The 72,089-nt window shown below is 30.2% G+C and overlaps 6 protein-coding genes and 1 long non-coding RNA gene across 7 annotated transcripts in view; 4 read left to right on the top strand and 3 right to left on the bottom strand.

Annotated features, from left to right (window-relative positions):
• LOC100820398 (transcription factor MYB41) overlaps positions 1–1,064 on the bottom strand; it is a 2,382-nt gene extending 1,318 nt beyond the window's left edge. The window contains exons 1-2 of the mRNA XM_003541813.3: positions 815–1,064; positions 43–172 (exon numbers count right to left, since the gene is read on the bottom strand). Of these exons, the coding sequence (XP_003541861.1) occupies positions 43–172; positions 815–944 (260 nt within the window). The 5' untranslated portion in view covers positions 945–1,064. The remainder of the gene's footprint in view (positions 1–42; positions 173–814) is intronic.
• Positions 1,065–14,285: 13,221 nt separating this feature from the next.
• LOC100306608 (uncharacterized) lies at positions 14,286–14,834 on the top strand. Its single transcript, XM_003543221.5, has one exon. It carries the CDS (start codon positions 14,364–14,366, stop codon positions 14,631–14,633), a length of 270 nt encoding a protein of 89 aa, XP_003543269.1. The 5' UTR covers positions 14,286–14,363; the 3' UTR covers positions 14,634–14,834.
• A 7,888-nt stretch (positions 14,835–22,722) lies between these two features.
• Positions 22,723–25,916, top strand: LOC100792909 (vesicle-associated protein 4-1). The gene is made up of 7 exons (XM_003543223.3): positions 22,723–23,125; positions 23,242–23,312; positions 23,485–23,566; positions 23,677–23,795; positions 25,160–25,237; positions 25,320–25,439; positions 25,534–25,916. Exons 1-7 carry the CDS (start codon positions 22,933–22,935, stop codon positions 25,591–25,593), a joined length of 723 nt encoding a protein of 240 aa, XP_003543271.1. The 5' UTR covers positions 22,723–22,932; the 3' UTR covers positions 25,594–25,916.
• Positions 25,917–31,620: 5,704 nt separating this feature from the next.
• Positions 31,621–32,157, bottom strand: LOC100793429 (uncharacterized). Its single transcript, XM_003543224.5, has one exon. The coding sequence runs from the start codon at positions 32,089–32,091 to the stop codon at positions 31,822–31,824; it is 270 nt and encodes an 89-aa protein (XP_003543272.1). The 5' UTR covers positions 32,092–32,157; the 3' UTR covers positions 31,621–31,821.
• Positions 32,158–32,647: 490 nt separating this feature from the next.
• LOC121173342 (uncharacterized) lies at positions 32,648–34,195 on the bottom strand. The gene is made up of 2 exons (XR_005887984.1): positions 34,076–34,195; positions 32,648–33,931 (listed from the first exon to the last, which is right to left on the bottom strand). It is a non-coding gene; the product is annotated as an uncharacterized lncRNA (long non-coding RNA).
• Positions 34,196–36,577: 2,382 nt separating this feature from the next.
• On the top strand, positions 36,578–39,148 carry LOC100775489 (uncharacterized). The gene is made up of 2 exons (XM_003541814.4): positions 36,578–37,593; positions 38,459–39,148. Exons 1-2 carry the CDS (start codon positions 37,324–37,326, stop codon positions 39,029–39,031), a joined length of 843 nt encoding a protein of 280 aa, XP_003541862.1. The 5' UTR covers positions 36,578–37,323; the 3' UTR covers positions 39,032–39,148.
• Positions 39,149–40,282: 1,134 nt separating this feature from the next.
• On the top strand, positions 40,283–47,801 carry LOC100793959 (tRNA (guanine(37)-N1)-methyltransferase 1). The gene is made up of 9 exons (XM_003543225.5): positions 40,283–41,165; positions 42,585–42,683; positions 43,119–43,238; positions 43,350–43,516; positions 44,608–44,678; positions 46,237–46,379; positions 46,902–47,013; positions 47,290–47,402; positions 47,550–47,801. The coding sequence occupies exons 1-9, from the start codon at positions 40,329–40,331 to the stop codon at positions 47,691–47,693; spliced, it is 1,806 nt and encodes a 601-aa protein (XP_003543273.1). The 5' UTR covers positions 40,283–40,328; the 3' UTR covers positions 47,694–47,801.
• Positions 47,802–72,089: the final 24,288 nt, after the last annotated feature.

The following is a 72,089-nucleotide window of genomic DNA, read 5'->3' on the forward strand; positions in this document are numbered from 1 at the left end:
AATATTAAGCAAAATAATGCAGGACTTGAATTTATGACTTACTTGTTTCCCAAAACACTGTGTAACTGAATGATGGCTTCTTCTTCTTCGAATGAGAATCTCCCTCTCTTTATATCGGGCCTCAAGTAGTTAGCCCAGCGAAGCCGACAACTCTTTCCACATCTTTTTAGTCCTGTTATATGTTTTATGAAAAACAAAGGTTTATGTCAAGTGCATCAAATATAAGAACTATTCATTGATTCTTGCAAGTAAATAATCGTACGTCTTACTTAAGATTCATAGCTTCTGACTTTCTAATATGGCATGATAAGATTCGTCGAAAATGAGTTAAGAATTTTTATTTTTTGTGGTATAATCAGAAATTATATAAGATTTGTATTTAACATCCAACCAATTAATCCCTCTTCTTCCGGATTAACTCATCTTAAAGTAAAATGATATCTTAAGTTGACACTCCCTCTTCAAGCTATAAATCAAACTTGAAACTCTAATTAGTTTAGGAATCCAAGAACATAGCCACTTATGTCAATGAACCTTTACCTTTAATTAAGTGAAGCACTAAAGTTGCTAATATTATTGTACTGAATCTGACTAACTATCTATTTAGTATGATAAGGTACATTTTAAAGTGAGATTGGATTCAATATGGTAAAGTACATGATTATTTACATTTATATGCGTTTGAGTGGCATGAAAAGAGAAAAAACTTGTGAACAAACAAAAGCAAAACTAAACCTTTTTATGATGAATAATGAAGAAGTGGCCCGTGTTAGAGCCAGAAATATATAGCTAGCTAACACAAAGTGGTACTTACCTGCATTTTTGGGAAGGGTTCTCCACTTCCCATGTCCATGTTTCTGAATGTAATCGATGAGTTTCTGATCTTCCTCTGGAGTCCATGGACCCTTCTTCAGTCCATTCTTTTCAGTAGAAGACTTTGCCATGATGAAGAAGCTAGCTAGCTCACAAAATATTAATTTCAAACACGTAAATGCTTATAAAGTTAGTTTGGGCCTCACAAAATCACAAAGAGAGAAAAACACGGAAACAATATATAAAGGAGCGTATAATTGCTAGCTGTAGGAAAATGAGGGAGAATGCGTATATAAATAGCAGAGAGCTAAGTGGAAGACAATCTACCTAAGAAACATGTTCAAGTCAATGGGATTCGGTACCGTCCTTTCACTCCTATGTTTATTACTTGCTTTACGTGTCTTAATGTGAGAAAAAGTTTATGAAGCTAGCATCTAATCAACGCGACACAGGATAACATGTTAATTAAACAGGGCTGAAATAAATTAAAGACTCCATTCATCCATTGCAAATAAGTAAAAGTTGAAATTAGAATAAATATGGGTTGAATAATCGAGCTGAAATATAATGTTTATATGCATGTTTGACCTTTTAATTTTTGTGAGTTCTTTTGTGTGCATGTGGGATAAAAGATCAAATAATACCGAATGTTAAATTTAATAATTTCTGTCAAAAATAAATTTTGATCAATTTGGCAGTTAAATTAAATAATATTACGTGATGCGTATATAAAACATATTATACAATATGATTTATATATATATATATATATATATATATATATATATATATATTATTGGATTTATTAATTAATAGATAAATTTATGTATGATATTATAAGGTCAAGATTTGTTAATTATATATATATATATATAGGGGATTGCTATAATACTCCCACTAACTTTTGTGAAGGAGCACAATAGCAACTTGCACCTTTTTATTTGGATAAAATAAGCATTATTCCTTAATTTAGAACTGCATAAATTAAAGGGCAGTGATGTAACTTAATTTTATTTCATAAAAATACAGATAATTTTTTTTTAAAAAATCTCTCCCCCACGAGCATGTCGTCTTTCTGCATCGTGTTTTCTTTGTTGTTTCTCACCTAAAGATTACTGCATAATAACGAAATAATTGGTTTTGATTCTTGGAATTGAAGGTCGGACTCAGATATGGGTGGACACATACTCGGTTTGACGGGTGGTCAAATGATTTGAAGGGGGATATGAAGCATAAACTCAAATAGTTTATGTATTTGTTGGGAGCGGGGGTCTTTGTGTTTTGTCTTTAAAAAAAAATGTTCTTCTCTTGTTTTATTTTTTTCTTTAATTTCTTCAAGTTGTGATTAATTTATGGGCATTTGCTTTGTAGTATACATGTGTTTTTCACTGCAACGGAAGCAACACACAATAAAGGAACTTTCTTTTTTTTTTTCCTTTGATTGTAAGAAAAGGGAATTAAACCATAAGAGCACCATTAGAGAGATTTTTTTCTTCTTTAATTAAGCATTAAACCAGAGAAATGAACAATTGTGATAAAGATGATGGAGAGAAATTAGGGAAAAGAGACATAGTGAAATTTACTTAAATGCCCTTAATTTGAATTAATTTTAAAACAAAATTATTATTTTGCCCAATTTAAAAAAGATGTAGGTTGCTATTAATTGTACTCCTTCATCAAAGTTAGTGGGATATATATATATATATATAATGAAAAGTATTTTTGTTATATATGCCCCGAGTGACTCTCCCCCAACACCCATACTCTTGCACACATCCGTATTTTTCCGCCTAGCATACACTAGTTTGAGACACTCATCATAAATTAAATTTTATTGATGAATAATGCTACTAATTAAATTATTATTATAGCCAAAATCACGTATAAATGAGTTTTTCAATGATATTTTTATTAATACTTTAAACTTTACAAAAATATATTATTATTTATTTTATTTTAGTCAGTTTCAAGTTAGTTATACTTACTGTAATTTAATTAAAACCTTTTAATCAATACTTTCACTGTATTTTGTTTTGTTTTTTTTTTTCCTGTTTTTCTGCTTCTTAATTAAAGACTCTGGTTGATAAAAAAAAATTAAAGACTCTGAAATTACTTAAGAAACTTTCTTAGATAATAGGCAAATATGACCAACTACTTTCCTTGCTCAGAGAAATGACATATTAACCCAAAATTTCAATACAACGCATAGTGATTATGATGTAATATTTCGTAACGGAAAAAAAATCAAATTGTATTTTCTAAAAAAGGTTAATTTGTTTAATACTAATTATTGATCTACGTACGTACTCAGATTAAAAGAGTTCGTAATTTACTTCCTGAGCGTTGGCTAAAGTTACATATTAAAAACATTTGATAAATTTGATCATATATAACTCAGATATATATATATATATCTAAATTCGATTTTCTTTGTTCTTTTATATTAATTTCTTGTGTCATGAATCGCGTAAGCATTGCATGCAACAAGAAGAAGGTTTGGAGGCCAGGAGCCAGGGAGAAAATAACTCATGCTAAAAGTTCCAGAAAAATTTTTAAAACAAAACCAAGGGCAAAAAATTAGTAACTTAATCAAGTTCTGCCTAACTAAATGACTTAATGACTAATATGGACTGCGGATTTAAAATAGTGTTCCACATACAGTCAACTTTGAACTGTCAAACAACCGGATCACACACAGTTATCCACCACAAAACATATAAATTTTGGGGATTTTTAAAAGTATAAGATGTATTATATTAACACTATATATTAAAAAATATTATCAGCAAAATTTTCATCATTATAATATATCATATTGTTAATCGTAACATTTATATTAATAATTTAAATTATTTAAGTCAAAATTGCAATAACGGATTTTAATTCAAAACTAAATTATCAGTATATGACTTTTGTAGCGACTGAAATAGCTTATATTTAACTGTATACATAATTACAATATGTTACTCCAAACATTGTAATTAGTATATTGTTAGTGTGTATTTGAATTTCAGTTTGGAGAATTAAAAAATACTTTTAAATACAACAATAAAATAAAAAATCTTTCTTCTTTATTTTGTACATTAATTAGAATCTGCAATCATATTATCCCAACTTTAATAAAAAAAATATTGCCTTAGAGTTAGAGATTGATATATATATACTTTGAAAATTTTGTAAAGAAAAAAAGAGTCCTAATTGCTGAGTTTAGTCACTGTTGTGCATGCATGATCAAGAACAGAATAAGGCCACGTTGGTCCACGACTGACGCTACCATAGACTGTGTTACAGTACGTAGGGCACCGATACTACGTATTCATCGCAAAGTGATGCAAATAAATAACTGGCTTGAGCTGGTTATGGAAGATTTTTACTGTTTAAGGTTTGAACTACAAAAGAAGCGTAGCAAAACGTGTTCATCAGTGACAAAATGAACAGTGCGCGCCTTTTGCAAACGCATAAATAACTGTAAATGGCCTTGTAATTAATGTTTTGACTTTGGTCCTTTTCCTTTTTATTTCCACAAGTGACAAAATGAACAGTGTGCACCTTTTACATTAGGTTTTCACTAATTTTAGGTCAGGCATGACGCGTCTCTCTCTTTATCCACAGAAACATTCTTAACATATATTAAGGATTTATAAGTTATAACAAAAGTTGTCAAAGTGATTTGATATTTGTTTTCTTTAATCATGGATCTTTCATTTGAATATATGAAGTCACATCTAAAAATATAAATTTAATTACCTAAATATTATCGGATCGACTCAGTGTGAAAATATTACTTAAATACCAAATAATCTTATATATATGTTCTAATTAGACAAGAAAAACATTACAAATTTATATAGTTTAAGAAAAAAAATTGTAAATAATTTATAAATATGCTGTGCTATTTTATTTTTTAATTAAATATAAGAAATGATAAAACAATAAAATTATATTATTACTAATTTTATATACTTTTAAAAATAAAGAAGAAGAATATGCTAATATTTTTATGATTGTATTAAAAAATGTTTAATTTATTTATATTGACAATATAAAATATTTTTACATTATCAACTAATTAAAATTATGTTAGAAATAATTTTTAATATAATTATTATAAGAATCATCTAAGTGTAGATATCCATTGATATAGATACCTTACTACCCATTCTCATCTCGTTAATAAGCATATATCCATCATTTTGAATTCATAGCGGGTTTTACCCTATATCAAGGAGTATGGGTTTTCTGCCATTCCAAGACTCCAGAACAATATTCGGTGGTTCTTAAATTTGAAGCTAAAATTTTTTAAGGCCAAAATATTAAGTCTTATATCTTTTTAAAGAAAAAATTAAGTGTTTATTTCTATTGTGGAAGAGTACTCTTTGTATACTTAGAAATATTAGTAACCATTTATTAGAAAATTAATAATTGAAATTATAATTAATTTTAAATTTTATCATATATATACATTTGATTTTATCTTAATTTTGAAGCTTAAACTGTTATCGGACTCCAGACCTACTATTTTCAAATTGGTAGGTATTTATCCTATCCCTTAACAGATCTGCAGATACTCATAATAATATATGAGTAGAATTGTTATTGCAAATCATGTTCCTCACTAACTTTTGTTGTTTACTAACTCAAATTAAGAACTAGTGGCAGCTTGACCTTATAGAAAAAATATATATATATTTCTATAAAAAAAAACTCCTTTTGCTCATATTTATAAGATCCGAGTTTCAAATGATATTTTTTTTTATTTTTACAAGATTTAATTTGTAATATTTTTTTCATTAATTATTTTTAGATTAAAAATACTCATGATTTAAAGAAATGAAAAAATGTATTGGCAAACAATTAGAAGAAAAATAAATATTAATTATAATGATGGTTTAAAAAAATTAAATTTATTATTATAAACTAAATTAAGAACTTTTTTAATTTTAATAAATTAAATAATTAGATCTAATAAAAAGTAAGTCAGTATTATTTAACATATATAGGTGATGCCATGATGGCCATCACTGGATTACCGCTACTTTCTATTTTAGTATCAGTTAATTTAATATTAAAGGAATAAAATGAAATAAAATATAAAAGTTTACATTCATTTAACATGCATGCATATTGATCAACACTAACATTTCGACTATAAAACACACATTTCTTGTAGTATACTTTTGTCTTCTCATTACAATTATTCTTACTTATATTTAGTGTGAGTTGATTATTAATTCATCCTTTTTCTCTTTCACACACATTCATTCGTATGTGTTACTAGTTATATATATACAATATGTATTTATGCAGAATTAAGAAACTTTTACCAATTTCAAAAGACATTAATTAGCTTCTTCGACGAAGAAAGATCCATATATGATTTTTGAGAAGCCATCTTCATTGAGTCCATTTCGCTGAATTCTCAGCATAATGTTATTGTCTCCTACGGTTGAAAATGAAAGGCAACAAATGACACTCTGGTAGTCGCCTGCTAGCGTCTGCTTTTGCTGCCATCTGTCAAGTTAGGTTCGTGGGAAAGATTTGAAAATAGTAGTAACAATTTTATTGACCAAATTAAATTCGCTTTTCTTTTTGCTGACTAAAAAAAAAAAAATAGTGCCCACAGCAGCATGCATTTACTTCATCCAATCATGAAGCCATTCCATTATTACTCGGAAATGTTGAAAATCGACTATGCAAATTAGTGTTCATGCATACATCACAACATCCGTATTTTATGTCAATAATTATAGCAACCAGCCAACCACAATAATCCGAATAGTATTAACTATAATATTTTTAATTACATGATAATTAACTCTACTCATATTAACGACATATTAGTATTAGTCATAGCTTGATTGATGATATGCATTTATCATTAATTTTCTTGATGAATTTAATTAAAAATATTTTAAAAGTATAAAAAAATAATATCATCTAATCATAAATTATTATGTAATTAAAAATATTAATATTTATAATAATTGTTTTAAAAAAATTATATTTAACGGTATATTAAAATTAAACCTTTTCTTACTGAATGTGTGTTACAAGATTTCCCATTACATATTAAAAAATAAAAAATACTTAACTAATTTAATTGTAATATTAATTTTTTTTAATAATTTGTTTAATTCTTTAATAGTCATTTTTAAAATGAAAATAAAAATAAGATATCGTTTTTGTAAGTTTTTAACCTAATTAATTAATATATATTTAGATAAGTTTTTGGAAGAATATCTTATTTGGATACTGAAAAGTGTATGTATGCCGTCTTCAATTTATCATATTAGAATGTAAATATTTAATAACCCTGTGCCACATCAATTGTAGATTTGTGTTGCATCTTTCATATATTGTTGTTAGTTATAAATTGGCTTGAATCTGAGGTTCATTATAATGGTACGTAGGCCCTTTTTCAGATTTTCTAATTAATCAATATCTTTAAATTTTTAATTGAATCTTAGGCCATACTTGTATACGCTTAATTACAAGTGTTGTATATTTAGGTGTCTACAATAAACACGTATATTTGACTCTGATGCTGTTACTTAATGTCTGTGTCTAGCTCCTCTGCATCAGATTATGTATTGAACAATTAATAATTAATCATATCCAGGAAACAGCATTACATCACAGAATTTTTTAATATATTACACGAAGGACACTTGGAAACTTGGTAACTTGAACTCCAGAACTTTCTCATGCTACGTAGCCAGTATCCCACCTACAGTCTAGACCTCTAGTTTTTGCTTTAAAAACAAGATATATTAAGTTGAAATCTTCAACATGCAGAACCATATATGGAAAGTTAAATGAAGCAAGCAACATGCATGATCCTTGCAAACAAAGAGTTTGTTAATCAGAAAATCGAACACGTAAGCAGGTGTTGCTGAGTCATTGTGTTTAGGTCTGAAAGTCTCAACCACGCATACACATAGATACGTGCACTATGTATTCAACAAGTGCATTTCTTTTTAATTAATGAACTTTCGAATAAAGTTGTAAAAGTTGTCAAAATATCGCACAATAAACATATGTGTGTGTGTATATATATACTCACGAAGTCAACCTTGCCTTGCATAATTATTAATTTTAATAATTTTTCTTTTCAATTTTATATTAACTAACAATTTTGTTGGTAATGAACAGTGCAATATAAACAGCTGGCCCGGCGTTATAATTTGTCAAATAATGGCAGACATTGAAGATCTTCTGGTAATACCAATATATAGTATAAAAAAATTAATTGCATTGCCACCTACATATACTTTATTGTCATCTATATATACAGGAAAAAAAAAAAGACAGCAAAATTTTGTGTCCCCATCTCGTGTATCACAACCTAATAATATCGTCTCATCTTTCCCTAAATATACACGCCTTATTTTTGTCTTAACCCCATTTTTCCTTTTTAAGTAAATTATTATTTATTAGAAGAAAAAAAAGATTTTGCTGAAGAAACTTGGCCTAAGTCAGGTAAATAGGTCAGTTTATTGCGATTGGCCTTGGCCGCATGTAGCTCTTTCCTTTTTTTATGAATTTCCTTTTTATTTGTTAAATTTTAGTAGTATTGAAATTATACACTATATATATCCAAACGCAATATTCAACCTTTCCTCACCAACCACAATCTTCAAGAATATATCATTTTCAGGTACAAAAGTTAAATTATATTTTTGATATTCTTATGATCTAGTTCTCAAATTAAATCTTCTGATCTAATTGTGTGTGTATGTTAATTCATTAAATATATATATTTACATATGTTATATTTTAATTAAAATCATTTTAATTTTCTGCAAATAATAAAGTAAATAATTATTAAATAGTAATAAGATAATTAATCTCTTTTTTTGATTGAGGATAATAAAAAATTTATCAAGAAAATTTATAATATTATTTTTTCATTAAAAAATAAATGTATATTAATCATTATATACACAAAATGATTGATAATTGAAAAATATTGCTTTGTTCCGTGTATAATAGAAGTGGTGGTGTGGGGGTTCAAAATCAAAATGTGTTGAACTTCCTGTAGGCTATTGGGTTAAGATCCATTCAGATGGTACCATAAGGTAGTCCAGCAATTTGTGAGCTTAACCCAATAGTCCAGCAATTAATTGTTTTGATCCCTATCATCTCTTAAAATTTTGAAATTACCCATTTCCAAATATATACTATCGAATCATGATTCACAATGGAAAAAAAATATAATGAATCTTATTTTTATTGTGTTTTTTATGATATTTTTATTAATTATAAATGTAAGCTATATTTTATAAAAACTAATTAAATTAATTGTAATATAATATACCATTTTTAGTAATACTCAATGACTTTTTTTATTGGATATAATTTGTCATTTATAAAGATAATCAAATTAATTATTATAAGAATTACATTTATTAATCATAAGCGAATGAGTTCATAACATTATTTTGAATATAATTAAAAAGAGTAATTCATGTCATCATTAATTTAAATTTAATTAAAAAAGATATTTATGTAACAATTAATTTGATTATTGCTAAAATAGATAATGTGTGTCGATGTTAATATAATTTTATCAAAATTAATTCAAGAAAAAGATGTAACTTAATTCAATAACTATTTTTTTGTGAAAAAATATATAACGAAAACATGTTTTCATTATATAAAAGGAAGTGTATAAAATTACAACATCTTTTCATTTTAGATTTTGTATGCCAACATACAATTTTGTTGTGTAATTTTTCACACTTCCTTTTTGTATAACAAAAATGTGTTTCTATTATTATATTTTGGATGAAAAAATATATAAAAAATTGTGTTTAATCAATATTTTTAAATATTGATTAATCATAATTTTGATATACATTTTATTCAATAAAATCATAATTTTAGGGGAGGATAATTTTAGAATTAAAAAAAATTCAGCCCCTTATTAGTGCCAAGAGCAACTCCCTATATTAAATGGGTTTTAGCCCATTTGGATGTTGTTTCCTTAACTCTCACTATTCAATGGTTTTAGCATATTCTAGGCCTGTTTAAATCTTTTGCGACCGAAAATGAGAAATCGTTTTTTAATATTTTTTTTTAAGGGAAATCGTTTCTTAATAGTTAATATCATCTTTTCTTACAAGTTGTACTACTTTTATTTTGTCCGTAAATTTTATTTTTAAATATCCGTATGTATGATAAAATATTAAAAATTTACAAATATATTTTTAATAATTTCTAGAATTATTTTGAAACATATTTAAAATTTTAATTCTAAAATGTTAATTTTGTAAATCACTTTAAAATTTAAGTATTTATATCATTTTAAAAAAAATTAAAATTATTTTTGTAAAAGGGTGTTTAAAATTTTAATTTATAATAATTTTTAAAAAAATTAGCTTATAGAAAATTTCTCAAAAAAAATTCAAATACATTAAAATAATTAATATCTCTTAATTTTGGTTAATAATTTGAGTACTTTTTATATTTAATAAAAATGCTATTTAATGTTTTTGGTCAGTCAATTTCATTAAATATTTTACTACTTTAATGTTAAAAAGTATTATTTGATTAAACATATTTTAAAATAGAAAATTTGAATATTTTATAATGTAATATAATAATCTATCTATTAATTTGTATCCTTAATTTTGACTGCATATTATATTTAAAAAATATAGTATTTAATGTTATTGGTTAGTTAATTTACTTATAATATATTAAGTATGATATTGTTAAATCTGGTATATTTATTAAATTTAAATAAAATTTAATCATTACAAAAAATGATATAATAAATATAATATATTCCATAAATTAAGTAGCTCATTTCCTTAACAAGAATTTCTAGATGTTATGTTAGGTCTGAGTGGATAAACGGCTAATATTTGCGAAGCTGGTTTTGGCGAAAGAATTAGCCATTTGTTTTCTTTGGGCGGCAGCCATGTTCCAAATCCGTGGGATCAAGTAAGCATGAGCATCAACCTTCCTTACATGTTCCTCCGCACCATTTATGCTGCAACTCCAACTTATTCAAACAAAAACTGCACATCAACACTCCACTCCACTCCACTCTGTCTTTCTTAAACTTTTTCAAACATGGGGTCAATTTTAGTTATTTTACATTTTTTTTTAATTTATATTGTTATTCTTGGTCAAAAAAAAGTAATGATTATAATTTTTTTTTAATAAGGTAGTAGTATCTTTACAATTATCAACGTGATTATTTTCATGCATGCGTTGGACCTTTTACATCCAGAAGTCACATTAGGTTATGATAATTTTTAAAGGAATAAAATTCTTTCACTATTTTTTTTATCAAGACTTAAACTTAAATCTTCTTTTTTTTAAAAAAAAAATCTTTTATTTGAAACAATAAACGTTGATAAACACTATTACTTTAGAATATAAGTTTTATTCGTAAATTTGAAGCTCCAAATATTAAAATACTTTTATTTTAAGAAAATAATATTTAATTTCTAGCCGTCTCAAAATTAAATGAATATTGTTAAGAATTACAAATTTTAGTTGCACAACTATTCCTCTATCAGTCTATGTCACTAGCTGTTTTACTTTTTTCTCTTGCTAAATACACCTTCCTGTTTGTTAAATAAACCCCCTTTCTTCTAATTAAAATTATCATTATCCATTATATTCTTTTTACCCTATTTCAACAACCCCGACGATTGTGTTCTGTCGAACGGAGCCACCACCGTACCGTACCAGTTGTAGGTTAGAGGGTCAAAGTCAAACGTTTTATTAGTTTCACACAAATTAATTTGTGTATATATGATTGTTTTCTTTAAAAGCAAAATATGAAGTCGTGAATTACAAAACTAAAACTTAGGTGACTTCTAATATGCAGTCGTGAATCAAGTTTCTCACCAAAGTAAGGAAAATGACAGGTTGTAATAAGTTTTTTTTTTATCAGAAAAAATAAGAGAATATTAAATATTTTTATTTTTTTAAGCTGCAAAAACTTTTTTTTATCTTTCTTTCTTGTTTTTTTTGTCTAGATCTACTCCATGGCCTCCTCACCTTCGTCGCCCACCATTGTTCTTTCTCCGACGACGACAATGTTTTTTTCTTCTCCAATGCAAAGAAGGTGATTCTGACGCATATATATGAGTGGATCTTTTGAGGAAGCCCTTCAAGATCTCTCCTTTGGAAACTCAACTCCCTCATCTTCGACTGTCAGCAACGGAAATAACCACTTCACTGATTCTTCATTTTTTTTATTGTTTTATTTCTTTCTAATATAATGAAGAGGACTGAAAGGTTTAAAGAATAATACAGATGATTGAAGATGGGGGCTTCACAATTAGGGTTTAGATATGATGTAAAGATAGGATGTAAAAGAGGTTTAAAGAATAACAATATGTGGGGGTGTGCAGAAATAGGGTAAAAAGGGTATAATGGGTAGTAACAATTTGAATGAGAAGAAAGGGAGGCTTTCTTAGCAAACAAAGAGATGTATTTAGCAAGAGCCTTACTTTTTCTTCCGCTCTTGATTTTGCCAAAGGTTTTTTGCACAAATTCTGCTTACTCATACAAGTGAAAACGTCGACATGCGGTTTTTTTTAGGGTGTGTTTGGTATGAGAAAATATTTTCTATTTTTATTTTGTGAAAATTATTTTCATTAGGAAAATATGTTGGTAAGTTTTCTTTTCATTTTTATTTTTTATTTTCTGATTTTCTTCAACAATTTTTTTTCTACTCATTACTTTGAAAATTTATCCAATGACATTTCAAGTACTCCACCGGCTGAAAAAGATTGCAAGTCTGAGTGCACGATCACGTTCTTGGCATAATAATCAATTGAGTGCATATTTGTTTTTCACTTTCAAACCAAAGATTTGAGTAAAATGAAGTTCGGAAAAACATTCACATTCTCCTTTTTATAAAATTGAATTTGTGAACCATTAAATTTATTTCAGAATTTATGCACTTCAATTTAAATTGAATCTCAAACATGCACAAAATCATATAAAAAGTTAATAATATAAAATGACTATATCCTTTTTACTTCATTTTGAAATAAATCACTATATATAATTATATCAATTCTTAATTTTTTGATCAAAAATTAAATCTTTTAAATTATGTGAAGTGTTATTGAATTAATTATTTTTTGTTGCGGATTTTATTATACGTTTGTTCCCAAGGTTAAATATATATTTCTTTTATCTTTCATGTTTTCTTTTCAGTTTGATCTTTTTAATTTATTAAATTTGATTTCTTGCAGTGTTTTAGTTAGATCAAATTGATCTTTTCGTCAAATTTTTGTATCAAAGGTATTAATTTTAACTAATTGTTTACTAGGTAATCATTCATCTAATGTGACATGATATTTCTTATAATTTGTTGTGTGTTATAAGTTAATTAAGTTGGTGTCATAAAATGATGGAAGGATCAACTTGATCTGAAAAAAATAGTTTAAAGAAATAAAGTGAAATTTTTAATGAACAAAAGACAAAAATACATTTTAACCTCTTTTTTTAAAATCTGGAAAAACAATTCATATATAATATTCTTTGGAGGGATTATTCTGTTAAATTAATTATTTGATAAATTTTAATTAAAATATAGAGTTTAATATATATATATATATATAATTAATATAAAATAATTATTAATTTTAATATTTAAGATAATTATTATAAAACTCAAAAAATTATCTTTCAATCACTTGTTGTTAGATAATAATATAAAAACAATGTTTATATTGTGCATGTATTATTTATTATAAATTATAATGGAATCTTAAGAAAAATATAATCAAGGAACTAATTAAAAAGAATCTATTAAATTCAATAAAAAAATCTATTAAATTTTAAAAACTTACTTACAGAATTTTAAAATATAAAAAAAATAGTCTTTATATTTGAGTAAAAAAATATTAAAGTTCTTGTACTTTTATATTAATGAATTTAATTTTTAAATTCTAAAAAAACATGTACATCTAGTTCATCCTAACTATAAAAACATGATCAATTTTTATAAAAACAAATGAGCTAAATTATCATATTTTTAAAATTTGATGATCATATTTTTTATATGAAAATGTAAGTACCTTGGTAAGTGAACATATTTTTTTGCCCCTATAATTATTTTTCACGTATCATTTTTTTAAAATAATTTAAATTTTACCTATTATATTTTAACTGAAATGATTGAGGCGTTAGTATTTATTTAGGCTATGTCAACTTTCTTGGAAAGAACTGAATAAGCGTAGAGCCACGCATTCCTTTTTGTACGTTATTGAATTCATAAGAAAGCACTTTACTACTATTAAATAATTATTAAACAGCGTGTACAGTGAGTCTTGTATAAGACAAGGAACCGTGTGGATTCTGCTCCAAACAGTGGGTGCAACGCCCCTGGTTTTCTTTTTCCTTTATTCTCTTCCACCCCGAAAGGCCAAAACAGCCTGTGGTTTTAGCATTAAACTCCTATTTGTAAATCACTCAATAACTTACATATATATAGGAATTAACAAATCACTCACCTTACACAGACCAATATTCATTCATTTAGATTCATCAAAAGCTTATAACAACAATTAAACATGAGTGCAGCCAGCAGAGCTTGGATTGTGGCATCAAGCATTGGAGCAGTGGAGGCATTGAAGGATCAATTGGGGGTGTGCAGGTGGAACCATGCATTGAGGTCACTGCAGCAGCATGCCAAGAGCAACATTAGATCCTACACTCAGGCCAAAACCTTGTCTTCTGCTACTTCTGCTGCTGTCTCCAATAAGGTCAAGAGGACCAAGGAGGAGTCCATGAGGAAAGTCATGGACTTGAGCTGTTGGGGTCCCAATACTTCAAGGTTTTAGTGTGTGGACTATTCTAATTGCATTCATCATTGTGCTGCAAGGTTTATGAAGATTCAATACTACCTTTGTAGCCTTTTTGTCATGGCATGCATCCCTTTGGCCTTTACCTTATGTATCTATTTGATTCATAATACAAAGTTTTGTCTATGAAAATGGTAAATATTTGATCCAATGAAAAGAAAACTGAGGTCTGTTTTTCAATTATTTTGTCTGTTAAGTTCAATTTTAAATTTTTAATTAAGTGCACATATGGATCCTTGAATGTTTTTCTAAACGATTTATATCCCCTATAGTTATTTAGTCCTAATCATGGAAAGGAAAGAGAGAAATGGACATGATCTGTGTATTATGTAAGATTTACAAACCCCCTTTTTGACTGATGCTTACAAAAGAAAAGGGTGTGAAAATCTATTTTTTATATAAAAAAAATCATTTAATAACGTTTCAATACATGCTATGATCAGCTGCAAGAATTGTGGTCGCAATTGCTTAGCCCAACCATAGGTGATTGTGGTTTCAGCCACATAAGTTGCATTATTTTGTACTAATTTTCAGCAATGTCAAGGATTACAATGAAATGTAAAGGGCTGCATTATTTTGTGATTTCCCGCAATGTCAAGAATTGACATAAAATGTCACAAGGATGGCAAGGATTAACTTGATAATGGTTAAATATGAGTTATTTTTTATGATAAAAATATATTAAAAATATTTTTAAAAATATTTATTTAATAGTTATTTTTAGCTTAAATGATAAGAAATTTGACCTTTTTTTTTCTCTACGGCTTGCAAATATAAAAAAGAAGGGATTAAAAACAAAAAGATGCATAAAATACGAAAAAAGATGAAGGTTTGAGCATCAGGCCTAGTCCAAGACGCGCTCAACGAGCAGAGTGCGTTAAGTGCGAAAACAGATACCTAAGCTAAGCGAGCAGAGCGTGCTAAGCACGAGTACAAGACCCAAATCCATTCCAGGAGTCATGCCTAAGATAAAACACCACCCGACCAACCCAGCACATCTCTAATGAATACATCTTAAGCCTGAGTATCTCAAATAGTGGAAATCCTTCTTTTTATTTTTTTTCACCCCTTTTCTTCCATCTGTTGTTACCGCATCCAGTGTAAAGCGAAGTGTTTTCTATCCTCTTGTTGTTTTTATTTATCTCTCATGCATTCATCTTTACATTCTTTTAGGGGTTAGGTTCGGGAGAGGATAAATTCTAAATAAGATTTAAAGAAGATATGCATGTATTAATTTTAGGGGTTAGACGCTCGACACAGGGTAACTTCTAATAGAACAAAGAAAAAATATATCATAAAAAAATCATTGCTAGACATAAAATGATAACTTTATGCCTATGCATTTAAGCACACATCTAGAATTTATTTCATGCATTTTATTTGTTGAATTTTTTTTTAAGTCATTTGGGGATAGATAAATAAAATAGGCTTCTCATTGTTAGGTATTAGGGTCGTCAAGTAAATGAATAGATGTGGGTAGGATAAATTCACTTATATTGATAAAGAAAAATCATAAAATCATACATCCTAGGTAAGGTAGGCTAAGTCCCAACAATATTATTACAAAGAAGTTATCTTTTATTTTTCTTATCTTATTTTTCTTTATTTTCTTCTTCATCTTTTGTTTTTCTTATATTTTACTCTTCTTATCTTATCTTTTTTTATCTTCTATTTTTTTAATTTTTATTATATTTCAATTTAAATATTTTATCTTCTCTATCTTTTATATCTTATTTTTCCTTTTAAATTTTTATCTTATTTTTTATCTTTCTACATCTTTATTTTAAATTCCTTATCTATTACTAATTTAGATTTTCATCCATCTAAGTATAAACAAAAAATCAATAAATGTCCGTGAATTCGACACTCGGACTTCCTCAAAATTTGGCATAACCATCCCCGATTTGGAGCTACTTTGTATCAAAATAACCGCCACGTTATCTGCACTGCAGTTAAGCCACTCCCTTTGGCTTGCAGGATCTGGCTTTTCAATCATAACGACAGAGGAGTCTTTTCATCAAAGAAAGAAACAACTAAATGATCAAAATAATATGTTAACAATTTTTTTCAGGTGGTTTTTGTCAAAGTAATGCGTTCTGGTTAATCAAGGATAGAAATAATTAAGAAAACCTTATCGAATCAACCAATCCAACTAATTTGCTGTCTTCTATTCAAAAGAGGATGTTTTGGATCGAGTGAGCAAAATTTAGAAAAGTTTGTTATTCTCCTAAATAGACTTATCAATTGTCATGAAGAAAAAAAAATTCTCATTATTTACAGAGATATGGCTATGATGCCAAATTACGCAATAGGACAACAATCATACCATGGAAGATGGAAGTCTAGGTGAGATGATAAACTTCTAGGACTTGAGGAATTAGGCTATGCAACCAACTAATCGTATTAAGAGATTTGTGTTGTCTTCACCGTTTCAATATTTACATTTCAAAAGGAGAGGATCCAAATCCGTTCTAGGGAGCCTCGTTAGTTTTGGACATTTAAAGATCCTAAAGTTTTTTAGAGACTCACATACCATTAGTTTTGGAAATTATTTCCTCTATTAACTTGCAATTATATATGAAAAATTATCTCTTCCAAGTTCTGTAGATAGGCTAGCAGTCTAGGTGTTAAAAGCTTCTTGATAACGGGACAATGGCAGATGCAAAAGTACTTGAGACAATTAAAAGCTCCTCGTGGTGGAAATGTTTGAGCCACAACTTCATTCTCTCTTCCACCCGGGTTGCCAAGTCTTTGCCGTGATATTGTAAAGGCTGCATGGTATTGGTACTTTGAAAAATAAAGCTGGTTGACAATAATCACCACCATTGACTAGAGACCAAAGTGGTGATTATATACTTTTTTTAAGTTAATATAAGTTGAATGTATTCTCGTTTTGTTCCTAAGAAGATTCATCCTTTCTCGTCAATCGAGTTCAATTGTATGAATTTTTCTTTTAGTATTGTCTCAGTCGATCATTTATGTATGAGATGGGACAATGCTACATTAGTTTTTGCCGGCAACGGATGCATTTGTGGTTTATATTCCAAACTCATCTTAACCTCATAAAATAACATGTAAATTAAACTTATTCTCCTTCATTTAGCATTTATTACACGAGATTTATTATTTAAAATTATATATACTTTTTGTCTTCTCTAACTCAAAATCATTAGTGATGGTGTTAATTTTTTCTGAAATACCAAAATAATCCTTACTAATTTAGCTACATAGATTGAGTAATTTAAAATTCCCAAATCCTCTTTGTTAGGATTTGCAAAAATTAGAACTATTAGTGAAGTTGGTGTACATCATTCTAATACGTGAAAGGAGTCCAAAAAAGGTACCCTCTGAAAGTGGGTTGCACGTGTGGTGGTTGTCAGTGTTGATGACGATTGTCATCTAATAGTGGGTTGTGTGTGGTCTAATGTGATTGTTAGTGTTGGTGGTGATCGTCATCCTTATTTGAAATGTTGGTGATAGTCGTTGTCTAAAAATTAGTTACAAAAAAGTTCATCCAAATATTGTTTTATCCTCACTTATTTAGAATTGTAAAAGCTATGGAAATTACTATAGGAGTAATTTATGAAAGAAATCCATGGAAGATGATAAGTGTAATTTGTTCTATAAAATAAAACTAATGATGCATAATTACCGTGTCAGAAGTATTTTCTATTAAATATGACCATCTGGGTTAGTTTAGAGAAAAATTTCACACATTTAAATCTCAAAAATAAAATCTAATTTACTTAAACTTAATTAAGTTGAGTAATATTTATATAAAAAAAATCAGTTATCTTGACCCGAATTAACGTGATCAACTTTTTGTACACTTGCTTTTTGGCATTATTTTTACAGTATTTGAAATTGTAAAAGCAACATTTGGTGAATATGCTAGAACGGAATAGAGCAGCTACATATAATAGTTTTATTTTAAATTTATTGTGATTTAAGAATAAAATAGAAAAACATAATAACTTTTTCCCTTGGTTAACATAAAACTTTCATAAAACATAAAGCTTTCATAAATCATAAGTATATATTTTTTACATTATTTATTAATAAAAATCATATTAAATATAACAATTATTATAAAATTTAACAAAATTACTGCATAATACAATACATGATAAAATAGCAACATAAAAAACTTTACACTCATATCACATTCTATATATATAAAAATCAAAATTAAAAATTACAAAAATAATCAAAACCAAAATTCCTCATATTTACATACACTAAAAATATACTTGAACATTCTTCTTCCATGTCTCTAAACAAATAGCTGCAAACTGATTCAAGGGTTGAAGAACATAAACGTAGCTTCCTCAGTTCGTTCACATGCATGCAATTGCAAATATGAAATATGCAATCCAAGCAACAGAAAATAATTAATAAAAAGGTAAAAATAAAAAGAAGAAGCAAACCCAAATATTTATTAAGATCTAAGAGCAGGTGGGTCCCCAGCAAATCAAGTGCATGACATTCTCAGCTCTCTCCGTCTTTCTCTTCTCATCAACAACATTATTAGATTGCGTTGCATTACCACTGCTCCCTTGTCGTTTGATTCGTTTCTCCAGCAACAACGTTTTCAATGACCACATCCTCATGCTACCAATACCATTCATCACTCAAATTGTGATCCCAAATTCATAACTTCTTAAGAAAAATTAAGAACGTGTGTCTCTCTTGCTAAATAAATATTGCTCAGTGATGGATTGATTATGTACACTCTTCCATGAAAATCAGGATTCAGCTCTCAGATTTTGTAACACCCGCGCTTTTCTAATCCACCTTTTTTTGTTTTTTGGGCTGCGGTTAAAGATAGTAGCTCCTAACAAAATTGACTTCCAAATATAATTTCTTTACACATTATATATATGATGTCAATTTTATTATATTTTATATTTTCATTTAAAATTATTTTTTTTAAAAAAGTATGTTAATGTATACTTTTTTATTTAATTTTTTATTCTGATATTTTTTTATATATAAATATCACGGACTTATGCAATAGCCAATTTTTGCAACCTATTGTTGTAAGTAACCTAACACAGCTCCCAGAATTTGTAACCCGACTAATTTCTTGCCTTTGTTTAAGCCATTGTTTCTCTTTCAGTCGTAGTCAGCGACATGACCGTATCAAAGAGATTAGAGGTCGGCGAATTTAAAGGATATGGTCACCGATTCATACTCATAGGTCTAACCACCTTTGTCAAGTGATGGAATAAAAAAATTATATAAAAAGTGATGGAATAAAAAAGAACTTTTTAAAATATTATACCAAGAAGTGTCTTTTTTTTTTTTTTTACGGTTAAGTGCTTGATGTTTTTGAATTTTGACACAGCATAATTTGATTATAATATTTAAAAGAACATATAAATTGGGACAAAATTTAAATGCAGTTGATTATATATATATATATATATATATATATATATATATATATATATTAATTTAAATTACTCCGTAGGTCTTTGAACAATTCAGCAATTTTTAATTAGGTCTCGAAATTATATTTTGTTTTCTTTCTTAAACTTGTATTTTCTTAAGTTGAGTTCTTATATTTAATTGTCGTTACTAAAAATCAATTGTCTTGAATACCATGGAAGCTATGCTCACAATACTTATTTCTCGGAATATCTATCCTGTTTCACCGTATTTCTTTTTCTGCCTAAAAAATATTCTCCTTCGCAATTCACTTCCAATAGAAGCTACAATGTATGGAAGAAAGAATAATGAAAATTATGTCGTGACAAACTGAGAATAACTATTGCCTTGAAATCAAATCTCAATGGACCTCTAGTGCACCCCAAAATTCAGTTTGCTTCCCAAGTTTCACAAATAATGTCCAGGGAAAAGCATAAACAAAAAGAGAGTTTTTTTTTTTAGCAAAAAAGAGAGAAAAGTTTGAAAGTATAGAAAGATTATAGGTGTAGGAAGTTTCACATTGCGATTCTATTTATAGTGCAAGCATGATCGACTATTGGCAAGGTTTTAATTGTCTTTTAAGACTGTTACTTGCGAATGAATAAATGTCTAATTACATATATAGAAAATAAGTTATGTATTTTATAGTACAAAGTTGCTTCACATTGCTATTTTTTAAAAATTTATTTTATGGAATTCCATACTATTTTGAATTTTTATATTTTTTTTTATCTGAATTCTGTCTTAAACTCGTAATTATTTGGAATAAAGGTATTATATAGAGGGTAAGTCCTTCATTGTAATAGTTAAAAATTTGAAGAACTAAATCCGACTGAAAAAAATTATAAGTAACAACATTAGTTATAAAAAATTAAAGTTTTCGCACAAACAAAATATATGTGAAATGAAGCCAAGTTCCAAACATGGGCGCAAACGCAAAAAAAAGGATCATGACAAGGAGAGAGAAATGGAATGAGGAAAGTGACACGGATGATGCATGAAAAAATCAAATCCATTTTTATTTTTTATGGGACAAGTCTATAAAAATAAATGTTACAAATATGTTTTGTATTAGAGAATTTTATTTAAGACTTACTAGATAATATAAATTGTACTTCTTATTTTATGAATTTTATTTTTTTATCTAACAAATCTTATAAAAATTTCACTTAATCATGAACAATGTGTTAAAAATATGTTGATAACGATCTCATAACACCAATAACTGAAATCAAACCTGACCTCTTCTTATATCGTTGGGCCAACTTAATAGATTTGAAAAAGAAAGGTGTGATGGATTGGGCTTTTTAATTAATTATTGTGCCACGAACATGAAGGCAAATCCAGCTGGGCCAGTCTGTTTGAAACTTCCTAATCCAATAATGAGAGGAATCAGAACCTGCTGTTGATAATTTGTTAAAAAAAAGAGAAAAGTTGAAATTAACAAGACTAGTCCTAATGATAAAGTGGAGTAGTAATAATCACAGCCTCACAGGTATATCCATTAAATGGAAATAAAGGGTGAAAGTCCACTCATTAAAATATCTTGGTTGAAGAAGTAGTAGGAAAAGAAAAGGGGAAATCCTTCTTTGTGATAAAGCAAAGGAATGTCATAATAATTCCCATAATCAATTTCCCAACGAACAACAAACCTAACCCACATTTGTTAATGCCCCCTACATCAAGCCACACCTAACTTAATCTCCCCTCATTAATGCCTTCAACCTTCAATCCTAACCCATGCCTCCTTACTTTTAATGATTTGGCCATTGAGATGAGTCGTAATATTTTATTTTATTAAAAAAGTTATACCCTTAAAAATATATTTTTCATACTTCAAATATAATTTTTCATTTTAGTCGTTTTTTAATAAAATAATCTCCATAAAGATGACGTTTTTTTTTTAACTGAACTACAGAAATGATGTTAAACTTTGTCTTTATTTAGTTGTCATTGACTACTGATGTGACTAAAAAGTCAAAAAATAAAATAGAAACATAATATACTATAGAGATTAAAATTTATAAGGACTAAGCTAATAATCGTATAAAATTAAATTTTACTATATTACATACTATAGTAATTAACAATAATAAGTAATGACAAAAATTAACAAAATAAAATAAAATATTATAGATACTATTTAAAAAAAAACTAAAATAAAAAATCATGTATAATACTTAAGCTGAAAACACTTAAACATATTTTTGATTAAGCATATTTAAAAGATCACAATAGTTTTTATGAGTTGTGTATGAATGCTATAAATATATAATTGTACTACTAGTAGGTTATTTTCTTAAACGATGCAATTTTGAATTTGGTTTAGAAAAAATGTGCGAAAAAATAATGTTGGAACTCGGAAGGAATCTATTTAATGCTTAAAATCTTACAAAAGACTGGTTTGTTGAGACTTTGAGAATATGAAGAAAGAGAGAGAACATTGCTTGCAACTTGCAAGCATAATATATCACATAAAATAACATACAATTACTCCACCTGATGTAATTACTTAATCCTCAGAATGATAAGTGGGTAGTTAATTAATTATGAAATTTACTTTTTATAATAATAAAAAAATGTATCTGTCAAAAAAAAGAAAAAGAAGAAGGAAGAGCGTGTGCATTAAATAAAACGCTACCTGAAGGACACGTTGCGAGTGCAGGAGTGTGGGCATAAAGTCGTTGACAGTGAAAAACAAACTCCTCTCACTCTTCCTTCCATCTCTTCTTCAACATTCCAATCCAATCCAAAACGCTGCGTTTTATTTTGTATTCAATTCTATCAATCCCAAAATTCCTCGCCGGAGATAGAGAATCTTAACAATTCCACCACTTTCCGGCGAGACATGGCCGTCGCCGTCTCCGTCCCCGCCCGCCAGAAGCCGAGCTCCGACGCGAGCCTCTTTACACTCTGCCCCTTCTGGAGTTCGCGCAACGCCAATCAAAGCTCCTCCAAAACGGTGTCTTCCGTCGCCAGGTCGCTGCTCCCTCCCCGCCGCAGACTCCGCCTCGATCCTTCCAATTACCTCTATTTTCCATGTAAAAGCCATTCCAATTCATATTTCTAAGCTTCAATTTGTTCCTTATTCGTTTTTTCTTTTCTTTTCAATCCGTTTATTTTTGTTAATAGTGCTGAAATTTCGTTTGTTTTGAAGATGAACCGGGGAAGCAGGTAAGGAGCGCGGTTCGGTTGAAAAACACTAGCAAGTCTCACGTGGCTTTCAAGGTACATGTTGTACTGTTGTTGAAGTTTGAATATTAAACTAAAAAGTTGTTTATTATTCACCGTTAGGTTAAAATGTGTTTTTTCTATGTTTGAATACAAGCGTGTTTCTAAATTTAAGATTTATGTACTCAAGGTCGTAATTGACTTTTGCCAATGATTTTTATTTTCTTAGTTTCAAACGACGGCACCAAAGAGTTGTTACATGCGGCCACCGGGAGGTATTCTTGCTCCGGGGGAAAGTTTGATTGCAACGGGTAATTTTTTTTAATATGAAAATTGTGTTTTTGAAATTGCATTTGTCATTTTGTTAATTTTCTTTTGTTGCATTATGTTAATGCTTCTTTCTAAATTTGGTGCTTGTCAGTGTTTAAGTTTGTGGAGCAACCTGAAAACAATGAGAAGTTGTCGGATCAGAAGCACAAGGTGAAGTTCAAAATCATGAGTCTCAAAGTGAAGGAAGGAGTGGACTATGTGCCTGAGCTGGTATGTCTGGTACCTTCTGATGTTATGTAGCATCTCCTACTGATGCGAGATCATTAGGGGGTTGGGGGAAGGGAGAGAGAAGAAGGGTTGCCTCATAAATTTTGTACTTTGTGATTATTCTGTTGGGTGAATTAGAGGATGTGAAATTAACTAGGTAAGGAAAAGATCTACTTTAATTTTCTGACATTTCTCAACCCCCTTATAGTCGATTAATGGGGTTGGATATCTGGAGGGCAGCTGGGTAGGTCCTATGGACTTGCTAAGTGAGAAGAGAATTAATTTCATACAGAACAGAAAAATCTTACCTTACTAACTAGGTTTATAGCTAGCTTCACTTTATTAGTTGAATTTTTTAGGTGCACAATAATTCTCAGCTTAAAAGAATTCAAGCTATATAGTTCTCTCCCTTAAAGTCGTTTGTGGAGCATGGATTGTTTCTTTGTGGTAGGAATAACTGATACAGAACTGGGTTACGTGGTAATACCGGCTTACTTGTTGGAATTGGGTTAATTGGCAACCAAGATCTTTGGGAAATTTGGAGAAATCACAGTTCACAGGCATTTATGGAATATGCTATAAATTAATAGATAAAACTTGTGATCATACGGAAGAGTTTAGATCTATAGATTTGCAAGTTGGGTAGACTAGATGTATTTTGTATTGTCAACTGCTTGGTACTCCTTGGACTAAATCTGATCCTGTATTGGGTCAATTGAAAAATTCATACTCAGTTTTATCATGAATGATCATTTTAATTACCTTTTTGGGGTGAAGGGAATCTAAAAGTGAAAACTAGAGGCAGAGAATAAGCGGAGATAGCGGAGATAGCAGAGGAGGAGAAATGGTGAGACTGTACATGAATTCCAGAGTCGAGAAAATACGCAAGCAGTTTTTTTTCTTTAATTGCTATATTTTATGCTTCATGCTTTTCAGTTCCCTATAAGGGTTGATAATATTGTTGGTTATTCATGTCTGCTCTTGTATCATGCATTTTCCTTTTAATTTGTTTTATTATATGGTACAACTACTATGTCCTTTTAATTTGTTTGATTAAATGATTTAGCCAGCTAGTGGTTTTCAACTCCTGGTATTCTATAATATTACTCCATATGTAGGATACTAGTTTGTTTGGGTTAGCTATAGGCCCTACAACATTAACATATGCCAAAAACTGAACTTCAACTTCTGGATAGGATTGATTTATTAACAGATATTTGTAGATAGGCTATTTTCATGGTAGCGTCAGCTTGTTATATTGATAATAGCTTGTTTCATCTATTCATGCTTTAGGCAATATTTTCAAGGTTACCCGTGAATGATAAAAGTAAATAATTAAATTTGGTCTTTGGCCTTCTGTCATGCAGTTTGATGAACAAAAGGAACTAGTGACAGTGGAAAGAATATTGAGGGTTGTCTTTATAGATCCAGCTCGGCAAAGTCCTGTAAGTCAAACTTCTTTGCAAATTGTCCTAGTACAGGTCTAAGGGATTAATCTGTGATAATGACTGAGTCCGGTGATTTTAGGTTTTGGAAAAACTGAAAAGACAGTTGGCTGAAGCTGATGCTGCAGTTGAAGCTCGTAAGAAGCCTCCTGTGGAAGCAGGTCCTCGAGTTGCTGCTGAAGGGCTTGTAATTGATGAATGGGTAAGCAAAGTGTTGAGCATAAATTATTCCCTTTCAATGCTTTTTTATACTTTTGGTTATGTTTTCATCTTAAATTGTTCCCTAATGTTTACAGAAAGAGAGAAGGGAAAAGTACTTGGCCCGGCAACAAGTTCAAGCAGTAGATTCAGTGTAAAACACAATTTGTTCTTCCAGCTAATTCTTTTCTTCAGGGAAATACAATCATTGCTATGCTACTGTTGCCGTCAACCTTGAATGCGCTTCAAAAGAATTGTTGGGGGAATTGGTTGGTACCCAATTGGTAGTTTGAGAACGCAATCTGATGGAAAGATTCGTTGTATAATTTGTCAAAATTCTTGTTCTTTGGAGGAACAGTCCGATTTGTACATAGTAGAGTTTGCTTGTTTGTAAAATAAATGCAATTCCTCACTGCCTTCTGTCTGTGAAATAATCTTGAAATAACAGGTTATTAATGATAAAATCATTTTTTTTTGTGCATCTTTGTGATAATCAAGCATAGATGATATAGATTATCAATCGTCATCGAGTTTTTAGTCTGTTTGGTCAAGATTCACATCATATACTCTGTAGTCTTTACAACTGTAGTTTAAGACACAAGTCGTACATTACCTTTTAGAAGAAGTTCCGTTAATTTCCCTAAACTTATTGAGAATATGTTTAGCATCCTGCAATGGGTATTAATGAAAATATGACCGTGTAGTAGATAAACAATTGTGACGTTGGTTCCCAATAGCCATAGAAGAGGGCAAAAAGTTGTCATAGCAACATGTAAACACATGCAGGCAATGATATCTTACAGTGTGTTTTTACCACGCTTTATGAAACTGCGTTTTTTGGCCATGTTTATGTAGAAGCTGTGTTCTTGGGTATAGAAAATGGGCGTATGTGTTTCAACATGATCCAAACACTCAGTTGCCAACGAGGACAGTTAGAAACAAGACAGTGTAACGTGTCTCCTATAGTAAGAAACAAATTATATACTAAGTTTCAGACACAATAAAATGGGCCACAATCTCAATTTTTTTCTCCGATGTTATCCTAAAACAGATCACGTCCTGTACATAATATATAAGGCTGTAAGCCTAACAATGGAGCTGGAACAAGATGGTAAGCAGAAAAATACAAAACTAATTACTGAGTATCATATTATCACATATCATCTGGCAGCTGAAAATTATGTGAACCAAAAATATGATGAGAGCTGCTTTGAACAAAGACTATCATGCCACACCTGCTGCTGTTGAATGTATCCCACAAGGAAAAAGTTACAGTTCCTAACACTGTCTTCTTAGCAGGGTGGTCTTTGACAGTGCAGAGCTTTTCAAGTTTTCTAACAACATAGTCATTAGATAGAACATGCCCTTTGTTTTCCCCTCTAGGGCAGTCAGTAACCAAACCAGCTTCGTAGAATGCTACCGTGACATCTACTCCACGATTGTCCGCCTTGGTCCTCAATGCCCCATTTAAGGTGACTTCCAAAGGAGTTGCTGTAGGCCTATTGAAAGTTGCTTGCTAGCAAAATAATTTGTTCAACTGTTAAAAACATAATAAATTTTTATTGCATTATTGATTCTCTTGGAATTAAATTTTGCTGAGCAAATGTATGGACAATAAATCTTTTTTTATTCGTTAAAATTAAAGAAAAATATCAGAGAATTTACAATAACTCATGCATCTTGTTCCATCAGCTAAGCTGTATCTTCCTTGGTATAGACTAAGGAAATTAATTACCTTGTTAGGAAGTGATTTTATGTGAGAAAAAATATAATTTCTTCTATTGAATTTCAAGAAAACCTTCAAAACTGCTAATAATCAGTAATCTGGTTGGTTTCAATGGAATGGATGACTTTGAGACCTTGGACAAATTCTTCAAATGGCTCTTTGGTATTATTGCCTTCAAGATAATAACACCTATGGGAGAAGCTTTATTCATAACACACCCCATTGTCATTATGGTTATAGTTTTGATGATTGTACTCTACTTATTAGTAAAGCTGTTGGGAACCATGCTTCCACAGCGAATTGGTATCTTACCATTAATCTTAGTTTGTGTCATGATAGTGATTGCAAGCGTTTCTTCAGTTCTAATTTTGACCATTATATCTTCACATGTTGCCTGGCTGTGTCATGGTCATATTATGGGTTGCCTTTTTTGCTGTGAGTGCTTATTACCAATACCCAGAGCTCTATAAATTTGTTGCACGTCCAGTTTCATATACACTCAAGAAATTGAGTGATTGTTATTACTACAAGACACAGACTACAAGGTTGCCTGTTTAGGCCAAGCGTTATGATCATCTACACACTCTTTTCTGAAGGTTGGAGTGATTTTTGTTGTTGTTGTATTTTAAGCAGTGTGTACTAAATAAATATTATGTAAGTTGTTTGTGTGTAAAAAACATGATCAATAACAGTACTTACCTGCATTTGTTGGAAATATGTTTGCAAAGTGTATCAAATTTTCCGTGTTTGAAATTCCGCCTTTCATTATCAATATATAATGCTACCTTTTTTTAATAAGAGGATTATTGACTATTGATTTAATTATTATTTTAATCTCATAATTTAAGATTTTATTTTTTATTTTCTAATTCATGGATTTTCTAACCTATCTTTAGGGTACTATGAGTAAGGAATTAGAAGTTTTTATCGTTGAAATTGTATTTTTTTTCAATAAAATGTTTTCATTTTTAATTTTTTACCAAGTGTTCTTAGCTTTCTCCAATTACATTCATTGTTTTTTTTATGAGTTTAATAAATTATCATTTCAATTATTTTAAAAATTAATAAATTTATTATATATATATATATATATATATATATATATATATATATATATATATATATATATATATATATATATATATATATATATATACTATGTTATAACTTAATGATGGTGTAAAAAAATTTATATTATTAGTGTATAATTTCTTTTTCTTTTATTATGATTAGTTCCAATTTCAGTTCCTCAATTGTCTGTCCCAGTCGGGATACAAACATTGAAGATTAAAAAATTCTCCGAGAACAACCACTTAATCATACATAAATCATAAATGTTTTATCCTTGCATTTAACTAAAGTTTTGTTTCTTTTTGAAATAATAAAATATTTTAGACTTAAATATTTTTTTTAATTCCTATAATTTAATATTTTTTTATTTTTGTTCTATAAATTTTTTATTTTAATATTTACAAAATATGTTTGTTTTATTTTTTATTTTTAAAGTATTTTATATAATGTTTTTCACTGTTAGGGAACAAATGATATACCCATTCATAACCAAAAATTAGGGAATAATTTATGATGAAAACATAACCAAAAATATAAAAAGCACGCTGTGTACATGACCGCTATGATACGTTTGGGTTAGAGCCGTAAAGAGCTTGGACTTCACCAAAAATTTAAGAGAATCTAATATTGAAGTCGAAAGAGCTTGGACAGTCTACATGTGGGAGTTTGTCCAATAAGTATTTAAATACATACACAAATGATATACATACCTCCCATTAATGTAAAAAGTTAATTATCATTCACTAAAAAAAAAAAGTTCCCTTCCCATAACACAAACATTATTACTCATGAAAAGATTTGATACACTGCTCCATTAACTGCGTTTCAGCCGGCCAAAAGCAAGATATCTGATGACAACTTGGTCTAGACCGGCAAGCGTCTTCCACTCTGTGTGTAACTATGAATCCATCTGTTGATAGTATCAGAAATCGCATGGGCAGCCCATTCATAGAGCTCACGATAGCAGAAATAACCGGTCACTGTAAGAAAGATAATCCATAACATGGCAGTGAGCCAAGCAATGAGTGTAGATATAGTGCTCAATATCAAAACCGAGCAAATGCTTCCGACTACCAACATGAAGTGTCGGAATGCCCTTGTTGGGAGGGTCCCAATACGCTGTGAAAGCAGCGTGGTGACCCCCAGTAGCCACAGTAAGTAGAACAATACGGTCATCAGAACCATAGCATTCGTGACTATGGGGTGTGATTCGAATAAGACTGCTCCCATAGATGTAGTCTTCAAGGCAATAATAACAAAGAGAAATTTGAAGAATTTGTCAAGGATCTCTGGTGAATCCCTGAACCGATCTTCCTCCCTGAACCCATTCATCTCTTCCACAGGAGGCTTCTTACGAGCTTCAACTGCAGCATCAACTTCAGCCAACTCGAGGGTATAAATAGTGTTTTGTGGAATTGCCACGTCATCAACTTCAGCCAACTTCAGGGTGCATTTCCCGCTTGGACAGTGACGGGGTGCATTCCCAATGGGTGCATTTCCCGCTTGGGACAAACATGGAAGATATAAATACTGTTTTTGGCGGGGTGCATTTTGACAGGGAATGCTTTTTATAGAGCCGTGATGGGGTGCATTTCCCAATTGATGACGTGGCAATTGAATTTCCCAATTGATGATGTGGCAATTGAATTTTCCAATTGATGATGTGGTAATTGAATTTTCAATTTTAAAAAAGAAAACAAAATATAATTTAGAGACCTAATTAAAAATTGCTGAATTTTTCAAAGACCTATGGAGTAATTTAAATTAAATATATATATATATATATATATATATATATATATATATAAAATCAACTGCATTTAAATTTTGTTGGACAGTGACGGGGTGCATTCCCAATGGGTGCATTTCCCGCTTGGGACAAACCTGGAAGATATAAATACTGTTTTTGGCGGGGTGCATTTCCCAATTGATGACATGGCAATTGAATTTCCCAATTGATGACGTGGCAATTGAATTTCTTGATGACATGGCAATTGAATTTTCCAATTGATGACATGGCAATTGAATTTCTTGATGACATGGCAATTGAATTTTCCAATTGATGACATGGCAATTGAATTTCCAATTTTAAAAACGTTGATGATGAATGGTATTGGTAGCATGAGGATGTGGTCATTGAAAGCGTTGTTGCTGGAGAAACGAATCAAACGACAAGGGAGCAGTGGTAATGCAACGCAATCTAATAATGTTGTTGATGAGAAGAGAAAGACGGAGAGAGCTGAGAATGTCATGCACTTGATTTGCTGGGGACCCACCTGCTCTTAGATCTTAATAAATATTTGGGTTTGCTTCTTCTTTTTATTTTTACCTTTTTATTAATTATTTTCTGTTGCTTGGATTGCATATTTGCAATTGCATGTATGTGAACGAACGGAGGCATGGAAGAAGAATGTTCAAGTATATCTTTAGTGCATGTAAATATGAGGAATTTTGATTTATATATATATAGAATGTGATATGACTGTAAAGTTTTTTATGTTGCTATTTTATCATGTATTGTATTGTGCGGTAATTTTGTTAAATTTTATAATAATTGTTATATTTAATATGATTTTTATTAATAAATAATGTAAAAAATATATACTTATGATTTATGAAAGCTTTATGTTTTATGAAAGTTTTATGTTAACCAAGGGAAAAAGTTATTATGTTTTTCCATTTTATTCTTAAATCACAATAAATTTAAAATAAAACTATTATACGTAGCTGTTCTATTCCTTTCTAGCATATTCACCAAATGTTGCTTTTACAATTTCAAATACTGTAAAAATAATGCCAAAAAGCAAGTGTACAAAAAGTTGATCACGTTAAGGGCAATTGGTTTTAAGCCAAAGGGAGTGACTTAACTGCAGTGCAGATAACGTGGCTGTTATTTTGATACAAACTAACTCCAAATCGGGAATAGTTACTCCATTTCATTGCAATCCTTGTGACATTTTATGTCAATTCTTGACATTGCGGGAAATCACGAAATAATGCAGTCCTTTACATTTCATTGTAATCCTTGACATTGCTGAAAATTAGTCCAAAATAATGCAACTTATGTGGCTGAAACCACAATCACCTATGGTTGAGCTAAGCAATTGCGACCACAATTCTTGCAGCTGATCATAGCATGTATTGAAACGTTATTAATAAATTTTTTTATATAAAAAATAGATTTTCAAACCCTTTTCTTTTGTAAGCATCCGTCAAAAAGGGAGTTTGTAAATCTTACATAATACACAGATCATGTCAAGTTCTCTCTTTCCTTTCCATGATTAGGACTAAATAACTAATTGGGGACATAAATCGTTTAGAAAAACATTCAAGGATCCATATGTGCACATAATTAAAATTTTAAAATTGAGCTTAACAGACAAAATAATTGAAAAACAGACCTCGGTTTTCTTTTCATTGGATCAAATATTTACCATTTTCATAGACAAAATTTTGTATTATGAATCAAATAGATACATAAGGTAAAGGCCAAAGGGATGCATGCCATGACAAAAAGGCTACAAAGGTAGTATTGAATCTTCATAAACCTTGCAGCACAATGATGAATGCAATTAGAATAGTCCACACACTAAAACCTTGAAGTATTGGGACCCCAACAGCTCAAGTCCATGACTTTCCTCATGGACTCCTCCTTGGTCCTCTTGACCTTATTGGAGACAGCAGCAGAAGTAGCAGAAGACAAGGTTTTGGCCTGAGTGTAGGATCTAATGTTGCTCTTGGCATGCTGCTGCAGTGACCTCAATGCATGGTTCCACCTGCACACCCCCAATTGATCCTTCAATGCCTCCACTGCTCCAATGCTTGATGCCACAATCCAAGCTCTGCTGGCTGCACTCATGTTTAATTGTTGTTATAAGCTTTTGATGAATCTAAATGAATGAATATTGGTATGTGTGAGGTGAGTGATTTGTTAATTCCTATATATATGTAAGTTATTGAGTGATTTACAAATAGGAGTTTGATACTAAAACCACAGGCTGTTTTGGCCTTTCGGGGTGGAAGAGAATAAAGGAAAAGGAAAACCAGGGGCGTTGCACCCACTGTTTGGAGCAGAATCCACACGGTTCCTTGTCTTATACAAGACTCACTGTACACGCTGTTTAATAATTATTTAATAGTAGTAAAGTGCTTTCTTATGAATTCAATAACGTACAAAAAGGAATGCGTGGCTCTACGCTTATTCAGTTCTTTCCAAGAAAGTTGACAACTTGACATAGCCTAAATAAATACTAACGCCTCAATCATTTCAGTTAAAATATAATAGGTAAAATTTAAATTATTTTAAAACAATGATACGTGAAAAATAATTATAGGGGCGAAAAAAATATGTACACTTACCAAGGTACTTATATTTTCATATAAAAAATATGATCATCAAATTTTAGAAAATATGATAATTTAGCTCATTTGTTTTTATAAAAATTGATCATGTTTTTATAGTTAGGATGAACTAGATTTACATGTTTTTTTAGAATTTAAAAATTAAATTCATTAATATAAAAGTACAAGAACTTTAATAATTTTATAGAAAGGTGGATTACAAAGTGCAACTTCCGGAAGAGTCTCGCATCCATCTTGGTTTTTCACTGTCCCCTCCTTAAACACCTCCACTCGAATACACCGGAGGTTACACCCATTCTGCAGTTGCCACCCATCACCGACAATAATAAACCTATCATTCGACCGTTAACTTTTCTTAACGATACTGCGCCTACTCCGAGGTTGCTTGTCTTGGTTCAATGGGAAGGGTTACCACCAGAGGAAACCACGTAGTGGGAATCTTGGGATGAGTTGAGCGCTGAGTATAACCTTGAGGGCAAAGTATTTTTCGATGAGAGCGGGAATGTTAGGAGAAAGGAGGAACAAACAAAAGCTGATGACCCAGATCGGAGCCAAAAAAGGAAAATTACAGTACCAAAATATCTGGATGATTTCGTTTTACCGAATTGAGGAATTTAAAGCTGAGCTGGCTCATGAGGAAGTGTTGTCAGTCTTCTCCCCTATCGTGCGGCACCATGCATTTTCGCAACGCACTAAACATTTCATTAGCATTTCCTTTCTGTTTTGCACATCCCATTATCACAATTTCTGTTACGAGCCTTGCATTCTAGCACCTTCTATAGGATTCTATATAATGGAATATTGTGTATGTAATGGGTATCAGATAAATAAAAATTTCACTTTTCTTCTCTCGTGCGCGCTTAAGGGGGACCTAGCCCTCTAAACCTAGGTTCTGCGTTTTATTCTTAACACCATCACTCAATTTCTTGAGTGTATATGAAACTGGACGTGCAACAAATTTATAGAGCTCTGGGTATTGGTAATAAGCACTCACAGCAAAAAAGGCAACCCATAATATGACCATGACACAGCCGGGCAACATGTGAAGATATAATGGTCAAAATCAGAACTGAAGAAACGCTTGCAACTAATCACTATCATGACACAAACTAAGATTAATGGTAAGATCCCAGTTCGCTGTGGAAGCATGGTTCCCAACAGTTGCACTAAGAAGTAGAGTACAATCATCAAAACTATAACCATCATGACAGGGGTGTGTTATGAATAAAGCTTCTCCCGTAGGTGTTATTATCTTGAAGGCGATAATACCAAAGAGCCATTTGAAGAATTTGTCCAAGGTCTCTAATGACTCCCTGAACCGATTCACCTCTTCCTCTCTAAGACAATTGTGTTAAAAATGAGAGATAATTAATGAGATGCAAAAATAAAGTGAAATATAATTATCCAGTGTAAAGATAAAAGCTTTGGTTGAAGACTTGAAGCACAGAAAAGAATATATAATATGAAATGAAATATCTTACCTCAACTCAACTGCTATCACATGTATTTTCATGTAGGTTCTAATCCTTGTCATTTGGTAATTGTGGTCTAGAAATTGATTGCAGTTCAAAATAACCTGGTAGTTCTGTATACTGATTCTGTTGATATGGCATTACACTGCATGTGGTTTCCACACGATTCTGTTTGTATGGTAATTGTTGTCTTGGCCTAGGTTTTATATTCTGCTACTTTTTTAATTTTGTCTTATTTAACCGTTATGTTTCCATTTAGAAATGAGTTGTGCATAAGGGGGAATATGTTTCCGTTAGGGCTTTATGATCAAACTAAATTTTCGTGATCTTAACAACCTTGATCTACACAGATGTTCTCTTCAGAAGATTAGTATATATATATATATTAAATTACACTGGAAAATAGATATTTTAATTTAATGCATATGGATGAAATGATGTATTATTATTAAAATTACCTTAAATTGTCAGGTGAACAGTGACCCAACTATTACCATTAAATATGCAAATTACGTAATAAATTGAACTAAGTTACAAATTATTTAACGATTCTATTTGTTTCCACATTAGCTACTATTTTTTTTTAAAAAAGATCATCTTATAAGAATTACATTTAATTATTGAAATTTCAACATATTATTTAAGACCTTGGCCAAATTTACTTTAAATTTTAATTTAATACACCCTGTTAATTTTTTAAAAATAAATTATGATTTCATATTTTAAATATTATTCAAATTTTAAATTAATGTATGAATATAAAATATCAACATAAAATAAAATTTTAGTTAAATTTATAATCTTATAATCAATATTTTTCACCAAAATATTTTTTTTATATATCGACTATAAATTCACTCATTAAATTTAAATTTATACTAATTTTAATTAAAAAAATTATGTAAAGGAGAGGTTGAATTTAAAATAAATATAAAATAATTTTCTAAAGTTATTTAAAACAATGTTGTGAAATTATATATATGAATTTAATATGAAATATTTTTTAAAAAATAAATCAAAACATTGATTTATACTATTGTTGAATAAAAATATTTTAATTTCGTGTATGATAAAAAATAATTAATTAGGAACAATTTAAATACAATAATGACACACTTATAGGATTTTACATCCCCTCTAAAAAAAAATTCTCTCCATCATAAAACAAATTTTGTCTAATAGTTCTCTCTCTTCTCTTCTTTATCTTCTTTAAAATATATATAAAATTTGTTTTGTAAAATCCAATATACGAGTAATGTTATTGTAATATTCCTGATTTTAGATTTGTTCTCGCATTATGACACTTTAGAGAAGTAACATTTCACTCCACATAGATGTTGGTTAGAATCTTTCCTAGGTTTTCAAGACCTCGAAAACTAACACGAATTAAAGTACTCTAAGTCAAACATGTTTAATTGTAAAAAATAAATATATTTTACTGATTTAAATAGTATCAATTAATTTTTTTAAATCATCCTTAATTATATAATTTCATACTTATACAATCTCTAAATCATTCTTATTCTAGTGTGATTCAATTGAAGTATTGTAATTATCTTTTTAAATTTCGCTTGTTACATAACATACACTCTGTCAGGGTCTTATTCATGATGGAGTCTAGCGTGAGTGACCTCCTTAGATCTCTCACGATGCGTAAGTTTTAAACCTTTCTTGAATATAATAATAAAATAATTAATTATAAAGATCTTGAGGGTATAGCCTGGTCATAAAGCAAATGGCACATATCTTTGCATCTTCACATACTTAAATAGAAGTCGGCTGCCACACCATACATATAAAGGGATTCTTCATAAATACATGAAATTATTGTTTTAATTTTATAATCTAGCCAAAAAAACGTTGAAATTTTTTGCTATTATATATTTGGACAAACATGTTCATGAACCTTCTTGTTGTTTTGGCCTGAAATAGAATAATAGAAAAAAGAAAAAAACATCATTTTCAAATTCTCTGGTGAAGGAAAAAGGAGAAATAAATTCTACTAATGAATTAAAAGTGCAAGAACTGAGCATTCTGATGATAAGCTTAGTTTTGAAATATTTTCCATTCTCAAAAGAAAATTTGTATTCAGCTATAATGATCTAAAGTTTTGGTTCCCTAAACAAATACCTCGAATCTCAGCAACCGGTGGCCACCGCCTCAGTGGATGACAACATCTCTACTGTTGGCAAGAAATAGCATGATAAGATACTCCTTACCATGGACGGCTGTGACAGGGGCGAGATTCTTGCCAAGAAAACCCTTAACTATCTACAAGTTTTGTTGAACAAAAAATTTAATGAGCAGAGCACCACCATCATGGGCTACAACACAGATCATTGTAATGAGAGGGAAAATACAAAACTCATAACATGTATAATTTTCCAACATTTACACATGGATTATTGCTTAAAATAAAAAAGTTATTTGATAATTTTTTAACATGTTACATCTTTACTATCTCTATCATTAATATATCTTATTATTTTATCCAAGATCTAAAAAAAGTATCGCACCGTGTGAGACCTAAGGAGGTCACCCACGTATCGTTTGTAACAATTTGCACAGTTGACTCGAAATGTTTTCCTTCTTAGTAGATGTTAATTTTAATAATTAGCAAATCCACGAATAATAAAAAAAAAAGAAAAACTATTGTTAGTATTTTAAATAGAAAAAAAATACTTCAAACTTTCAGACATTCCTACACTATACCCTTGATTTGGTTAAAACAACAACATGCGGGATATAAAGACAGATACACGCACCCAAGTTCAAAATCCAATTAATCATAACAGTAAATATATTTTGTTTTAAGACCGGAAGAGAAAGAGAAAATAAATAAATAAAGTAGGCACACACTACGCACGGTTGATTGGTTTAGAAAACTTGACTAATCCAAAATTCACGTGATTTCTTATCCATTTAATTTCTTACTTAGAAGTTTGAAGTTCCGTTATCTATGATTTGTATACAGATTAATTATACAAAACAAGAACGACATTACCGGAACCATGAAATCTTCTATATAACGCAAGATTAAGAAAAACCTGTTTCTTCCTCGTTCCACATAACATAACGCAAGATTTTCCTTGGTTCTCTTCTCTCGATCGGGTGTGTACGTAATTAACATAACATGTTTCGATAACCACACACCCCTTGTGTCATGGCATGATGATGATGATGATGAGACCAGTAACGTGGCCCTGATAAAGTTTTCAAAGTCTAAGCATCTTCTTCCTTGTTGTCATGCATGCCTGATGGAATCGACGACGCAAAAGAACAAAAGCAAAAAGTCATCGCTGTTGATGCGTCTCAAACCCGTTATGGGCTTCGACGACTCTATTATGCCCAATCGCAATGGGGATGACCCAGTTTTGTCGTATCTCGCGATCGCTAACAAGAACGGCGCTGTTTTGCCGGCCATGTTGTCGTCGATGTTCGGAGGGGCGGAGGACCTGGGAGAAAAATGCGGATGTCGCCGGAGAAAGTGGCAGGCCCTCAGGGCGGTTTTCAGTGGAACCACTTTGGTACTTTTCTTTTCTTTTTTTTTTCGTTTTTATACAACTTCTGTGATGGACGAACTCTTTGTGCTCTCACATTTAATGTTCTCAAAATTGTCTCCCAAAAAGGAAACACGAGGAAAAACAAAAAATTCTCCTTGTCATTGACCTTTATTATAATTATTGCCATATAAGTCATTACAATATAGATAACAAAACAACATCGTAACTATATTATAAATTATATTTACAATTGAAGAAGATTATGACGTAAGAACGCTCATTTCACCAACAATGTCTATTTGTTTTACCGTCAACCTGTTTTTCCCCCTCTAACTTTCTTACTTTCTGGGTGTTTTTGTGAAACTGACTCATTTTAATTTTAAAAACCAGCTTAGATAGAGTTTTTCTAGAGTTATCCAATTCGTTAACCTCTTTCTATATATAATAGATTTTTATAGTTTTTAAAAATAAACGATATATATATTTATATTATCATTCAAATCAGTATATTAATTTGTTGAGTTGAAAATTATGTCTGATTTGTTAACCATGCATGCAAGCATGTTGAATTCTTCTAAAATTAAATTGTAAATACATTCCCTATAGTTTGAAATATGTATAGCTGGATTCATGCATTGATTTTATTTTGAAATTATAGACTTAAATGCAATATTTTTAAGTGCCAACGATTTCAAAGTTTTTTAATCGAAAACAGTTGAAAATTTTCTAGCAATAATCACCCCCTGAGTCTGAATATGAAGTTTTAAATATAGATCGAGTTGCAATAAAAAAAATTACTTATTAAGTAATAGTATATTTTTTTCTTTTTTTTGTTTTGTTTTAGTGAGTTTTGTGGATAACTAACTCCCTTTTTGTTGGGATCTTACAGATGAGGATGGCTATTAAAAGGAGAGTGAATAAAGGCAAATTGTCCTTGACCAGAACCACTAGCAAATTGGAAGAAACAAATGGTAAAATCTCAAACCCAAAATGTAAAAGCACTTGCCGAACTAGTTCAAAGGTTTCCTCAACTTTTGGAAGCTCATCTACACTCACCTCCTCTTCTCCAAGTTCAAGCATTTCTTCAGTACGCACTGTTTCAAGCTCTTCCACTAATGAAAAACTCTCACATTCAATACCATTAAATGGAACTCATGTAATGAAGCAGAAGCAATGTGGTGTTGAAGATAAGAAGAAAGGACAGAACTATGGTTCAAACATAGCTCTTAGTTGTATGCTTTCAATTACTCTATTGATTTTGATTTTGTGGGGTAAAATCCTTACTATACTATTCACTTCAATGTGTTTATATCTCGTGCCTTTTGGTTCAAGAAGGCCACGCAACGTGGGGGGTTATGTAGAGAGAGAGTTTGAGTCGGTTCAAAGTAAGAAGGTGGTTACTATTATGGAAGGGGTGCTTGGGAGTGAGAGGAGTTCTTATGGGTCAATGTCAAAGTCATAGAGGGACAATGCATTTGAGGGAGTGGGACTTAATTCTTTGATGATCTTGGATTGAACTAGATATATGTATTGCGATGCTACCAATTCAATTGATTGTGCAATGTCTCTTAGTTCAATATATCTCGTCTCTTTTGAGTTTGCTAAATTCTTTATAATCTATTTGAGGATTTAATTAAACTCTTTTGCTTGTTAAATATACAAGTTTTTAAAAATGAATAATAATAGTGAAATAACTAATTTATGTTATTAATACGAGAACCAACAGTTAACTTTTTTTCATTAATAAATAAGATTATTTGCTTTACCTTCTAAAATAAGTTTTGTCCACGCTAAAAGTACCAGATTCTTCATAATATTATATTCATGTTCTTGGAAAGAACTTGAAAGAAAGACTGAATCGTGACAATTGTACATATATAAGCCAAATATGTGATATTCTATTTTCAGATCTAGAAATTATATGGTTTGCTACATATATAACAAAATTATATGTAATACTCCTATGTATTTGTACATATACAATCAAAAATAGGTTTTTATTATTTAAATTTATAATAGAAAACTGAAAGTGAGATTCATTTTTGCTCATACTTTCATACAATTTTTATTATGTTTGACGTTTAATTTTAAACATGAGTTCATTTTTATAATTGATTTTCGTAATTTTCATGTGATTCACTAATGGTTTTTTTATTGAGTGGAAATATTTTTGTAAAAGAATGATGCTTATTATGTAAAGAAACTTTCATCAATATTTTATTCAACTTCTTCTGGTATTAGTAATCTCTATTTGTAAGCTAAATTATTCTTTTACAAAGGTTAAAGATATTAAACATATTTTCAACACTTCTACTTAGAATTTGACCGAATATCTTCGGATATCCGATCTGAATTTCATGTTTGAAATTTGGCTTTCCTCGTCCCCCATTTTATGCTTGCTTTCTTCTCTTTGCTTGTCTTTATCTTTCTTCTTTTCTTTGGTGGACAGGTTACAATATTTATCAACTTTGATACCACTTATGAAATTATTTATTTTGGTATGCGAAGATGTATTTGTAAAAGAATGAGGTATATTATATGGTAAATTAGTTCAGGAAAGAAATTGAAAGAAAAGAAGAAAAATAGTAGAAAGAAAGCTGATTTTTCAGGTTGCTCGGTAAAAAAAGAAAGAAAAAATAGTTTTGTTTCTTGTTTGATTGTGTAAAAAGATTTATGGTTTTAATTATGGCTTAAGTCTTAACGTGAGTGAGATGTGTGTTATTAAATAGTTTTGAGTTGAGCAACAAGTGGGTGGCAGAATGATAAGCAAGGTATTCCTAAAGCCCCATCTGGTTGGTCTTCTTCTTCCCTCTAAATTCGGCTTGGTCTTCCCTCACACAACCAAGCCTTCTTCTTCCCTTCCCACCACTTTCTTCATTTCACACTTCTCCTCTGCCCCTCTCTCTTCCTACGGACCCTCCCTCCACAAGGGAACAACAATCCCCTCCCAATCCCTAAACGACGCCGTTCTCTGCGAAGAAGCCTTCACGCGAGTCTTCCACCTCGCCGCACTCCGCGTCCCCTCCTCCGAATGCTCCGCCCTCGAGAGCCGCCTCCGTGGCCACCTCCTTAACTGGCCCCGCCTCCGCAATATCGCCCGCGTCCCCGGCGACGACATCGACCCCACCCTCGCCCCTCTCTTGCCTCAACCAGGTAACGGAGAATTCGACTTCGACGAAAATGAAGTAGAAGAAAGACGTCTCGTCTCGCTGCAACGCCGGATTCACGGCAAGGCGGACGGCGACGGCGACGTGTTGAGCCCCGTGCTGTACCGTGACAGGCTCGCGAGGACGTTCAACACCAGCGGCTTCGTGAAGTTCCGCCACCTCGCGAAGATTTCGCGGCCGAACAGGAATAAGAGGAGGAGGAAGAGGAAGGAGAAGGAGTCGAGTGAAGGGGTTAAGCGCGTGGGGGAGAATGGGTTTGCTGCAGTTGAGGTTATTGAGGAAGAAGAAGAAGGAGAAGAAAGTGGTGGTTTGAGGAATTTGCTTGGAGAAGAGTTTGCGAGGAAAAAATGGAGAGGTTCCACGAGGTTGCTGCTTCTGGATGAACGCTACGCCGATCGCGGTTTCGAGGAGTTGCCTGAGGCAACTAAGGTGCTGCCTCTGTTTTTTCAGCATTAACTCTTTTCTGTTATGTGAGTTTCCAGTGTTTGCATACCCCTTTCTGTGCCGGTTACTGTTCCCAAGGTTTTAAATTTTAAATTGTGGTTGTGGTTTCGTTGCAACCCTTGATGTTGTAGGAAATTGTGGGCAAATGTGGCTGATGAGGTCACAATTGACTCCGAGAACCTTGATTTTGCAACTGCAATAGCGGTGCTGGATTGTTTCTTAAAACCTTGATTGTGTCTGTGATTTTCTTCTCTCTCTCTTTTTTTTTTCAACTTCTCATGTACATTGTTAAAGGTTTGGTGAAAAGAAGAAGATGGTGATTATAGTTATAATGATTAAGCATGTTCAAATCGTAAGAGTGGAGCTGGTTCAGCAATTTTCCTTGTTAAGGCTCTGGCATTGAATTAGGGAAGGCATATGTTTTCTGCTTTAAAAGTTGACTAGATTGAGCTCTTGGAGTTTACCCTTACTGTAGCAGCCCTTAGCGTGCTAATTTTGGACATTTGCGTGAGAAATTGCAAATGTTCTTAGGTTCCTATCTGTCATTAATGTGAATGTAGTTGTCTATAGGAAGTCCATGGCACTTCGTTTATTAATGATGAGAGTTAACAGTGGAAATAATTTGTTTTATTCCTGAAATGGTGGTGGTTCCTCAGCTGTAATGTGTGGGAAACTTTTCTCATGCCGTTGGTCAATTTGGATGTCCTTTAGTAGTAAAAAAAGGAGGTATTTAATCGACAAATATGCTATACATAGTGATGATATGGTGTACTGTCAAGCATCTGAAATCATATTAGTTAAACTGTCATGACCTTTTGTTTGATGTTCTTTATATGACTTTATACAGGCTATCTTGGCCTTTGTGAAATTATAGCATTATGTGATGTTTCCAGAATTTTTATCAATGTTATTGGTGGCGGAAGGCCAAAATTCTGGCCTATAAACACGCCATTGTGTGCCTCCCTTCTCAAATTGCCTATGGTGGTTGGCAAAATACCTGCCATGCCAAGCTCTCTTTGAGAGCCGAAGTAACACTCTCTCTAGACAGATAACTGTCATATGAATTTTATATTGTTTGTCCCCGGAGAATTCAGTATCAAACTATCCTTATTTTAGGGCTCTCGCCTCTTGTCCTAGTTTCAAAAGCGGTAGTTTAGAGGTGAACTAGTGAACAGTTACCAAACTATCTTTAATGTAGAACTTTCATTATAAGCTGATACTATTGAGTATTGACCTGATGTTGGGTATCTCCTTGTTCTTTGATGTTCCATCTTAGTTTAAAATGGGATAAATCACATTTATATTCATGTTTTTCTTATTATTATGAAATTTTATTCTGTAGGTGCTTTTGGCATCTAGCATTTAAGTCACTTGACATGGTTCATTTTCTCATCCTGTCTCCAGGCTGTTTTGAAGGAGTATGCAGAAAAGAGTACAAATTTGATGCTTGAGCTAGTTAGATGCAAGTTGACACTATTCTATGATTACTGGCAGATGAATGAGGTATATTATAGCGAGGAGACACTGTTATGCACATAATCTGCGTTTGGGTCTATGCATATGTGTATTTAAGTTTTCCTTTGTACGCATTATTATCTCTCTCTCCTTCAATGTGTGTGTGAGTTGGTCTTTCACGATAAAATGAACTTTTCATCCGTATGATTTTCTTGACATGAACATGTGCTTCAAATCAAAATAATGTGGTATTTCTGTTTCATTCTTTGTTTCTATTATAATTTATTAACTTGTGAAAATTGGATTTTAAGTAATAATCAACATCTGATTTATATGTACAATTATTTTTTAAATCTAAATTTGTATTCATGTATGCAACCTAGAAACATTTTTGTGATAAGTTTTCCCCCTTTCATGTTCTTCATTCAACTTCAAATTGTGAATAAAATTGAATAAAATATCAGTCCTATATCATTGTTGCAGGTCTTGGAGACCTTGCTGCCTGAGGGTATGATTATTCCTTCCGCTTTTGAGACTGTTGGTCATATAGCACACCTGAATTTGAGAGACGAACATTTACCATACAAGTGGCTAATAGCTAAGGTTTTTATTTTAGAAATATTTTTGGTTACTGTGTTAAATATAAAATGTAAAATTGTACTGCAAATTCTTATCTGTCTTAATTTATGAAAGGATACTTTCATTCATTTTCAGGTTGTGCTGGATAAGAATAAGCCAAGGATACAAACGGTTGTGAACAAGATTGATACAATTCAAAATGAGTACAGGACCATGCAGCTTGAGGTTTTAGCAGGAAACCACTCTCTTGTGACTACAGTAGTTGAGAATGGTATTCACTTTCAGGTTGACTTAGCGACAGTGTATGCTCTTCTTTCCATCCCTGACTAACATAGAAGGCTTGCTTTATTAATTGCTCAGTTAATGTCATTTCATTAAAATTGTTTGATATAGTCTAGGTCTGGGCATACCTTAATGGGATCCTCTGATTGTATTTCTGTTTGTGTAACACCGGTGAAGCAAATATATCCTTACCAGATCTGAAATATACATGTAGGCTAGAAACCATGTGATAGGTACCTGCAAGAGAGGAAGACCAAATGGAAGAAGTTAAGTATGAAAATATTTGTATCCCAGTAACAGTTCTGAATCAAGAGAATTTGGATTCTGGTAAATTTTCTGTGCAATGGTAGAAAAAACAGTTTCAAGACTGTCTGGTCTCTCCCAGTCCAAACTTAATTCCAGCCTGTCTTCTGCACAGTATACTCCCTTCTTTGGCTTATATTCTCTATCTCCTTACAACAAACCCACAACAGGCATTCCCCTCATGCTCTGCTGCTAGGTTGGCAATTAGTTATTCCCCCCACCCCACCCACACCCAAAAAACTGATCAGGGGCATCACACCTTTTGCCTCTCCTTACACACACTTTAGTCATCTTGGGCCTTGAGGCTGCATCTCCATTAAGAAATGATGATTTTTGACTTTATGTTGAAAAGTTTTATAAGGTATTTTCTTAGGCAGGCATTGGTCTTTGGTGGTCCCTACAAATAGATGGAGTTACCTTCTTTTAGCTTCTCTCTCTCTTTCTACTCATACACACATATAGTTATGTGTATTGGTACATTTATATGTGTGTTCAGATTATTTCTATTTATATTCAGTATTCTGTGTGTTTATTTATCGAGTCCAACACTAGATAGGTGGCTTTGACTCACTGTATCTATAGTGTTAGTGTTACAGTGAATCAGTTAATGGTTGCAATTTCTGAGCATATAATAGTTATGATATATGTTCTTGTGAAATTTCATTCGATGAATATGGAATCTAAAATATAAAGTAAATTAAATTTCATTTTTTTTTCAAATTTCAAAATATACTTCTCGAGGAAATTAGGTGAAAGGATAAATGCAAAAGTATGAATTACCACTTTTGTTTCTTATCTTTCTGTGCAGATATTGGAGTTCTAGGCTAGGAACTGAAAGACAAAGGCTTCTGAGTGGTTTTACACGGAACGATGTCGTCTGTATGTGTCTACCTTTGTAATAGCAGTCTACTTATGCTATAATTCATTTTCTATTTCTTTTTATTATTGTCTTTCTGATAGTGGAATTTAGCTGGTTACTGGTTAGAGCAATCTGATGTCAGATACTGATGAGTGATGACAACATTTTGGTTTGTTTGCTGCAAGCAGGAGCTTGAATATAGAAACTGCTAGAATATATGAAAATATGTTATCATATATTTGATCATATCTTAAAATATCCTTTAGGCTTAGTTTTCCTATTTTTCATTATCTCTTAGTCTTAGGATTGGTTACGAGATGTTTCCTTGTCTCATATTTTGTTTCCCTGTTTAGTTAGGATTTACTATAAATAAGGATTAGTGCTGTTTATAGTTGGTATATATAAGGGCTAGTGCTCTAAGTTTTATGCACATAATATCACATTGTATTACATCATATTCAAGACAATATTATTCAAAGTCTCTTTCTCTCAATCTGCTCCCTCTATACCTAAAACTCCATGATTTCAACAGAACCTACAATTACTTAGTGATTGAAACAAAAAAAGAAAAGTAATTGTTCAGTGGTGGCACCAGTAGATAATGCTGCTTGGTTCTTGGTACATATTTATATGCAGAATAAAACTGTAAAGGTATGAATGAGATTAATGTTTTGGGCTTGGTTCAAAAAATGCTCGTTCATGTCATCATACTCATTGGTATATTGATGCAAGAATATCAAACAATGTATTGAATATTGATGTTGTAAGCAGGTTCCATTTTCAAGAGACCAAAGGATAACCACATAATCTGTAGTCTATTTGCTTCTTGGATTAGTTCATTAATAGATTAGTTAATATGTTTGTACGATATTTCTAGAATTTATACTTTCCTTTCAAATACAATTACTTGTTACCTGATGCAGATTCTTATTGCGTTTTATGAATGCTTTGGAGTCTTAAAAAATGAATTGCATATACTAGTAGGGTATCATTGGTTTGCCTGCACTTAAAATGGAGGCAGAAATGAATTTAAACTATGATGAAATCCTTTTCATAGCTTTACTAAGATTTTCGTGCATGTGCATATCACCTGTTGGATATTATTCTAGAAAAACTACGTGGAAATCCCTTGGCTATTATTGGAATATACAAGGCTGACCAGGGACAAGAAAAATTCATGAGGCTTGTCAGGACTAGGTTGTTTTCCCTTTTTTGTTTTCTTGATTTATGTAATGAGGACGAGCCCTGGTGCAGCGGTAAAGTTGTGCCTTGGTGACTTGTTGGTCATGGGTTCGAATCCGGAAACAGCCTCTTTGCATATGTAAGGGTAAGGCTGCGTACAACATCCCTCCCACATACCTTCGCATAGCGAAGAGCCTCTGGGCAATGGGGTACGAAGTTTTTTATGTAATGAATGCCAAGTCGGCACTGTTTTCTTTTAGAAGTTATGCTGTGAGCTGTCAGAGATTTGAATAATGAATACATCCTCCCCCCTGCAATAGTATAGAATGTTTGTCTTTATTTTTTTTGTGATGATAAATATTCATGACTTGCTTACATATGTATCATCATTGACAGGTGATGTTTTCTCTGGAGTTGGTCCTTTAGCCATATCTGCAGCAAGGATAGTTAAACGTGTTTTTGCTAATGACTTAAATCCTTATGCAGTTGAGTATCTGGAAAGAAATTGTGTTCTAAACAAACTTGACAGGAAGATTAAGGTATGGTTGCTTGTGGAGTATTTTGTTTAAGATGGTTTACCATCTTTTACATATGAAAAGATTATCAAGAAAAAACATGTTGAAAATGGGATCCAATTTTGGATTGGTGCCATTTCTCGGTTAATATTAAAAGTACTGCAAATTATTGTTTTCCACATCATTTTTGGACTTCTGTAGATTTTTTAAGCTTAAAACTGCTGCGGATTATCTTGAGCGTGGAGCTAAGCATGGACACAAAACATAACACAAACTGTAAAATTTAAAATGTCCCATTTGGATTTGAATTATTGCAGTGTCTGTCACAAGTGTCCAATATACATGTCTTTAGGCAATACTCCTTTCTTGAAGTGTCCATACTTCATAGGATGTGAATAATGGTTAAAAGGATGTGATATATATTTTAATGTTTTTTCACGAATTAATAAAGAACAAAGGCAGAAGTTGCATTTGAATCTGTATGTGGCAGCACTAGTTATCTTGCTAAAATTTTCTGCCAACTAAGTTCATTGTTTTTTGTTCTAGGTCTTTAACATGGATGGAAGAAGGTTCATTAAATCTATGTATGACAGTGATATATCTCAGTCCATCACACAGGTGGTTATGAACTTGCCAAGTGAAGCTGCAGAATTTCTAGGTTGCCTTTTCGGACAAGATCACTCTTTCTTTATCTGCATGATATTTTATATTACATGCCACATGCCCAATTTTATCCATCTCATGTTTCTTTTCTGCATGGTATAATTAGATAGGTTATTTTATAATGTTTATTATGTAGTGAACACATGCAATGATCAGCAGAGTTGTAAGTTGCTATAGTTGGTCTACTATTTTTTTTCCCAATAGCTTTCTGTAGGAGTAAACAACTATAACCCTTGATTTAATTTCTGGATATGCTTGGCTTCTTCTGCAGATGCATTTCGGGGAATATACAAAAATAGACCCAAGGATGGGGAATATACTTTGCCATTGATCCATGTTTATGGATTCTCCAAAGCACGAGATCCAGAATTTGATTTTCACGAGGTAGGTTGCTGATGTTGTGTTTATATTTTTGTAGGGTCTTTGATTAATCTCTTCACTAATCACTTTTATTCTTGACATTGCTGTTGGGCTAGTGTTATGTAAACCTTGTTGTAAAGACAACATCTTAATAAAGCTCTTGTGATGCAGAGAATAAGAATTGCACTGCTAGAAGTTGCAGTCAATGTAGACATGAGACGGGTAAGGCTTGTTGCTCCTGGAAAATGGATGTTGTGCGCATCGTTCCTTCTCCCTAAAAGTGTAGCATTTGCTGATACTGCAGTTGATACCTAAACAGTATTTAGATTGTTATTTATTCATTGGATGTAGTAAATTTTGTTCCATTGCATTAGTTGTCTAAATTGATATTGTGTATATATCTAACATGACTTTTTTTTTTAACCTCTAGTCTCTAGCATTACTAATTAGTGGATATTGAAAAAAAAAAATAAAGCCCATGATATTGGACCCTTTTGTTTAGGCTTCAAAAGTGCTTTTTGAAAAAGTGATTTTTATACAAGTAAAAACTATTGTGTTTGGTTAAAATCATAAAAGCACTTTAGTCGGATGTTTTTAATTTGTTTGCGTGTGACAATTGAAAAAGTGTTTTTTGTTACAAAATTACATAAAAATGTAAACAAACATCTAAAAATTATATTAGGTATTTTTTTTGTTAAAAAAATGTTTTTTCCTCAAAAAAAAAAAGTTTAAACAAACGGACTTATTGAATTGTAAGGGCAACAAGCGGCCTTTTTCTGAGTTTAATTTAAATTGGTTTTACCCTATAGAAGTAGGACCAAATTCTTGTACTATGTACCATTAATTCCTATTTCTAATGCTATCCTTGCATATAACCATTCAAACTACGATTTCTTTCAATAGAAATGAAAAAAAAAAAAAAAAACTCAATTTTGCAAAACATTTCATTTGATTAATTTTAAAAAAATAAAATTAATGAACGAAGGAACTTGTGTTTTAGACTCACCGAATGGACAGATCACTAGCCCAAGGGAATTAAACACAGCAAATCCTTATTTATGATGTGATTGGGTGCAACCCCAGTGGCTTATAGTACCTCAAGTATGAAGACGCGAAACAGAATCATGGCAACCAATCTCAGCGAAAAATAATATGCAGTATTAAATTTGAATATCAACTCTGAAAATCTTAAACTAAATCCGATTTTGAAGTGTCACAGCATAAGAAGATCCTTTCATGTCATCCATAGAGGCTCTTGAATTTGCTCCCAGAAGTTACTTATACATGCACAGCCAAAGGGGTCCACCGCATCTCTCTCATCTCTGCTTGATATGCCTCCTCTCAACTCTCAATTGAAGTACAGGTTGGGACTTATTCAGTTTTAATATCATGATTTATGTGATGCCCTTGTCTTTTAGTTTAGTGATTATCTGAACTAACAAAGTAACAATACAACTAGTAAACGTACTGTACCATAAGGATATGTGAGGGCATGTGCCAGACACATATTGCTTTTGTGTCTGGGCCTTTTGTTTTGTAATTGTTTTGTTTTCCTTTGGGCAGGACCAGCACAACTACCACCTGCAGGTGACAGTGACATTTTCATGCATAAAAAAAAAACACACCCTTTCTGTTCTGCAAAGAATGCCCTCTCTCAAGCACATACTCAATTCTTTGATCCTGCAATCCCTGGATGGTCCAGGTAACACTAGCTAGCTAGCCAAGGCTGCTCAAATACTATTCTACGACCCTGTTCTGTGTGATACGTGTACTATATATATCCATCTCCCTATGTATTATGTTTGTGTACTCTCTACCTAGATGGTAGGTGAGGGCAGAATGGTAAAATGGGAGGGTGAAGGCAGAGCAAATCTCAGTTCAGATTGAGATCTAAATAATGATCTCTGTGGGGGTGGTGGTCCTTCCCCTTGTGATTGTCTAATTGGTATAAGGATATGCAAGGGAAAAGAAAGAGGAATAGGACTTGTTGTAGGGGAGGGATCTCTTGCAATTTTGTACTAAAATGGATTGGTCCTTCACAAAGTTGCATAAAGCCAGAACCAACAGTTACTCTAACTGCCCCATTCCTTTATGGCAATCTCTCTCCCTCATTAAACCCCCCCTTTTTGTTGCTATAAAACAACAAGGGGAAGCCTCATCTCAAGATGCTGGATTCCTCTATATTAATGAAATAAAGTATGATTATGTGTCTAGGGCATGGTGATAAGGCCTTTTGGTGGGCACCTGATTTTCTTCTTCGACCTTATTCACTTGTTAAGCCATAGTTGACATATTAACTACCACACACCCACATTGTAACTAGGTACATGACTGATAAATTGTAAAATATGAAAAATTTAATTAAAATTAATTATGATTAATAATCAATGATTTTGAAATTGGAGTGATCATTATATTCGTAAAAATATTAGTTCACTGTTCATTAATTTAATTATAAATGAACCATAGTGACACCAAATTAATTGTAACTGAACCATAGTCAAGTAATAATTAAATATAGTGTTAATGGTGTTTTTAGCCGTAAAAAAAATTCAAATTTTGGTATCTAATTTTTATCCCTGATTTTTAAAACTAATAATTTTTGTTCTAGTATTTTTTTTTTTCAAAAAGAAAAACAGTCAAACTTTAATAGCTTAAGTTAGCTGGTTAAAGTTATAGGGACTAAAACTAATATTTTAAAAGACATGGTTAAAAACCAAAATTTAGAATTTTTATGGGATTAAAAACACCATTAACAATCTTAAATATATGTTAGTGATTTTACTCTAAGCAGAAAAAAAATTATAATGATTTTAATCACAACTTTTCCAGCTACATAAATTAGCAACGGTGTTAATGATAGAGACAAAAATTTAACTTATATGTATGTGTACGTAGAGACTAAAACTTTTAGTTCTTTTGTATAAAGAAAATCGTAAAGTAGGATCAACTCTAAGGACCAAAAATATTAATTAATATAAATATATTAAATTGATATACAATTATAAAAAATTACATTTTAGTCAAATTTGTAAATCAGGGTAAATGGATATAGTTACACGTCTTACATGATTAAAATTTCATAATAAATAATTAACTAATAATAATCCATACAAGGAACTTATATATAAGCCTTTATTTATTTTAAATATATTTCTTAGTAAAAATAAAAAAAAATTAAAACACCATATTTTTTAATATCAATTCAAATTAGTTTGTAGTTATCAGTTTTATCATATATAGTTTTGGCCGATTTTGACAACATTTTGACTAATTTAACTGATTTTGACTGAATTTTTGCTCTATTATTTTTTAAGTTAATCAGTCAAGTAGTCTAACTAATTGGCCTTCTCTATCTTTTTCACTTATATTAGTAACATGTTTAAATAATAAACATCGATGTTTATTTATTTTATTGTATTTGATCTAATTAACTTGGGGATTGTGATTAGAGGTGAGGTATTGGCGAAAGAAAGAATAGTAAATTATGAGAAGATGAATAATAGTTGCATGAAATGGTCCCCAACTACAAAAATCAATCCTAGCAAATTAAGGCCCCACCATACCTCCAAGAGAGTGTGAGAGAGATCCCCAAATGCCAATGATTTTCCATGCAAATGAAAGACACAATCTGTTTTCCAGGAACCCAAAAATCCACCTATGTCTTCTCAATCCCAGCAATGCCCTCTCTCTGGCTTACAATCCTCACACGTGCCAATTCTCTCTCCTCTCTTCTCAGCCGTCTATATTTGCACCAAAGCTCCTCTTGGTGCCACGTGTCAAGGGGGACCACCACCTTTCGGTGGGCCCCACCACACAAATAGTGTCCATTCATCCTCCCTCTACTGCCACTCTTAAACCACCTTATTGTACAACAAATGAGAAATCTTGGGTTGGTCACGCGATTTGGGTTTTATGTCCCAAACACTATAAATAGTTAAATACTCCTCCAATTCTTAATTAACATTTGCAAAAGTGGGTTTCATAGGATTTGCGTGTTGGAATTACTCTTAAAATATCTCATATGAATACCCCAACAACAATTTGGGCTGCATGCTGAGATTAATTGGTATGCTAGATACTACTTAGCTAGCTATATGTGGCACTTTAATTCGATTGAGTAATATTCCATTATATATGTCTTGATTTTGTTGCAATTAAGTACACAATCCACTTGTTCAGTTTCCTTCATATTCGTGTAGTATAAGGAATAGATTAAAAAAATAATGTATATTCTATTTTGAGCATATTTGTTGAAAATAAAGAAGAATATAATTCGTTCATGTTATTTGAGGAATGCTAGAAGGAATTAGAAATTTTCTATTTGATATTGTTCTTTGGTTTGAATTCAGTTATTCGTTCAACATGGTCAAGCTTGAGTTGCAAAAGATAAATTGTTGCAATGCATTGATGACGAACATTAGATATCAACAGGTTTAGGGATTAATTAGAGCGGTGATGAAATGATGGTGAAAGATTTTTTCTAAAAAGTGACAGTGTGAATGAGACATTTTAATTGTGATTTACTGTTTCAATCAATATTATGATGTTTAACAAGGGCAAAGAGATTTCATTTTCATATCTAAGTTGTGGGTGAGATTATCAAGGGCAAAATCACATAGACCAAAATTAAAATTCTTACAGGAGAAAATAACACAAAAAAAATGTAATGTCAATAGTTTTTTTTAGGCAAAACTGATGTCTATAGTTAATTATGATAAATGTATGTTGTAATTCATGGGATAAGTTATATAAATTTCATTGCACTATGATACTGTTACTGCAATTAAACAACTAAATCAACAACGTATGCTTAAACATTCATCGAGTCATAAGTCATTGATTTAATTGCTTCACAAGATATGAATTGAATTACAAGAATTCTAGAAAGGCAAAGAAATACACCAAATTGCACAGAACAAAAAACTTGGCAAGTTTATCATATGAATTAATATTTGAAACTGCAGGAGTAAAAATGAGAAAAAAATTTCCGCATTAGAAGGCACCACATGGGTTTAACTTTATCTCATTTCCATATATATATATATATATGAGAGTAGAAAGGCCATCATTGCAAGCCTATTCTATATAGGCAGATTCTCATAATTCATAATCAAATATCTTACTGCTTATGATTGCCAAAAGACCGTTTTCTAATTGCATTACCACTTAGACCAAAAGAAACTCATGATAACATTAGCACCGTGATGATGTGCCCAAAATCCTTACTTAATTAAGACACAAGCAGAAAAGAAAAAGAAAAAAAGAAAATAGAAACAAGAAAAAGAGATATTGTTGTGTTGAAGAAGTAGAAAACATTGAAGTGGAACTAGCAAAAGACACAAAGGAGGAACGAAAACCAATACACAAGACCCCCAAAAGCAAAACACACACACGTATTAGCCATTGTCCTTTCACATTTCACACAGGCAGTCTCTGCTTTGATTTCACTGAACTCTCTCTCTCTCTCTCTCTCTCTCTCTCTCTTTATTTACTTATCTCTCTCTCTAAATATTCTTATCTCATGATCCTAAACCTTCCATAAAGCCAAAAGCATTTATTTATATCAAACACACATCTCTTCTTTCTGTTGCATTGAGTTTTCTTCAAAAATGGCCTCTGATCAGCACAACATGCTCCATGAGGAAGGAGGAGGCAAATCAACATGTTCCAGGAGCCGGAGGAGCAATGGAAAGGGTCCAAAGAAGCCACCCCAGAGAGGCTTAGGCGTGGCTCAGTTGGAAAGGTTGAGGCTTCAAGAGTCTTGGAAGAAGATGAGTGAAGGGTCTTCTTCAGGAGGAGGAGTGCTACAAGTGCCACTACCAACACTCCATGATCACTATCATCAGCAACAACAACTTTTTCAGTGCCACCCTCCTCATCCTCCAGTGTTTGCAGCAAGTGGAGGTGTTCCTGTGAGGCATGGTGCACCATCACCACCAACACCAAACCTTGGCTTTCAGTACTTTCAGTATCCTCAACAACAACAAGTGATGATCAATGGCAGCAACAACAGTACTATTGGTGGGGGTTGGATGCTTCCTAACAGGGTCGATTCTTTTGGATCTGTGTCTCCACTTTTGGTTGGAACCCCTCTTGAGACCTCAAAAGAGCTCTCTTCAATTCCAAATCTCCATTCTCAGCATGAGTGTTTTGATTTTTGCCTCAAGGTATACATTACTCATTACTCATCACTTCAACATCATGACATGTGTATAAATAATTTATGTTATTATGTTGCTCATTAATGTGTTGTAATTAAAAATGTTTTTTCTACCCACTTTGTGTGTGTGGAATGTTGATACTGATCCTTCCTAGTGTTGAATATTTCTGTTCATTGCTAGCTTGTTGAGCCTTTTGTGTGTGTCTCAGAAAACACGTTTCAATGAGTACAATGAAAAAGGATCATCAAATGCAAGGAGAGAGAGGGCTTTGGAGATAGGGCCCAATGGCAATGGCCATGATTTTCTCGGATTCATGCCCCAATCTTCTGCCCCAAGCTTTGTTGGGGAAACCAGAGATTTCTATAACAAACTGGTCTATCATGATGCTGCTGCTGCTAGTGCTTACACTTGTTCTACTCCCAATCTTGATGAGGTAGATTCATATCTTTTGATTTATTAATTCCTTGATGCTTGTTTGTTGCTACAATGTTTAATGTAACATTATTCCTTAGTGTTCATTTTTTAGAAAAATGTGTACATTTTGGCATTAAGATTTATACAATACAATAACTGTGTTTATATAAATTGGTTTGTTTTTTATTGTGTTAGTGTGTGGAGGTTGTTGCTGTTCACAGGAGGGGAAACTCAGGGTGTGGCAGGGTTTTCATGGAATATGAGTTTTTCCCAGGAAAAGATGGCAGTGGCACTACTTCCAAGGAGCTAGAATTGCCCTCAATAGGTTCAGTTTCTGTAGGTGGTGGTGAAGCTTCTTCTATCACTGTTGCAGCCTATGGAGATTCTGCTTCTAATTATGTTGATTTGTCTCTGAGGCTTTCTCGCTAGAAGCAGATGAAGTGGCACCCTTTTTGGTGTTTTGCTTAAGTACACGGCTTTTATGTTTATTTCCTTTTTGCTGTTAAACTAAATACAAAGCAGAACTATTTTGTGTATGCCCTCCTTGGGAAAATGAAAATCCTCCCCTCTCTATGACTCTATCCTACACAAGATTATGTCATTTAATATATCTTTCCATTTGCTTTCTCTTCTTTTTGATTCTTTGATTCATATTCTTTACTAATGTTTGGAATGGTATATACTTATTGACCGTAGATTATATTAATTAAATAATTCAGTGGTCAAGATTGATAATCACTTCATCAGTAACCTGTTTATTGTAAAGGTTTTAAGTACAACTTTTAAAACTACAAATGGGGTCTAATAATCCCGTGCAATCATAAATTATTAGTTGCAACAGGAGTTTTGGATTATTTCAGTTCATTGTTAGATTCCAGATATTGCTTCTTACTTTTTTGAAGTTTCAACTAATTATATTTCTTCTTCTATGAATCAATCTTCAGTATGCCTTGAAGAGCAAGTTTAAACTATTTTTTAAGATGAAGTTTCTAAGCATCTACGTACTTTCACTCTTTACTAGGACAAAAAATTAAGTCTTTGCTTAAAATAAGTTTTGTAATTAAAAATAAGCTCATTTATAGGAATAAGCTAGCAATCATTTTAAATCCAAATTACAAAAGTTGTAAATTAGAAATTAACATTTATGTGTTGTTCTAGGACTACTCATAATTAATCTTGTAGACCTATGAAACAAAGAGGAGAGTAAAATAAAGAAAATAGACACCACTCTTCATTCTGTTGGATTTCATGCATCAAGCAATTCAAATTTTACTATTATAACACTTCCCACAAAAAACACTAGGTACTTTCGAACAGAGGTAAGAAAATCCAGTGATACCGATTACCGAGGCATGTTCTTGCTAACTGAGAAATCGTGAAACGGAGATGACTTTGTCTTTACATGAAGAAATTCGTGAAACAGGCCGCTACAATTATGTTTATTTTTATTAATGATATTCACAACCATTTCAATCTTTCATGGATGAATATGTAAATTTCAATAACTAAATCTAACCTCAAATAGCCAGAAAAGTCAAAGTCCCATTGGCGTATATCGCATGCACATCGATCTAAGTTACTAATATTATTGTGCTAAGAGAAGAGAAGTGTGCATATACTTATGTGCTCTAATAAACAGGAAAGAGACAAGAGAGAATAACGTTATAATTAATTAGTTGATAAACTTTCTATGTGGGCTAGGTTAAGTTTTTTGAAATCTAAAAACCCTACCAAGTACTGTTCCATACAAGCAGTGTACAGGCCAGGCTTCTCTATATTTTTACTTTAATTTCCAAGGTGTTTCTGTTCTAAAGTTAGTTTACATCTTTTATGTGCTGAAACACATGGCTGGCATCTCTGTCATGCCGTTTATGGGAGTGCAAGTAAGTAATGCCTCGGAGAGTGCTCCAAAAAACGTGAAAAAGGTTTCATTAGAAAAGATGCAAATGCTGCCAAGGATACACTAGCATTGCCATCTGGCACCTATAAAAGCAAGGAAAATTAAACTAATCAAAGTATAAAACCATTAAACCAAAATATAAAAAGAGTAATAAAAATGAAAACAATTAGATGCACCAAGATGCTATGTGAATGCTGAGGACAAGTCTGTGATGAGAGTATAAATATGTTGAGGCAATAAGGAGGTGACTGTCAGTAGAAGTAGGGATGCGGAAGCTTTTTCAACCTCTTTTTGATAGCTAGGCTGCCTTCGGCTTTATCATCATCTTGTCCTATTTATGCATTATGCGCACCTTTTTCCTTTTCTCTTCCCTCTAGCTTGCTATTGTATTTTTGGCAATGCTACTTCAGTGCTAATCTCTTCCTCTCCCTTTTCTCACTGTTCAAAGATACACACTCATATACTCTCTTTCCTATAAGTTTTCGGTAATTAATATTTTTTTTTCTTGTGCAGATCTGATTCTTCTAAAAAACCATCAAGATTCACGTTGTTTCTTAAAAAATAATTTTTTTGTCTATCATGCATGATAGTTTTTATTTCGATTTTGATCTTGCACGATAATTTTTTTTACTATTATTGTAGCATTTTCAATTATTTTTTTACATTACTACATTGGGTCATTTTTTTTTCCTGTAACTAGCTCCCTTCTGTAGCTCAACATGACCATTATTTATAAAATGTCACCAAGTGATAACCAAGTGATAAGAAAGGATGTGGAGAGAATATTTGATTGTTTTGTAATTATATGTGATCCATATCATAATTGACATGTGGATACCATTAAGAATATAATCTTGACATGCATTTTATTGCATAACATGATTGTTGAAGACGAATAGGATACATACACGGGTAACGTTGATGTTGATTATGATTATATTAATGAAAAGATTTCAAACATTAACATATCTCATGATATTCATCTCGACTTTGTTGTATACCTGCAAACAAAATGATGTATGTTCCAAGACCTTAAGGCAGTGGGTGCAAATTATAAAAAATAAAATGAGTGAGTTCAATTATATAAATATAAATAAAATATAATATAAAAATATAAAATTTTATTTACAAGTTTGATAAATTTTAAAAAATGAGGGAGTGCAAGTGCATACCCTCACAGCTATAGCTATGTAGGTCCACCTCTGGTTGTATGTATACAAAAATAATTCATCAACAACTTCAAACAGATTTGGTAGAACATATTTAAAAATGTTTTTATCACAATAATGATGAAATTTAATTTTTGTTGCTCAATGTCAATATTTGTATTTGTTTTCTCTTATCAATTTTATGAATTATTGTAAGTTTAAATTATATTAATAAATAAATATTTTAATTATTAATAAATTTTGTATTTGTATTATATTTTTAAAAATTAAAAAAAATATATAATTAATTATTTTTCATTATTTTAAAATAATTTATAAATAAATATTAAAAGGTGAATTTCTTGTGGGGTCTAAAAAATAATTTAAGATCTCAAAATACCATCTATTATTGGAATAAAAAAATTTAAAAGATCTTAAAATTAGTGTGATATCACCAAATCTATAAAAAAAATGATTAAGAAAGTAAAATCAAGATACCGTTAGATAAATGTTAATATCAACATTTCCGACAACTTTGTGAAAAAAATGATTACTAATAAAAGTGATCCATATGGTTAAGAGTTGTGGTCTAACCCGGAGAAGGGATTAGTACGTAACATGTTCTTTTTTGTCAAATTAAGTAACATGTTTAATTAATTTAGCTTTGAGAATCATGAAATATAATTAGTGAGAATATTAATCTACATGTTCATTTTTATTGAGGTGATTACTTCGATTCCTTAAATTAATAAAATTAATATTATATATATAAATAAAAAGTTATTCAACAAATTAAATTTACCACTTTCAGTTTTGTACCTTTGGTTCCATCTGGAGAGAGAAGAGCTTACGCTTTTTAGTTTTTATTGACAACAGCCCAAAACCATCATAAAGCACACACACTTGAGAGCATCATGAGTGCATATCCTCTCCATTTGTAATCAAACACGTGGCACAACAAATTAGGAAGGCTAATTCATTTAAATTTAATTAGTTCCTATAATTTTTAAATTTATTTATTTTAGTTCCTATAATTAATAAATGAATTTTTAACGATTCATTAATTCATTTAAATTTAATCAGTTCTTATAATTTTTAAATTTATTTATTTTAATACCTATAATTAATAAATGAATTTTTAATTTACATAAAATTTATATTTTAATTTTTAAAAGTTTCTTTTAACTAATCGTAAAAAATTTTAAGAATTAAAATATAAATTTTAGAGATTAAAAATTTTATTTATTAAATAAAAAAAATAAAAAAAATTAATAAAATTAATATTATATATATAAATTTTAAAACTATAAATACTAAATAAATAATTAAATCTTCCTTTAATTTAATTGTTTCACGTCAAAAGTGCAACTGGGAGATAACTGCCCATTTCAAATTTCATATAACATATTTTTAGTACTTGTAACACAATTTTATTCTTTACTTCACAATACTTTTTTATAGTACTTATTTTATTCTAAAAAAGTTCACCTTTTATAGTGCTGCTGTAAACATAAATTTAAATTTTTCACGAGTATTTTTTTAGGATTTAATTTTGTTAAGACAAGTACACGGTATTAAATACCAGTCTTTTTTTAACCAGATCTATTAAACTCTTTTTTTATTTTATGATGAAATAATTTATTCTGTAGACCTTTTAAAAATTGATGTTAATTATTTGATAAAATTTTATTTTAATATCATTAAAAAATAGATTTAAATTATTTATTACAATTACATTTTGTCAACATTAACTCAAAGAAATGATGTTAAGGACTAAAAAATGATAATTTTTTTATTTGATATCAGAAAATAAACTAAATTTGTGTTTTTAATAAAATGAACGTTATCTTAATAAAATATTTTTTATTTTTTAAATTTGAAATTAACACTTAATGTTAACAAAATTGTTTAAATTAATATAAAGTTCCATTAAATAATAAAAATATTGAAATTATTGCATAAAAAAAATACTAAATCAATCAACAATTTTTTCACCTATCCTTTATCAATCTGTTACCATAAATAAACGCAACTAATGAATCTCAACCATCCAAAAAAAAATTTGCCCCTTGCCTGATAAAAATAAAGGTAAATGACGCGTCCATTTCTAAGAGAAATGGAAAGGATCCACACTTATAATCATCATCTTTTTAAAGGACGTAATCAAGTGTTCACTATATGTGTGTACGTACTTTTTCCTTCTTTGTTTTTTTTTTTTACAGCATGTATATATGCTGGTAATTGAGAAGACCTGACGTAAGTAGGGTTTTATTCAGAATTGATTGATCTTTGATGTATTGATTTCATTTTTTATATTAGTCTACCCCCCCTTCCTCTAAATAACTTAACTATGGCCACATATGATGATATACATGTCGAACGTATGAATTTGACTCAATGTTGCATTATTGCGTACACATGTAAGCGAAAGGCATGATGAGGTTGTCTCAAAAATGATTCTCTTGTGTAACTTACTATGTCATTATCTAAATATGGGTGAAAGGATAATTAGTCCATGTGAGTTGTTGCCGTGGAGCTAGCTTATCCTCAATTTAGAGGGGAGAGAAAACAAACTAATAGAGAATATAGGTATAAACAAAGACTTTACATCATATAATCATCAAAAGTCACAAGTTCAATTAATATCGGAACAAAAACGATGGAAACTTCACAAAATTAATTAAATATATTTCGGCTAGGATATAAAGTTATATATATGTATCCAAAAGATTAGGTAAGATATGAAGAAGAACAAAATAATTGGTGCAACGAATTAAGCATCATATTATTGATAATGGCCTTCCTTTTGTCTCAAGAACTTAATCCCAAGGAACCTTCCAGGTCGAATCTAAAACCTTATATAAGTGAGCTCAGGAAGTGGATACACCTTCCATTTAAATAAAAATACATCACACTTTCTTAATTACTGCAACAAATTCAATTTAAAATCTTTATATAAGTGAGGACGGGAGAGATAAGATGCGAGTTTTAGCATTTTTCATGCATAGCTGGCGGGCTTAAGTTTTTAATTCATAAAAGTGTGACCCAGGATGAACAATTCAGCCAACACCCCTTTAATTTCTACAACACCTTTGTATGTAACAGAAAAAAAAAATCAAATAAAGTGTATTATTAGCTAAAGGTTGATAATTTTTTTGCTCTTTGTCAAATTTAAATTTAACTCGCATACGTACAGGAATACAAACTCAACATGCTGATACTCAACGAATCATAAAATGGTATACAATCTTGATGAATAAAAAGAAAGTGCATATTAAAATAAAAATTAACAACTTGTGCAATAATGATATATACTATATTGTTTATATTAAACCAAACCAAGCAAATAATCCAGTGAACTAGTGCATAGTGCATATCAAACTTCTGTTTTTCAAACCACAGTTATTAAAAATAAAAAAATAAAACCTAAATTTATGTCCAAATGTCTAGTAAAATGATCTTCGAAGATTGATTTGAGAATCGAATTACAGGTACACATTGATTTTTATGACCCAAAACATGAACCATATCCTCCTTTGTTGGGCTAGCCTGAAATTCCTCGAAGACATTGGGCTCTTTCTGATAGCGTTTGATAGGCTGAAATGTGAATTTACTATGAATCACGCCGAAGAGCTTAACACCCACGGCGGTTGCAATAAATAATAAAGTAGTGAAGACTAATATAGTAATATTGTTTTTAAAGAATAAAGGTGAACAATTCTAACACTAAAAACAAAATATGCATAATTCTAATAGAAATTACAAAAGGAGATTTGGATTTAAATTTGTATAGAGATAAATATTAAAAACCAAATAAATAATAAAGTTTGATTTTACAAATTTATTTTAATGTTAAAAATATAAGAACACAAAAGGATAAATTTGAATTCAAATGAGAAAAGTATTAGAGTATATTTCATTAAAATTTGTATATATATGTTATAATTAAAATTTGTAAAAAGTAAATATTTTTTACATCTATGATAAATAAATTATATTGTGATACAATGTTATTTTTAATTATTGACAATTTTTAAAAAATATTAAAATTCAAGTTAAAACTAAAGTTAATAAAAATGATAGATTGAAAAAACAAGATGTTAAAAAAAAACCCTCAAAATATTCCTATTTGAGAAAAATAGTTAAACTCATGTTCGTTGAAGAATGACTGATATCCAATTTAAATTTCAAAGGTAATATACTAAGAGTTATAAAGAAAGAAAAATATTGCTAAAAAAAATTTATAGTTAAATAAATTAAAGTATAATACACATTATTTTTAATAAATGGTGTAGTATTTTAAAATTAAAAAATATAATTTAAATATTTTTTAGGAGAGGAGAATCAGGAATATTTTAGAGGTCCATTGATTGCATATAATTTTAATTTATTCATTTCCATTCATTGTCTCGTGTTTTCATCACACACACACACACCGCACAAATCCCAGTAAATTTATCGTTTGCATTTTATTATTCCCTTGATTTCTCATATGGCTGGCTTTTGAAGAGAATCATATGATATTGATAGCTCATCCATGACTATACGTATGATTGTATTACAGATTGAGATTTATTACATTCTGGGGTCAATTGTGTGTCTCGAATTCCAATTCGAATAATAAGGAATCCTCGTCATTGTTGAACATGGTCTCGGGATCAAAACTTTATGAACCCACTCTCAACAACCATATCTATAACGGAAACTAATTTTCTGTTGTCTTCAATCTTCACATAGATTTAGCGTATTTAACTGTTTTTAAATAAATAAATAATGCGTAAATTGAAAATGGTAAAATTTTATCCAAAATCAATTTAAATATTATCAAAAGTGTAGGATATTTTAATTAAAGATAATAACAAATGCACCTATGTTGTTCTTTTACGTTATCGTATATAGGGAGCAAAGGAGAAGTAAAATTCAAGTTGAAGAATGATTTGATTCAGGCATGTCTCACACGGTCTCTCTCACGTTACTATAGCATTCACATGGAGTGTTGTGTGACATTGCTGTATCATGTGTGCACTTTTGTTTGTTTTGAAGTTAACAAGAAGCATCAAAATTCAACACATCACGCGAAAGAATGATACCTGAAACACATTGGAGAAGGATTCCTCAACAACCACATGGAGGAATGTATAAGACATGCAACCCGGCCCAGCTGGTTGGATGGTCTTCACAGAAACATACAGCGTTAGACAATTTTAAATGTTAACTTTAGGATAGTGTCTTTTGGGTAATAAATTAACTTTAGGGGTAGTTTGGTAATATGTGTATATTTTTAACTATTAAATTAAAATGAAAGGTTTATGATAAAATATTAAGAATTCAAATAAATAAAAAGCATCATATAACCATTAAATTTATAAAAGATTTATCAAATAAAAATAATTTTAAAAAAAATAATTATTATTACATTGTAAAATATTTCAATTAGAAGTCATTATTTTTTAAGATTGTCATTAACTAATCACCAATACCACCATGATTGTCGATGCATTCATTATTAGAATTGTTATTGTTATTACTATGACCTATAATTGTGATGTTGATGACAACAACAATTATGGTGTTAACATATCATTATCACCATGTCACCATAATCGTTATTGTTATCGTCATTATCATCATTGTCGATGAATGTTGGTGGCACCATGGTCACAAAGATAGTGATAATGATGATCATGACTATCATAATGATGAGTCAATAATATTAAAAAAATGATATAATAATTGAAATATTTTAAGACTTAATAGATGAGATATTTTAGATTTTTTTGTGAATCTTTTAAACAAGGTTATAAATTGAATTCTTATGTATTTTAGTATTTTATTTTTATTTTAATCTAACAGTTGAGATTATTTATTCTAATTCAAACCTCAAAAAGTCATTCTCATATATTTAAATAAATTTAGTTCAAAGGTTGTCTAATTAATTTATCCCAAGTAAAATTGGGATTAAACAATTATTTAATCTTATTTTTTACTTGGGGTAAGTTAGACAATTCCTTCAAACTCAAGATCTATTATTAAGTTAGAATAATTCTATACTAATTGATCCACTCACTATGGATGCAAGTTATAGTGTATAGGGGCAATTTTCCCCCCAAAAATATTTGTTTTGCTTAAATATATATTTTTTATCTTTGTAAGTTTGCACTTTTTTTTAATTCTAGTTTTTTTAAGTTTATGTTTTTTCAATTTTAGTCATTTTAAGATTCTGGCTTTTTCATTTTTAGTTCATGCTTCCAGAGACAAAATTGAAAAAAAAATACAAACTTAGAAGGACCAAAATTGACAAATAACAAACTTATAAACTAAAAATGAATAAAATAAATTATAGTGATAAAAATTTAATAAATGTAAACATATATGGACTAAAAAAACTTACAAGAATCAAAATTAAAAAAGTACAAATTTATTATGACCAAAAATATATTTAAACCAACTTGATGAAGTTTCCATTTTGATCTTTATAGTTTCTTATGTTATGATTATATTTGACAAATCATTTCAGTTTAGTTTTCTTTTTCAGCTATTTTTTAGTTTTCTTTTTTCTCTAGTTAAAAACTTATTTGATAAACAAGTTTTTTTTAATAATTTCTAATATTTTTGAAACATTATTTGAAGTATTTTTTTTTTTTATCTAGACCACATCTATCATCATCAAGGGACAATTTTATTCTAGCCTAAGATAATGGTAGATGACAAAGTTTTTTTGATGTCATTGCATACTCAAGACTTAAATCTAAAACTTATAGTTAAATAAGAATAATCTCACGTTAATTTATCAATACACTTAATGATTTTTATTGTTTTTTAAAAGTTAACTTATAGATTTTTATATTTTATTATCTTCTTATATTTAAAATTAAATTATCTTAATATCCTTTTTAATTAAAACGTGCTTTTATTTTTTTCTCATTCACATTATATTTGATGAAATTGACAATACTAAATATTAAATTTATTTTATTTTATATTTTTTCATATTATTTTATTAGACGATTTATTTTAATTATCACCCTAAATAACAAAATAAATGTAGTAAAATACATAATATGAAGAAGAAAAAAATTTGAACAACTGAGAAAATGTTCTTTGTCTTTCTTACTTATATTTATTCAACTAGCTCATTTTTATTAATGTGAAACTCCACTTTCATCTTTGTGTTTATCTCAAGTGAAGATCTTTATTCATTTGAAGAGTAATCAATAATCAATAATAATCCTTAGAATTTAAACGTCTAAATTATCGAAAAGAATTAAAAATACAAACAATTTTTTTACTAATTATGACTGGTTAATTTTTTTAGAGATTAAAACCATAAATTAACATAAAAATCTAATTATTTTTTACAGAATGTTGTCCAAATGAGGCTTTCTCATGCACTTTTATTGGAAAGCTGCTCTGTACTTTGCAGCGAGTTAAAATGCAAAACAGATAAACGATTACGACACTGGCCAATGTGATAAGAAATCTTGTGTTTACCGAAGTGACTAGCCAAACTAACAAATTGTTTGAACAACAGAGACAATGTTTGTTGGTTTTGCCAAAACCATGGGCGGACTAACAATAACTCATTCTTCTTCTAAAATAATAATAATAATATCTCATTATCGTGATCTCAAGTTTTACGTAACTCTACTTTATCTGTTAGGATTAAATATATCTGTATAAGAAAATATTTGCTTTTATTTTTTTCCATTTTCTCATTTTTTTTAAATATGTATTGCATAATCTTTACTTTCATAAAAATTGTCTTTATTTTTATTTTTAATTATTAAAAATAAAACCACACATGACCAAAATACAAACTATAAGAGAAGATAATTTGTTTATAACTAAAAATAAACATTTTCTTATTTATAAACATTACAAACATAATATATATATATATATATATATATATATATATATATATATATATATATATATATAATTAAAACGAAAATAGGTGAATACCATTCTATGACAACATATGGTGTTGTCTCCTCCTCTGCTCATGGTTGCTACCTAGCTGGATCCTTCCTCCTCGTGGCTTCGATGTTATATGCCTTCCTCGTCTCTCTGTTTGGTTCTTATCACAAATTAATGATGTTCGAGTTTCTGATAGTAGTGTTAGAAAAATATATTAAATAATATGATAACGTAACTCAAGGTGAATTTAGGGCCTAAAATTGATTTAATAAAATAAAGGAATTTATTGATAAATTCCTAAACTTATGAAAAGTTAACAAACTTTTAATAATTAATTTGATGAGAGTTTGTTAATAAAAGGTAAAGGGTTCTATCTCAATTTTTCTTCTAATTACCCATCAAAGAAAGAGATGGATTAAGATAAAAGAAATTGAAGAACTTATGTCTTTCATGGATCAAAATAAATTTTATTTATTTCAAACTTTACTAGGGAATCATAAATTTTAAAATTCTTATATGAAATATATAATTAACAAGTAGTTGTTATACTATTATCAACTTATTAACGCTATGTTCATTAATCTACTAAAAAAATATACATCTCATTGAAAGAAGCATTTATATTTAATATTGTCCGATTGCGTTTTAAACAAAATTGTTTCCAAAGAAAATATAACCTGAAAAATAAAGATTTTCACGCTCCATTGAGTTTGAGAAAGAAAGAAAAAACAAACATAAGGGTGGAAAATACTGGATTTAGGGACTAATTAAATTCCTGGATTAATTTTTCATAAGAGTAGTTAGATTTATTAATGACTCAATTAAAAACTAAATACAATTTCAACAAATTTCTATTAAAAAATAGTTCAAAAATCTAATTAAAAATTGTCAAATAACTTAAAGACCTAAATATTAATTTAAGCTTCGTTTAATATAAAAGAAAATAAAGTATTAAGAACAAACAGAAAAAAAAATAATGTTGTTTTCTTGACATTTTGTATAAATAATAACTACTTTTTTTACACAATAATAATAACAACTACTTAAAGACTGAATATCAAGCTAATTTAATGAATTTGCATGATCAAACTTTACGTTATAAACAAATCATATACTACTTATTATATGAATAAAATTGTTTTTTTGTCAAGACATGAATAAAATTGGTATACACGCACGCAATAAGTTCTGCCCGGAAGGAAATAATGATGATAATTGACAATAACATACATTGAGTGGTGTTGTTAAGGTTGATGACGTACGTGCAACGTGAACATTAGCTCCATAGCCTCCATTCATCTGAATCTTCTGACGATACGAAGAAGCAACAGTTGCAGCAAATGATGGTTTTCTGCAGAAAGAAACATATGCATGAGAAAGACGGGTCAAGTCATTCTATTCAGGGCGCTTGCTTTATTTTGTCGGTGCGAGAAGGTTTTATATATTACTGGCTTATTTTCTAATATTAATTCATTTTTGTCTCCATAACAAAAAAGTTAGAGTTCTACGTTCAGACATGACTATATAGTTTGGATTTGTTGCTCAACCAATTATGTTGAGTCATAGTGAGGATTGTACAAGTTTTAGATATCCCATTTAATGGTTTGTGATTTTGCTTATATATTCTTCTTGCTAATTTTGCTTAGCATGAGTTGTTGATTTTCAATTTTAGATCATGATTCAATGAGTTCCTGATTTGTAGATTAAGAGTTGTTGATTTTGTTTACTGCATCATTTTTTCTTCAAAATTTTAAATCCACATCTTCTAGCATTACATCACTAGAAAATTTGTAGCATTTAACAGCTAGAAATTGAGAATACATTTTTTTCTCTTGAAATATAAAAATGAGGTAAAATCTCACATCAAATAAAAATAAAAAATAAATATCATATAAGTTAAAAAAAATATCTATAAATTTGAGTTTTAAGATTTTCAATTAAAGAATGAAATTAGATTCACGATTATGACCTATTGGTATAAATCTCTTTAATGTTTAGTTTCTCTTAATTTCTCTTAATTGTAATTGATATCAAAGTTGATAGTTTAATTCTTTCATAAATCAATGAAAATGAAGACTAATTAAGATCAATAAATTTTGTATCAGAAACTAAAACCAAAGTTTAGAAGAAAAAAATGAGATAAAAACATATTAAATCCAAACTTTTATCCTTTAAAATAATATTCTCTATCACTATTCTGTTATATAAATAATCACATTACACAGTTATTTTAAAGTAATATATGATGCCACCTAACAAGATCAATAGTTTAGTTAGACTTATATCATGCCATCTCATCACTAAATTTTAATATAAACTATTTTTAAGAAGTTTAAAATTATTACTTATTTTGAAGGACTAATGTCCTGTTTGGTAAATAAAGTAAATAAAAAAATATGTGCATAAATTTCTCTATAATTTTATTCGTTCACTTAGGATAGGATTATTTAACTTCGTTTTTACTTGAGGATGGTTAGACCATCCAGTTTTTTTTATTACTATTCACATGCACGTTTATTCAACAGCTGCTCCATCTTTTCTGCAAATTAAAGCAAATTAGCAGTGAGTAAAATGCAAAACAAACAAACGGTTAAAGCGACTTTATAAAAATCTTCCACACCCACCACTCACTTTAGCAAGGCAAAGACAATCTTGGATTTACCAAAATGATGGTCCAAACTAACAATAACTCACTCATATATAGACAATCTCGTGCACGTAATAATCACCTGAGCATATATAATGTTTGATTTGCAAAAGCTATAAAGCCGAGCTGATAACAATTCATTCACGTGAGATGTCAAGCTTTACATACTTTGTCTTCTATATATTGAAAACGGCAGGACACCATAGCAGAATAAATGGCACAAAAAATGGACCCCCGGGGGTAATATCAAAGATACTCGAGTACAAGCTATATAAGTTTAAGGTCTTAACAAATCATAATTTTGATTGATATTTTATATAAGTTTTGATGTTATTTTATGTATTTTATTGGTAAAATTTATATTTTAACATTAAATTTTATCTTACAAAAATATAATCGCTCAAGTGAAAAAATTAAAAAATATACAATTTCATGAAGATCTGATGTTAATTTTATGTGATCACAGTTGTTATCAATTAGGAAGATTATGATCAATCATTATGACTATAATGAGCTTAATTAAGAAAAATATCTTTAGGCTCTAATTAGAGTAATTATCTTTATGATATATCTAATTAAAATATTTATCTATAGTGTACCTAATTAAAGTAATTATCTTTAGAGATAATATTAAAATATATGTCTATAGTGTGACTAATTAAAATAATTATCTTTAGAGATCATATTAGAATATTTATTTATAGTGTGTCTGATTAAATTAATTATTTTTAGGAGTTTATAAATAAGAAACTAGAGTATGTACTGGGGGGATTTGAAATTACATTTTACGAATAACGGAATTTTTTTAAAAGAGAATAGTACTAAGAACAATTTGGTCCAAATCTATAAGGGTTTTCAAATCTCATTTATTTCTAATGCAATATTATATGTTGTTTAGTTATTCTATGACTATGGTTGATTAAACCCCTTCAAACTCGGATTGTGATTTAGTTATACCCATGCACTTTAGTTCCTCTTTTCAATAATTTTTTTCGATGTTATTCAATTAGCTGCCTTTCTATCGCTTTCACTTCTATATTGGAATGATCAATTTGCTTATTAGTTAATTTTGTGTTGATGATAATCTTTTCATAATTATCTGACTAATAGAATAATAGGGTTCATAAAACTTGTATGACCAAATTGGCAAAGCATGAATCCCCTTTTTACAAACTTCTCTGTTATTCATCATTAACCCTAAATTAAATCTCAAATGACCAATGCATGATTGATTTAAAAGAAAAAGTATTCTCAGACCTTGACCATAGGCTAATAATTAAAATAAGAGGTATTAAACAATTAGATAGTAACTGGGGGTTCTTAATTAAAATATGAATTATGAGAAAAACATTACGGGTGAAATCATAATACGAGTCACTTTTACTCACACATATATCTCCTTTGAAATTGTTGTATGTCTTTAGTTTTATTTTCTAAACGCAAATACAAACAATCTCCGATTCAAGACAAAAACTAAAAATTATTTAGTTTATGCGATTTAGATTATTTCAAAACACAACTAATCTTTAGGGTATGATATTCGAACTTTCAAGTCTAGTGTTGTTACCGTAGAGTACACTTACCCTTAACAAGTACATATTTTACGCATTAAGTCATCATAAGGGTTGAATAAAAATAGGCATGTTGATAACTACTAAATATGAATTAATTTGATAGTCAATTTTGACTAATAATGATAATAATTTCTTCACTTTATTATTGATTTTAATGAAATAATGAAGAAATTAACATCTTTGTAATTTTTCATTAGCAGAATTCAAAAGAAGAAGATTTCAAGTGCGTTAGAGAAAAAAAATTGATGCAAAAACTGGAAGAAAATGCCTTGAAGAAAAAACATTGAAGAAGGATTAGACAGCTCACTCGGCGCACAATCCAGGCCCAGCCTATAGTCTCGCTTAATGGGCAAGTTCAAGCTTAGCGCACAATCTCGCTCAATGCGCAATACAGGCTTAGTGCAAGAAGACCCACAAGGAAGCCTAGATGCACGCTTAGCACGAAAGTCCGTGCTAAGCGCGATGTTAGCGTGGAAAGTAAGTTACCTTAGACCTATAAAAGGAGTAAGAAGCAGAAGGAAAAAACATACCGAGTCTCAAAACTATCCAAAGTATGGACCTATCTCTTAGGGGAAACCCTCTCTCTTCCAGTCATTCCCTTTTTTCTTGTTATTAGTCATCTAGTCCTTTTTTCTATTAGCCCCTAAAGTGTAAAGGCGTCAAACTTTTGTAATATGATTCTTTCCTATTATATATTTAATGTAATTCTTTCTATTATTCTTTTATGTGTTTTTCTGTTATTATGATCTGATCACCCATATAATGTTTAAAGGGTAATGCATTAAAAAATGGTTATTTTCTAAAGAATTGGGGAAGGATATCTGAATAAATTCATTGCTAGAAATAGAATGATATTTATTTTGCTCAAGAATTTTTGTATCTCTTATCTTGATGCGGTTTGTTATTTTATCTCTGCAAGAAATTTGGGAAAAAAGGATAAATAAACTAAGTCATTCGTGCGGAAAACCAAAGATAGGATAATTCAGTAGATGTGGGTGGAAATAAGGATTTCATTAATTAGAGAAAATCTACTACAACACATTACAAGTAGTTTTGGCATGCTAGACTCTAACATCATAAGATTATAATTTCATCTTTTTGCATTAAATTGTTATTTATTTTTCCAGTTATCTTTTTCTTTGCCTTATTTTGAATTTCACACTTACACTTTTTTTATCTCTTTCTTCTTCTCTTTATTCTCATTATTTAATAATTGAGTTTGCATCACTTAAGTATAACCAAAGTTTATGTGGATTTGACACTTAGATTTTTATTTTAATCTTTATTACTTGTGATAAAATTGATACTTTTATCAACCTGTTAGCACATGCCAATATGGAATGATAGTGTTGTATAAATCATAAAAAATAAAATAAAAATAAGTGATTGTCATTCTATATTGCATACCTAGGTGGTGTTGTCTCCTCCTCGCTCTACCAAGTAGGATCCTTCCTCCTCGTGAATTGGAAGTTATGGCATTTTCTTTTTTGCTTAACAAAAAACATGTCTTTACGAGAGATAATTCAATTTAAAGCGGATAAAATTATTATGTATGAAAATATTTTCTTTCTTAATATTCAAAGTAATTGTATATTATATATTCATTATTCAACTCTTGAATTCAAAATAATTGATTAAACTAGAATGATGTTATATAATGATCATATTATATCACCAATAAATTAATTACTTGCCTTTTTTTTTCTATCTCTTTTAAGATGTAGACACCTAAAAGGTGTTCAAAAATCATTTTTCATTAAGCTAGTACAATGTAACATCAATTTATTTACATATTTGATGACAAATTATAACCATATTAATTAGTAATGTGATCAAATTAAATTATATTATAATTATAAATAATTCTCACATATGACTTAATTTTTTAGTTGAATTAAGTGTAAATTTAAATTTTAAGACTTATACTATTAACAAGTTACATGTGATTTTTAATTAACGACTCTAAAATGTAAGATATTTTAACGTAAAATAAGTCTTGACATTTTATGAGTCTGGAACGAAATAATAGATAAAATCCCTTTATACACAAATTGTAAAGACATAAAAATCTTTTTATTCCCTTAAAACAAATAATCTAAATTTGAGTAAAAAACAAAAATATTTTTAAGCCTAATAATATAAGATAAAACATAAATAATAAGACTGACGTTAATAGTATGAGTATAAAGTTGCTGATACCAAAAAAGTATGTGTATTAAGTTGATATATTTGCAATTGTTATTACCATATATTAAGTTAATTAAATAAGAATGGCTTATCTAAAAAAAACTTGGCATATATTAATAAATGCTGGCCTATTCCGTGCCCTTCTAGTCTTCTCTAGTGATAGGCCTAGGGAACGAACCCGAAATTCGTTGGATGGTGACAAGTCTGAGGCCTCTAGTTGTTGCCTAAGAGACTATTGTAGATTCTTATAATATCTTGGACTAAAATATTATTTCTTTCCTTCATTTTTTTTAATTAAAAAATAACATTTCATTATTTTTTAATTTTACAGTCATGATATTATTTTTGAATTAAAAACAAAAATTATTTGTTTGATTTCTCTTAATAGGTATTAATAAAGAGTATATGTATGATTAAAACGGAGTTTTTTCTTCTTCTTGTTTTTAAACACAAACAATTTTCATAAACTATGATTAAAACAAATCCTACATATAGATCTCATTCTCCATTTAGTAAGTCTTATTTCCATACTAGTGAGACCCATATAAATTTAAAACTTCAACTAATAAAATAATATTAGAGCTAGCATAGTGCTAACACTTCTCTATTTGTATTTATGTGCGATATATTGCAAAAATAAATCAAATTAATCTGATTTTAAAAATAATAAAATAAAATTTATTTCATTATATTAAATCAGAAAAATAATGTTATAAACTTCTATAGTTGTAAGTTTTTCTTTGGTAAGATAAGACTT

The sequence above is a fragment of the Glycine max genome, chromosome 13, assembly GCF_000004515.6.
Source record: "Glycine max cultivar Williams 82 chromosome 13, Glycine_max_v4.0, whole genome shotgun sequence".
Taxonomy (NCBI): Eukaryota; Viridiplantae; Streptophyta; class Magnoliopsida; order Fabales; family Fabaceae; genus Glycine; species Glycine max.

Coding starts and splice junctions, on each gene's coding strand:
- LOC100793959 (XM_003543225.5), top strand. CDS start 40,329: ATGATAAGCAAGGTATTCCTAAAGCCCCATCTGGTTGGTCTTCTTCTT. Junction 43,239..43,349: donor ACAAGTGGCTAATAGCTAAG/GTTTTTATTTTA, acceptor ATTCATTTTCAG/GTTGTGCTGGATAAGAATAA. Junction 46,380..46,901: donor AACTTGACAGGAAGATTAAG/GTATGGTTGCTT, acceptor TTTTTGTTCTAG/GTCTTTAACATGGATGGAAG.
- LOC100306608 (XM_003543221.5), top strand. CDS start 14,364: ATGAGTGCAGCCAGCAGAGCTTGGATTGTGGCATCAAGCATTGGAGCA.
- LOC100793429 (XM_003543224.5), bottom strand. CDS start 32,091: ATGAGTGCAGCCAGCAGAGCTTGGATTGTGGCATCAAGCATTGGAGCA.
- LOC100792909 (XM_003543223.3), top strand. CDS start 22,933: ATGGCCGTCGCCGTCTCCGTCCCCGCCCGCCAGAAGCCGAGCTCCGAC. Junction 23,796..25,159: donor TGGACTATGTGCCTGAGCTG/GTATGTCTGGTA, acceptor TCTGTCATGCAG/TTTGATGAACAAAAGGAACT. Junction 25,238..25,319: donor ATCCAGCTCGGCAAAGTCCT/GTAAGTCAAACT, acceptor CGGTGATTTTAG/GTTTTGGAAAAACTGAAAAG.
- LOC100775489 (XM_003541814.4), top strand. CDS start 37,324: ATGGAATCGACGACGCAAAAGAACAAAAGCAAAAAGTCATCGCTGTTG. Junction 37,594..38,458: donor TTTTCAGTGGAACCACTTTG/GTACTTTTCTTT, acceptor GGGATCTTACAG/ATGAGGATGGCTATTAAAAG.